Genomic DNA, 72,089 nt, shown 5'->3' with positions numbered 1-72,089 from the left:
GCGTAGACTTGCAGATCTAGCCTCCACGAGATGGCACGAACGCTCTGATAACTATGCAACATGAATAAGCAAACATACAAACAAGCAAGTATACCAACAAATATTTAGTATAGTGGTCAGAATAGTGATACATGGATGGGTAGAGTCTTGAGTAGAATATGTGTCATGTGGTGTTGAGATACTACTAGTGGTGGAGCGGAGGTGCTTACCAGGAGGGTGGACTGGAGGCGAAGCGACACTATGCGTGTAGCCGGCAGAGCAGAGTAACTGAGTGGGTGGGGTGTTTGCCTTGGTTGAGGGTGTTGAGTGTGTGTGGAGAGGGAGAGGGTAGCTGGGTGTATTTATAGCTGGGTGTATGTGGTGTAGCACAGTGAAGTTCACTGTTGGTGAGAATAGTGACGAATGAATCGTCTGACTTAGTATGAACAGGAGAGTTATAGGCAGAATATGGGACAAGAGTATTTTGGGATTTTTCTGGAACATGAACCATGCTTAAGGGATGACATGGTTGGATAGGGAATAATTCGATAAGAATTTAGAAACAAGAATTATTGGAATCGGAGTTTGGAAGCCTGGTTCGAAGGAATCTCAAAGTCAAGCATGCTCAACTTGGAGAAACCTGGGATGGGTAACCAGATGGGAAGTTCCTACTGGAAGGAAAATCACAGTCACCGGAGTTCGTATGACTGGAACATGGGTCTGGCTGGTCTTAGGTGGACTGGACAGCATGATGGATGAGTAGTTGAAATTTGGGATAACTAGATGACCGATGAATAGTAACAATGATTAGTAACGATGAATAGTGGCGACGGAAAAGTAATTATAGATATCATCAATGAATAGTAACAATGATGAATAGTAATGGTAAATAGTAACGATGATGAATAGTGTATGTGAATAGTAACGATTAATAGTAACGGTGAATAGTGATAGTGAATAGTCGTATGAATGAACGGACGAACGAACGATCGGAATTTCGGCAGCATAACGGCAGGAAAAGATTATTTGGACGAACGAACGGACGAACGATCGAATGATCGGACGAACGAACGATCAGAATTTCGGCAGCATAACGGCAGGACAAAGATTATCTGGAAGAACGATGAATAGGGACTATGAACGAACGATGAACGATGAATAGGGAACTATGAACGAACAATGAACGATCGAATGATCGAACGAATGAACGATCGGAATTTCGGCAGCATAACGGCAGGACAAAGATTATCTGGAAGAACGATGAATAGGGACTATGAACGAATGATGAACGATGAATAGGGACTATGAACGAACGATGAACGATCAAATGATCGAACAAACGAACGATCGAAATTTCGGCAGCATAACGGCAGGAAAAAGATTATTTGGACGAACGAACGGACGAACGATCGAACGATCGGACGAACGGACGAACGAACCATGAACGATCGGACGAACGATCGAACGATCGGACGAACGAACAAACAAACTAAGAACAGGGGGACGAACGATCGAAGAACGATCGAACGATCCTTGTGCTAGTGTGTGCTTGTGTGGAACATGGAGTGGTTGTGTGTGGGGGGGGGAAGAGAGTTGCCATGAAATGGCTTGGGGTGGGATGAGAGGAGGCCCTTGCCCCTCTATTTATAGTCATGGTGGGGGGATTAGGGGGAGGTATGAGAGGATTAGTGGGAGGATGAGATGATTAGTGGGAGGTTAGCATGTATTTGTCTTGTATAAGTGAGATTTGCTTGTAGAGCTCACCGTATGACACTGGAGGCATACGTATACGTATGAGCATGAGGAAAGTTATGAAGAAAATATTTGTAGGGACTTGAAAAATGATTCTGAAGGTATTTCTCAAGAGGAAAATACTTGGAGATATATTGGTGGAATATTTGGGCAATATTTCTGGAAAGAACTTGAAGAGGATCACTAGGGAAATATCTGGGCAGTATTTCTGGAACGAATTTGAGGGGGGTCACTGAGGAAATATTTGTAGGATATTTTGAGGAGGGTTTTGGAGAGAATATAGACCACTATAATTTATTTGCTGATATCAACTTGCAAACAAACATTTTGAAATGAAATTTGAAATTCATTTTGAATTTAGAGCGAGTTTGAGAAAATTCCAAGATTTGAATTTTCGGGATGCTACAAATCTACCCCACTTAAAATGAATCTCGTCCTCGAGATTCAGCTTAGAAGGGTTATGGGTATAGCTTTACTTCAGCTACATATCTTCACTTTGCAACTCTTCGAGGAGATGGAACTTCAACAAAATCTGGCCCTTGCGGAGCATCTGGTTGCCGATTACAAACGCTGATTCTGGCTACTCAAAGATCATCTTCAGGCTTCTGGCTTTCGCTTGGCAGCTAGCTTATTGAAGAAGCATCGATGCCAATACACAAACCTTCCTCTTGCGAACTCCCACATGGATTCCTTCCTTGACTAGTCTTCTGGTGCTTCATCAACAAAACTTGGGTGACCACTTCTTCATCCAGGAACTTATATGCTTCGATGATCTGGTCCTCCACAAGCTTGCTACAGGCCTTCTTCTTTTTCTCCATAGCAGGAACCTTACTGGAACACTACCCCACTTAAAAAGAATGAGGGTAGATCTCTTGAATCTTGGGGATTTTAACTCCTTGAAGTACCTCATAACAAGGGTGTTACGGGGCCTTCTTCTGTTGTTGCTGCTTGAGTTGGCTGCGGAGAAATGACTGACACAGGGTTGATTTTGGGAGAACCTTTTTCTCATCTTCTCTTCACTATCTTCTTTTCTCTTCTCACTTTTCACTTTTCACTGCCTCTTTCTTTCTCTTTGCTCTTCCCACTCGAGGATTCTATCAAAGAGTATTACTATCATACACTGGAGGAAACCAAAGACTATGAACCATGTGCAACAGTCTTCAACCCAAGAATCACCAAGCATTGTGATCTCAGGGGCGAGGGAGTGGAAAATGGAGTTGCTTGCGATTTGGCAGAGGGGGTTTTATCTGGAGTGTTTTGCTTGGGATGGGAACTGAGGGAGTTGGTGCGGAGTTTTATAGGTGAGCGGTGGTGTTTGGTTGCGGAGTGGGTGGTGATGTGGCAGTAGGTGCGATTGAGGGGAAGGGGGGCTCGGGGGTGTGTAGTGGTTGTGATGGAGCAGGTGACATGCAGCAACAAGTGCGACAAGGGGAAGGGGGACGGTGTTGCTGGCGGTGATGGCGGCAGTGGGTGCGCTGCAAAGGGGAAGTGGGGCGGTGGTGGTGCACATGGGGGCGGGCACGCGTGCGAGGGGCACGGGTGAGTGGTGGGGTCAATGACCCTGATGTTTGTGGTCTCTGGTTCCAAGAATCTTTGCCTCTCTGTATGGTAATAACTCCTTTTGTCCTCTTTTCCTATTTACTTTGACTCAGGGGCAGTGCTTTGATTCTCACGGTCGATCCTTTTGACTGAGCGACTGGACTGGTTCCTTCTGTAGCTTATTGCAGCTTCAAGGGTAAGCTTCCCGGTATCTTCTTGGGTAAGGTGCTTTTCTCTTGAGATGGGTTAAGATGAGAATGGAAGCATAAGGTGAGGATTAGGTCTAATTTGTGATCTATGTTTTTAGAGAAAACCTTTCTTAAAAAGAAAGAAAACACACAAGTTCAGCAATGATAAGCACAAACAAATCAAATATTTTGAATAGGGGAAGAATAGAGTTTTTCCAAAGCATGAACTACTCAGATTCGGGGGCTAAGCATAACTACTATTGCTTGGCTCCTGAATTGAGAACTATGCTAAATGCAACTTATGAGCACTAACGTTAAAGCATCACGTATGCACTGAAAAGGGGAGGAAAACATCAAGCGAAATTCATTTTGAAATGCCCTAGGGGGCAACACAATTAGAGTTTTTCAAAACACGAGTCTACACGATTACCTCTCATACATGCAGGGCTCTGGCCAAAGTGAAGAAAAACTTCACTACCCAATGCACGCAGAGGACTGGGTATAACTAACTCAGATCTGGCAGTTTCTCTTCTTACAAGGCTGACGCACAACTTCAATCTGAGATATCTCCTGGATGGGTCAACAGGGAGCTGATGTTGATGACTTCTTCTGGCGGCGACTGAGATGGCAACACGGGGTTGAACTCTTCTTCAAGCTGGACTGGCTCTTGTAGCTCCTCAGAGGGCGGCGGTGCTGGCGGGGTGCTTGCAGCTTCTTCCTTGACTTCAAGGGATGGTGCTGGAATCTTCTTCATGGTGAGGGGCTCAAACAACTCTGGCGGGGGATCTTGGGAGGCTTCAGGGTGCTCTTGCTTATCCATAGCCTGAGGAAAGACTGGAATTCCTTCCAAGACTATGGCTCCTTCTGGTAGTTCCCAAGCCTTCTTTTCTCCTCTGGTAGAGACCGGGTGACCTTCAAGAATCTGGGGGTCTTTAGCTTTGATGGGTTGAACAGGGTTGGATGGAGCGGGCTCTTGGATCCGCAGGGCTCTACGTTGGTTATGGGTTACCAAGTAGGCCCCCATCAACTTCTGGACAAGCTCATCCTTGGCTTGCTTCAGGGCTTCAACAGCAATGACTTCACGACTTTCCAAGGCAGCTACATGGGCTTGAGCTGTGGTGAGATCCACATGGAGCTTACGGTTGCGCTTCTCAGCATCTTCTTCTCGGGCAATCATCTGACGGTGGTGCCGAGCCAAGAAATCATACTGTGTATCAAGGGTGAGCAGGTATGTAGTGAGGTACATGACTGTGGGGTCGTCCTCAAGCAGCTGCTCCTCCTACAATGCACGTATCCTGGCCATCCAAGCGGGACGGTCTCTCTGAAAGGATGGAAAGAATCTGAGTGGGGTGTCGGGCACTTCTTCTTCATAGATCTGACACAGGGCCCTCAATGCCTTGCGAGCGACGACTTGGCAGGTGTCTTTGAATTTGTGCCCGGCAGTAGTGACACTCCATTCCACATGTTGCGGACTGGATCCAATGTATACAATCACGACACACTTCTCCGTGCCATGCTCGACGAATTCACGACCATCATACTCTGGCTGGCTCCTGATTTCGAGGCGGACTGTGCATGCTCTCAACAACTTGGGGAAACCATCTTCATTCTGGCAAAAGCTGGTTTGGCAGCGAACCTCCATCTGACTTCTGAGAGAAGGAAAGGAGGAAACCATTTTTGAAATGAAGGGATAAGAGCAAGAATTTTTTTAAGAAAATAGTTTTGACTCAAAAACTTTTGGATCAGGCTAAGGGTTACGTCCTGCGGCCAACCTAACAGCTCTGATACCACCTGAAGCGTCCCCAATCCTCTGGGACTCAAATGTGATACAATTACTAGTCCCAGGAGGCTAGTAAACACATTTATACATCAGATGATACCAAATCTGCTTAAACGAGACAAACCTATAAAGGTGGCAAACAACTTTAAGAGTTGGTCCACAACTCGGGACATATCATCAGAGTGGGCTGAAGCAGCCCGATATACGCAGCGAAGCAAATCAGCGGTCCAACAGCCACAGGCAAGGTTGGGAACAATCGTAACTCTTACCCGATCTCCTTTTTCTGAAAAACAACAAATAAGCAAGGGTGAGTACAAACGTACTCAGCAGCCCACCTTCACCCGCGGAATGGGGAAATCAGATATAATGCATGGAATATGTGGAGTTCAGGATATTTTGCAGAAACAACAATATTTTATGCAGGGTTGTTTTGAAAAACATTTTGTATTTTTGCAAAGCGCATCCTCTCCAAAAGGAGCAGGAAGTTTTTCAATATTAGAACAAAATCCCCTGGACTAAACCATCCAGGTATCTCAGCAGTTTCCACTGGTTTTCATTTTCAAAAACAGCTACTGGACTTCCCGTCCACCATAGCTCACGGCTCAACTGCCGAACCTTTTTTTTTAAAAACCACTTTTCAAAAGCATCTTTTTTTTTGGAAAACAAAACATTAATTGCCATACCATACCAGACTCGTCCATTCCTGTGGACACAGACTATTCGAATAGGTTTGAACTCTGCGCAGAGGTGTACACTTTACCCACTAGTCCAGCTCTGCGATCTCATAGCTAGTGAGACCCGAATCCGAATCTCTTTCTTTCCCCGCACGTCCTAACCTTAACAGTTATCCGGAAGTAGTCAGGCCACCACCATGTCCAAACCGGACAAAACTTTCCCCCTCCTTATCCTCCCGGTGCTCCCCAGCCTTCATAACCCTGGGGTCGGACCGCACGAGTTCAGATTGAGTGACTGCCCATACAGTCTCGAGTGGTTGCACTATTAAAGAGTACAGGTAGTGAAGATGACAAACCGGTCCTTATATGAGGGGACAATCCTTCTGCTCACGCCTAAACCAGCTGAGCCAACACCTTAGGCCCTCCCCTAAACCAGGGAGTCCCTGATCATCCCTACTCAAAGGTGATAAGGGTGGAAACCCTTCATCATACACATTTTGAAAAGCATTTTCTTTTGAAAACTCACACCTTTTCTCAAATCATTTGTAACAAATATATCAAGTATTGATTGCGGCAAGCGGCTGGGTGGCCATAATAACTTGTCTCAAAATCATATCATGCATAAAATAACAGGCTGAGGGTTGTGGTTGTAAAAGCATAGGTAATTTATGCATCAAAGGGATCCAGTGAGCTTGCCGTGCTTATTCGGCGAAGGGGGAAGGGGAGCTCGCGGAACTGGCTTCTGGCTCCACCGCCTGGCGTAGACTTGCAGATCTAGCCTCCACGAGATGGCACGAACGCTCTGATAACTATGCAACATGAATAAGCAAACATACAAACAAGCAAGTATACCAACAAATATTTAGTATGGTGGTCAAAATAGTGATACATGGATGGGTAGAGTCTTGAGTAGAATATGTGTCATGTGGTGTTGAGATACTACTAGTGGTGGAGCGGAGGTGCTTACCAGGAGGGTGGACTGGAGGCGAAGCGACACTATGCGTGTAGCCGGCAGAGCAGAGTAACTGAGTGGGTGGGGTGTTTGCCTTGGTTGAGGGTGTTGAGTGTGTGTGGAGAGGGAGAGGGTAGCTGGGTGTATGTGGTGTAGCACAGTGAAGTTCACTGTTGGTGAGAATAGTGACGAATGAATCGTCTGACTTAGTATGAACAGGAGAGTTATAGGCAGAATATGGGACAAGAGTATTTTGGGATTTTTCTGGAACATGAACCATGCTTAAGGGATGACATGGTTGGATAGGGAATAATTCGATAAGAATTTAGAAACAAGAATTATTGGAATCGGAGTTTGGAAGCCTGGTTCGAAGGAATCTCAAAGTCAAGCATGCTCAACTTGGAGAAACCTGGGATGGGTAACCAGATGGGAAGTTCCTACTGGAAGGAAAATCACAGTCACCGGAGTTTGTATGACTGGAACATGGGTCTGGCTGGTCTTAGGTGGACTGGACAGCATGATGGATGAGTAGTTGAAATTTGGGATAACTAGATGACCGATGAATAGTAACAATGATTAGTAACGATGAATAGTGGCGACGGAAAAGTAATTATAGATATCATCAATGAATAGTAACAATGATGAATAGTAATGGTAAATAGCAACGATGAAGAATAGTGTATGTGAATAGTAACGATGAATAGTAACGGTGAATAGTGATAGTGGATAGTCGTATGAACGAACGATGAACGATGAATAGGAACTATGAACGAACGGACGAACGAACGATCGGAATTTCGGCAGCATAACGGCAGGAAAAGATTATTTGGACGAACGAACGGACGAACGATCGAATGATCGGACGAACGAACGATCGGAATTTCGGCAGCATAACGGCAGGACAAAGATTATCTGGAAGAACGATGAATAGGGACTATGAACGAACGATGAACGATGAATAGGGAACTACGAACGAACAATGAACGATCGAATGATCGAACGAATGAACGATCGGAATTTCGGCAGCATAACGGCAGGACAAAGATTATCTGGAAGAACGATGAATAGGGACTATGAACGAACGATGAACGATGAATAGGGACTATGAACGAACGATGAACGATCAAATGATCGAACAAACGAACGATCGGAATTTCGGCAGCATAACTGCAGGAAAAAGATTATTTGGACGAACGAACGGACGAACGATCGAACGATCGGACGAACGGACGAACGAACCATGAACGATCGGACGAACGATCGAACGATCGGACGAACGAACAAACAAACTAAGAACAGGGGGACGAACGATCGAAGAACGATCGAACGATCCTTGTGCTAGTGTGTGCTTGTGTGGAACATGGAGTGGTTGTGTGTGGGGGAAGAGAGTTGCCATGAAATGGCTTGGGGTGGGATGAGAGGAGGCCCTTGCCCCTCTATTTATAGTCATGGTGGGGGGATTAGGGGGAGGTATGAGAGGATTAGTGGGAGGATGAGATGATTAGTGGGAGGTTAGCATGTATTTGTCTTGTATAAGTGAGATTTGCTTGTAGAGCTCACCGTATGACACTGGAGGCATACGTATACGTATGAGCATGAGGAAAGTTATGAAGAAAATATTTGTAGGGACTTGAAAAATGATTCTGAAGGTATTTCTCAAGAGGAAAATACTTGGAGATATATTGGTGGAATATTTGGGCAATATTTCTGGAAAGAACTTGAAGAGGATCACTAGGGAAATATCTGGGCAGTATTTCTGGAACGAATTTGAGGGGGGTCACTGAGGAAATATTTGTAGGATATTTTGAGGAGGATTTTGGAGAGAATATAGACCACTATAATTTATTTGCTGATATCAACTTGCAATCAAACATTTTGAAATGAAATTTGAAATTCATTTTGAATTTAGAGCGAGTTTGAGAAAATTCCAAGATTTGAATTTTCGGGATGCTACACCTGTTGTCATTTGCCTGACGATATTGATGCTGTTGTTGATTATTCCTCTGAGCTAGAAACTGGGTGCGGTTGGGTGCCTGCTGCTGCTGCTGTGGTCGGATCACCCATCGTCCTGGCTACTGCTGAGGTCCTCTGTTCTGAGTGTCAGACACAATCCTGAAGCGCTGTGGCTGAGCTGAAGGTCCTGTCACAGGGGTCTTCCTTTTCTTCTCTGCCTGACGAGCGGTGATACAATCCTCCTGAGAAATGGCCATATTGACTAACTCATTATAGTTGTTGGCCCTGACGGTGTTGAGACGGTCACGGAGCTTAGTGCTGAGCCCCCTCCGGAACCTGTCCCTCTTTTTCTCGTCCGTGTCTGCATGATATCCGGCATACTGGCACAAGTCATTGAAGGCCTGAGCATACTGTATCACTGTCTGGTTCCCTTGAGTGAGTGCCAGAAACTCGTTGAGCTTTCGGTCCATAATGCCTGCTGGTATATGGTGCCCCCTGAAAGCTGCCTTGAACTCTCTCCACTCCACCTCTCGGTCCTCTGGCTGCATAGCAAGAAAATGGTCCCACCATGTCCTTGCGGGTCCACGAAGCTGCTGGGTGGCGAACCTGACCTTAGTGACCTCTGAGCAAACTCCATGGAGTAGCGGGAATTTGGATTCCACTACTCTCAGCCATACATCCGCATCAAGTGGGTCCTCTGCCCTGGTGAACAATGGTGGCTGGGTACTGAGGAACTCCTGGTAGGTGGCTGCCGCGGGGTGACGCTGATGATCACCACCACCATAGTGCTGAGGTGGCGGCTGACGCTGAGCTAGCTGCCTCAAGATCTCATTCTGCTGAGCCATCAGCTCCTGCAGAGTAGGAGGCAGTGGTGGTGGTGGAGGAACGCGCTCATTTTGACCACGACGCGCTCTCCCGGCCAACTGAAAAATCACATATATTTTCAATATCACAACTTTGAGGTTTGTTGGAGACTTGTTCTCAAGTGCTATGAGTTAAGAACAAGGCAACATAGAAAATATTAATTGTTAAGGTCCTTCGTCCTCCGATGCATTATTTCCCTTAGGATATAATGGTTTACGAACGAAGGTTATGAAGGACGTACCTTCATAAATTCATTAAACAATGACGAAGGATGAAATATAAAGAATATAAAAGACAACATGAACAATTATATATTATTATTAGGTACAAACAGAAATATCGTTGAATTACAAGTGTACCTTCAATAGGAATGAGATGACAGTACAAGCGTGACGCAAAAAGCGAATGCCAAGTCAGCGTGAACAGTACGGGAATACTGTTCACCTATTTATAGGCACGGGACGCAGCCCGTGCAAAATTACATTAATGCCCTTTACACTTAATAATAATCCTATAGTAATCTGTCGAGGTCTAAATAGCCTTTTCATCTTTAAGTCGGTTTCAACTGCTGTTGTCTTGCCGAAGCTTTCCTGCTTACACCTTCGGCGCTTCACCAACCTTCGTATTATTCTGGTCTACTGTGATGCCTGACTTGAGTCCGAAGATACCTGTTCACACATTATACTCCAGAAACATTATTAAATCCTGTTTTTGAGGACCTTCGGATGCCGAAGGTCCCCAACAGTAGCCCCTCGCAATATTAATTTGTTCAAAATAATAAATTTAGATTGCGATCTGGACGAAGGCTTTACGTCGAAGGTCCGAAAAAACACCTTCCCTTTGCTAGAATAGCAACATTCACTGACAAGCGGGGTCTTTGAATTTTCAACGCACTTGGCGTATAAATACGGCCATACCGCAAACGCATTTGACACGCTCTCTGGCCAACTGCTCCCGCTCACTCAAATTTTAGCTCTTGTGTACTACGATCTGCTAAGCTTTTAGTTTTAAAGCTTCGGCTTTGAAAATAGTTTTTTAGTGTCTCCGAAGATGTCCGAAGATAAGAAGACTGCTGCTGAGACGAAACTGAGCCTTGACGAAGAGAAAAATTTGGGGTTTCTTATAGCGATGTCAAAGACCAACACAGAAAAAATCACCAAGGAGATTCTGGAAGGTTTGTCTGAGGATACTGGTGACAGTGACAGCTATGATGTGGACAGTGGTGGGGAAGACTCCGAAGATCGTCCCTGGCGACCAAGCCATTCAGTTTATGGTAAATCAACTATCAAAGAAAATCATCTTGTTAATATGAGAGGAAGGTATTTCCGGGATTTGTCCATTGTGAGGGCGGACGAAGGGGAAAAAACTTGCCCACATCCCGAAGAGAATGAAGTTGTAGTGTACCGAAGCTTTTTGAAAGCTGGACTGCGATTTCCCTTGAGCAGCTTCGTTGTGGAGGTGCTGAAAATATTCGAAATCTATCTCCATCAGCTTACCCCCGAGGCAATTATAAAGCTGAATATCTTCGTGTGGGCCGTGAGAAGCCAAGGTCTGAAGCCTGATGCAAAAAGCTTCTGTAATATACACGAATTATCATATGAGACAAAACCTTGGGGTAAGGAACAGTATCACAATAACTTTGGTTGCTATAGTTTTGTTTCTCGGTCCGGGTCAAGCTGCCCCGTGCCAACCTTTCGGAAGAGATGGCCCGGCGACTGGATGACAGAATGGTTTTATGTGAAGAATGATCTGACAATACGAGAAGATATCAAAGGTATAATTATGCGCCCTATCTGGCAAAGCTTCGGCCTTCGGAGGCCGAAGGTTGAAATGAATGAAGCCGCCGAAGAATGCCAGAGGGCCTTCGGCGCAGTCTGCTCTTTCATTGGAACGAGAGACTTAGTACAAGAGCATATTGCCTTCAGGGTATGGCCGCTCGCGGAGAAATGGGAAATGCCACAAGAAACCGTAAAAGAGGCCGACGAAGGTGGACTTATCAGGTTGAAGTACACTTTTAAATTTGGAGATAAGTTCGTTGAGCCAGATGATGACTGGTTAAAAAGTATTGAAAATTTAAGTGATGAACTGCTTGGGGCTTATTCGAAGGCCGAAGACACTGCAATGTCAGCAGCCTTCGGAGGCCGAAAAAAGAAGAGGCTAAATCGGGTATTTGATGCAATCGGGTTTGTCTACCCTGACTATTGCTATCCCATTCGAAGGCAGAAGAGAAAAAACACAACCTCTGCAAAAGAAGAAGCTGCAACTGCTCCTAGCGAGCCAGAACCGAAAAGAAAGAAGATAAAGGTCCTTACACATCGGCCGCGCTATATTGAACCAGCTTCGGTGCCTGAGTTTACCGGAGAAACTTCTTCGGCCACCGAAGCCGAAAAACCAGCCGAGCCAACCATGCTGCCAGAAGTCGCAGAAACGGCCGAAGTGCCAACAAAGATAAAATTGGAACAATCAAAGATTTTGTTATCAGAAACAAAAGAGAAGGCCGAAGCGCCGTCCACAGAAAAAATGGAAGAAGTAAAAGAAGCAACTGAGGGATCCAAAACATCAGAAGTTTTGAGTCCTGCAGCAAACATTGAGACAGTAAAAAATCAAAAAGTGCCAGCAGTGACTCCAAAAAGAAAGAGAATGGCTAATGTGCTAGATGTACTGGAAACGATCAAATCTTCAAGCACACCTCCGAAGAGGGTTGCTGTCATTTCTGAAACAACAACTGAAATTTCTGGTTCTAAAGCTCCCGGGCAAGAGACTGAAGCCGAAGCTGGGCCCTCAGAGCCTGCAAAGATAAAATCCTTGGAAAGTGAGGCAGAAAAAATAACAAAGCCAACTTTTGTTGAAGAAACCGGTGTCATTGCCCCCGAAGCATCCCCCAAAGTTCGTGATTATATTGTTCGTCATGCTTCGGGGAAAAAACTATCAGAAAAAGAAAAGCAAGAGGCCCAGCACTACACCCAAAAACTGAAATATCCAAAGGGGGCGTTAATATTCAATGGTAGTGGAGAAGAAGACTTCTTGTATTGTCTCCCCGACAGCAAGGAAATTTCTGTCTGCCGGGAGATGAGCAGGAGCTTCGGATTCCCAACTTTAGAAGACGGGCTCTCGGTGCTATCGAAGAACGATCTGGCCGACAGCCTAGCTTACAATAGCTTAAAGGTGCGACAAATGAAATCCTTGTATTTTTTGTTGAGTCCAAAATTTTTCGTTTGTTTAAACCTATTAACGCACACATAATATTTCTCTTTGCAGGGCCTGATACTTAGCAATGCCCTCAGGGCACAGAAAGATGCTGAAGACGAAGGGTGTTCTATAGCCCTGAGCAACCTTCGTTCCGAAGTTATTGAACTGAGGAACGAAGGTCTTGAAAAAGATAAAATATTACACTCATTGATAAATAAAATAAAGGAAGACGAAGCTGCTTTTAAAGGTCAAGCTGAAGCTCAGAAGCGGGAAATTGAAGATCTTCGGAAACAACTGGCCAGAGCCAAGGAAGAACGCATACTTGAAGAAACAAAGCGAGAACTCAGCGACCAATGGGCCGATCACCTAGAAATAACTGTTGAAGAGCTTCGTTCGTCCAGAAAGAGATGCTATAACAAATATATAGAGTGTGTTAAGAAGTTAAAGGCTAGCTTCGCCAGGGTTGGCGCCTTCTCAAGCGAAGAAAACTTTACGAGAGGCAATCCCGAAGGTCCCATCGAGTGGATCGACCACAAAGCTGAGGCCTTCGAAGAAATTTTAAATAGCCGAGGAGATATATGCGCCTTCTCTGGTGCCAGAGGGATTGCCACCATCTTAGAGAAGAAGGGCTGCGAACATGTAAAAATTTTAGCACAGTCCGAGGCTGCTTTGTCCTTTGAAGATGCAAGAGATCCTTCGGCCGAAGCTAGTATAATTGGTGGAAAATTTTTTACCGATATCTGGGATAATGGTGGCCGAGAAATGGCCGGAGAAATTATTCGAAGAAGTGAAAAGGGCATTCACGATGCTAGAGAAGTAGCTGAGGCTGCTGAAAAGAGCGCAGAGGCCGAAGGTCAATTAGGTATTAACTAATAGTTTTTATTGTGTTGTAATCTTTAGCCTTTAAGATTTGTTTGCGATTTGTAATAGCAATGTAGCCGTATCCTGTCTTACTTCAGATCCTGCTAAAACGTCTTCGGGCCCTCAGCCGAAAGGAGAAGACGAAATTAAAAAGATGGCTGAAGATATTATGGACGAAGTCGTCAATCGGCTCCTGAATGAGGCTGCAGAAGTCGTTTTGAGAGAAGATTAAATATTTTTGTGAAAACTTCTGACATGTAATATACTGTAACATTTTGTAACCGCAAATGTAATATACCTATTTTTGTTAGTCAATTCTTTACGATGCATGAAACTTTACACGTACCGCTTTTGAGTCTTTGACGAAAAAACACCTTCCCTTCTTTTCATGCTTCGTGAAGAAGAACTTTTCATTGTCACAACAATATCCAATGTTCTGATGAATAATATCCAGGCTTCGTAAAAATATTCTCCGAAGCTACCCTTCCGAAGATCAATGATGTATCTTTTTGTGACTGATTTCTCTCTTTTTTCCGTAGATTAATAATGTGTCCACCTCTTGTGCCATGTGCAAAATGATGTATGATGCTTATGCTATGCGAAATGATGCGATGATGTTATGTTATGTGAGATGATGTTTACTCCGAAGATACATACGCATCCCTGCAATAAAACACAATCTTTTATAAGCCTCCCTTAGGAGCTTCTTCGCCTTTTACTTCAGCGGAATCAGCGTTTATTTTTCGCTGTAAGCCTCCCTTAGGAGCTTCTTCGCCTTTTACTTTCAGCGGTATTCGCGTTGACTTTTCGCGCTTCGCCTTTTACTTAGGCGGTATCAGCGTTGACTTTTCGCTGTATGCTCTGCATTCCCTTTGGAACGACTTTGGAGCAGAAAACTTACACTGCGCTCCCTTTGGAACGACTTTTTTGTGACTTCGGTAAACTTACTCTGCGTTCCTTAGAACGACTTTTTGTTGCTTCGAAGAATTTTCGATAGTTCGAAGGTCGTCTTTGTTATCACAAGTCTTTGAATTTTAATCAATATAAGCCTGTGAAGAAAATATATTTTCCTTGTAGGAATCAACGAAACTAATTACATGAACCTTAAACAATGTCCTTTATTACAGAAAATAAAACTGAATGAAAAAGATTGCTATTAAGGTAGGATATTTGTCAATAGATGTGCTTTGACTCTGGCACAGTGCTATTGACTGTACGAGCTTCGGACTGCTCTCTGAAGTCCCTCTGGTGTGGAGCATACTGGCTCCCTTCTGGCTGCTGGCCTTGTTGCAACGGAGGTGGAGGCGGAGGCTGTTGCAAGGAAGCTTGAGGCTGACTTGCCGAAGCAACAGAAACTGCAGGATGATTGCCCACATATTCTGGGATGTAGGGCGAATGATACGAAGCTGTATGCATGACCTGCTTCGGCTGAGCTTGTTGTGCTGCTGCTTCAGCTATTTCCTTTTGCTTCTGGATAGTAACATGGCACATCCTGGTAGTATGTCCTTTGTTCTCACCGCAGAATAAGCAAAAGATTCTTCTTGGTTGATCGCCAAATCTTCCTCCAAAGCCCCTGGCGCCTCTGCCTCTTGGAGCTGGTGGTCGGAAGGAGCTTTACTGTTGCCCCGAAGCCTGTGAGGAACATTGTGGCCTTTGCTGTTGGCTTCCTCTATCATCATTTTGTGTAGAGTTATGAATTGATCTCACGTGCCTCGGGTAGAACCTCCCTCCGAAGCCCCTGGTCATTTCAGAAAACCTGAAAGCCTCCTCCCTTCTTTGGCGAAAATCATTATCAGCCCGAATGTACTCGTCCATCTTCTGGAGCAGCTTCTCCAAAGTTTGAGGAGGCTTCCGAGCGAAGTACTGAGCTGACGGTCCTGGTCGAAGTCCCTTGATCATGGCCTCAATGACAATTTCATTGGGCACCGTTGGTGCCTGTGCCCTCAAACGCAAGAACCTTCGGACATACGCCTGAAGGTATTCTTCGTGATCTTGGGTGCACTGGAACAGAGCCTGAGCAGTGACCGGCTTCGTCTGAAATCCTTGGAAGCTAGTTAACAACAAATCCTTCAGCTTCTGCCATGAAGTGATCGTTCCTGGTCGAAGGGAGGAATACCAGGTTTGAGCAACACTCCTGAAAGCCATAACGAAAGATTTGGCCATGACTGAAGCATTGCCACCATACGAAGATACTGTTGCTTCGTAGCTCATCAAAAACTGCTTCGGGTCTGAGTGGCCATCAAATACGGGAAGCTGGGGCGGCTTGTAGGACGGAGGCCAAGGTGTAGCCTGCAGCTCAGCGGACAGAGGAGAAGCATCATCAAAAACGAAATTCCCATGATGGAAATTGTCATACCAGTCATCTTCGTTGGGAAAACCCTCCTGATGAAGGTCTTGGTGTTGAGGCCTTCGGTGCTGCTCATCCTGGGCAAGATGACGAACTTCTTCAGAGGCTTCGTCTATCTGTCTCTGCAGTTCAGCTAGCCTGGCCATCTTTTCTTTCTTCCTCTGTACTTGTTGATGAAGCATCTCCATATCTCTGATTTCTCGATCTATCTCGTCCTCTGGTGGTGTCGGGCTTACAGCCTTCCTTTTCTGGCTTCGGGCCTCCCGCAGGGAGACTGTCTCCTGATTGTGGTCTAGTGGTTGCAGAGCTGCAGCCCCAGTCGCTGAAGCCTTCTTCGGCGCCATAACGAAGGTTTATGATCGCCGAAGGTGTTCAAAAAACTCAGAGTGGAAGTGAGTTCACCGGAGGTGAGCGCCAATGTTGGAGACTTGTTCTCAAGTGCTATGAGTTAAGAACAAGGCAACATAGAAAATATTAATTGTTAAGGTCATTCGTCCTCCGAAGCATTATTTCCCTTAGGATATAATGGTTTACGGACGAAGGTTATGAAGGACGTACCTTCATAAATTCATTAAACAATGACGAAGGATGAAATATAAAGAATATAAAAGACAACATGAACAATTATATATTATTATTAGGTACAAACAGAAATATCGTTGAATTACAAGTGTACCTTCAATAGGAATGAGATGACAGTACAAGCGTGACGCAAAAAGCGAATGCCAAGTCAGCGTGAACAGTACGGGAATACTGTTCACCTATTTATAGGCACGGGACGCAGCCCGTGCAAAATTACATTAATGCCCTTTACACTTAATAATAATCCTATAGTAATCTGTCGAGGTCTAAATAGCCTTTTCATCTTTAAGTCGGTTTCAACTGCTGCTGTCTTGCCGAAGCTTTCCTGCTTACACCTTCGGCGCTTCACCAACCTTCGTATTATTCTGGTCTACTGTGATGCCTGACTTGAGTCCGAAGATACATGTTCACACATTATACTCCAGAAACATTATTAAATCCTGTTTTTGAGGACCTTCGGATGCCGAAGGTCCCCAACAAGGTTCAAGGTTCAATCGTGGGGAAAGAGTCAAAAGGCGAAACCAATATATATTCGCATAATCATAAAAAGATTCCTCATGGCGTAAACTTTTCTTCTTAAATTAAGACTGACATCATTCATCAACCCTGCTTCCAAAAGAGTTTATCGCGATTACATCAATAGCCCAAAAGACTCAACTCTATCTAGCTTAGTACCCCAAGGGCGCAAAAGCAAAGCTAGCTTCGAGGAGTTCTACCATCACCGACTTCTAACTCTATCCCTGCGACCTAGTGAGCAAATGAGGCAACACTCGACTCAGGGGAAGGTGGTCTCCCTGAGCCAGCAGTGTCCAAGCTGGAGGCAGGCTCCTCTCCTCCCTCGATGTCAACATCCTCATTGGCCTCCATGTCTTGGATCTCCTGGTGATGCATATCCAGGTGCTCGTTAGCCTCGGCAAGCTGCTGTTGGGTGTTAATTAACTGATCCTCGAGAACCTCGATGGTGTTCTCCCTTGTTCCCACTAGTTCCTCAAGCTCTTGGATCTCATTTGACAGTTGCTCCACCTGTAAGTCTTTTTCCACCATCTCAGTGGACAAGTCAACCACAAGCTCTTCTCTGTTATCCAAGGTGATCTTAGTTGCCTCCAACAAGGCCAACAGATGGGACATTGCCTCACCACGCATCACTTGCAGACGGTACAGGGCATTCATGCACCGCACTGTCAAGTGGGCAGTCTGACCTGGGTAGATAGCCCAGATGTCCTTGGCATGCTCCACTCGGTCCTTCCACAATGGGTCGTCCTCCTTCTCAGCGGGGAACAAGCCAATGGGGTGAGTGGACAGCTCCAAGGGGTGGAATCCGCAGAAGGTGGTCAGTCCGTGAAGGGCAATCGCCTCGATCGTATCCTCAGCCCGGTATCCAAAAGACTCAGAGTCCAGCGAACGCCAGCCTGGCTGCAGGGGATGAGGCTTTAGGGTCATCCTCACCCTACAGCGGGGCACTCGGTGCTTCTCGAACTGCTACACCGCGTACTGAGGAGGCGTTGTGTAACCGGCCCCCTAAAGTACCTCCCACAAAATGCGGGGAAAACCCTCTCGTGCAAGCCCGTCAGTGTGGGACAGTGCATTCCCTTCGTCCGAGGATCCGTGAGAAGTCATCTGTGTATGGTTAAGCATAAGTAAAAGAAAAAGAATTATAAAAAGAAAAAGGAATTACAACTCAGCCTCTCTCTAACTACAACAATGGTACTGGGGTACGTAGTTGGTCATCATTTTGTATTAAAGTTCTTACCCATTATCCATTAGTTTAATTAAGGATGCATGCATGCTCGTCCTGAACGACCTCACATCAACTTAAAGGGAATAGGGAAGAACTCCCATCCCTTACAATAGCCTGTAGGGCTTAATCACTTAGCCACCTAACTACCCTTCTATCATCCTAAGGCTTCACGTCCTAGGTCTATCCTGATCGTCCTTCGATCTATCCAACATTTGTTTCTATCAAGTTTTACTTTGGAAAAGGATGGTATTTATAGTTTATTGATTCCTCTGTGGTGGTACAAGTTCCGATACCAGCTGTGGCGGAACTGCCCGAATTATTCCAACTTAAGAGCCTAAGTCCCGCCTCAAAGGCTAGACCACACTTAAAAGGGAATAAACCGTCAATCCCTCGGATCTAGTCCGACAAGGCCACTGACAGGATCAAGTACCACAATCTCACTCGATGGTGAGTCACAGAGCAAATACAATAAAGCATAAAACCATACATTAAGGAGTATTAACTTATTACATCATCATCGGAGTTTTAGCAAAAGTAGTCATCATTGTTCGAAGTACAGCGGAATAAAACTAACAGTAAGTAAATAGATAGATGGGGAAGCCTGTCCCATCACTCCTCATGCTCCTCCTCAGCCGAGGCAGGATCCCACTCGACTGTCCAACCCGGTGGCAAGATGGATGGCCAAGTCACTCCAGCAACCATGTCCTCCAGAGAACCTGTAAAAATTATGCCACAAGCAAGGCTGAGTATACTAATACTCAGCTAGACTTACCCGGTGTGAGGAGTCTACTCCTCTACCTCTAGACATGCAGCTGTTTGGCTATGGGGTTTGGTTGCCAAAAGCACTAGCTGAGTTTATACATCAAGTTTTAGCTTTGTCAAGTTTAAGTGTGAGTCTCTTAAGACTAAATGTGTACTATCTACTCATTCATGGTATCAAACATATTTAGCAATCAACATCTTGTGTCAACTCATCACATTTCCACTTGTTACTCAATGCAGTACAATGGATCAAGCAGTCTCATTAGCTGCGAGAAGCAGACGATTCGAATCGAGTTTTTATCCTTGCAAGGTAAACCTAAACACACGACGTGGCGAGGCACTCCGTCCCCACACACATCAACCGTCCCCATCGATTCCCTGGCAACAGAAAGGGGCTCACCGCCTTGGCGTACAATGCCTCACTGACCCCGACTGCCGTCGTGCAGTGACCGCACTTGTACCCACCATAACCGGAATGGGAGACCACGTCTCAGGTCGCGTGAGGAGGGCAATCTGCGGGCAGGTTCACTCAGGTACTAGGCTTACCGATTTACCATATTTCTCGGCATGTGCTTAGTACGTTCAAACGCTTGACACAGGTATCCGCACGTTAATCCTTATTCCAATTTTCCCATCTCGTAGACAACCAATCCCCATGGATTGTTGTCCACAGACCAGCATCATTATGATATGAAAGTGGGTACAACCAATTCCTAACCTCGCGCGAGTGCTAGAAAAATCACTCGACTTCTACCGAGATCCTTAATTAGCAAAGCAGCTACTTGACCTAGCATACTAGTATTCATCTCAAAGGGAATCCTGAGTTCATGCAACTAAGGGTTAAATCAACTCTTACACTTAAGTGCATAATACAAGCCTACAATCATTAAGTGTAGTAAAATATCATATAGAATAGGTTATGCATAAAACCGGGGCTTGCCTTCCAAAGCTGGGGCAGACAGATCCTCTGGTGCAGGCTCTGGTACTGGATCCGGGGCTACCTCCTGAGCAGCTCCTTGCTCCGGCACGAGGACGTACTCTCCGTCAGCGAGGTTGCAATCTATCGAATGCAATGAATAAGAATATGCATGCCATGATTATGCAGGATTTGGTAAACATTATGCTAAGTAAAAGAAAACTAAGTTAGTTTAGTAACTTAGGGTTTCTTGGTCTTACTTGGCTCTTGGTGGTGTATGCTTATCAACATAGGTTTGGAGTTTTGTTAGGGATAAGCATAGTGGATTTGTATTTCCCTTATATATTTCAGTGGGCAATTTTAAAAAGGGTTTTGCTGGTTGGGCTAGGGTGACACTAATTTCTACTATTAATTTCCCCTTTTTCATTTTCTATTTATGAATTCTAGTGTGGGTTTGAACTACAACAGTGGTTTAACTTTTTCCAAAAATTCTGTAAAAATTACAGTGGATTACCATTGGTCACTATAGTCTGTTCTATGGATTTGAGGTCCAGAATAAAAAGAGTATGCCTTGGACAAAAATAACAAAAGTTGGGCAAAAGGGGGATCACTTGCACTACAACTCTTAACTAGGTGTGGGTTCTGTCCTAAGGGTCATTTTTGTTGGTATCTAACAGTAATCACATGCTTCTGTGCCAAAAATCACAGAAGGTTAATTGGTGGTTATTTAGTTGTGATTTTCTAAAGTTTAATGTCAAAAAGGCACTTTCTACTATCTTGTTATTTGAAAAATGTCAAACAGCAAATTTCTTTTTTTCCTATGCTCTTAATAACAAAACATTAATTATCCCAAGGTTTGGGGTGTTTTCACCTTGGGGTTATTTTTCTAGGGTTTTTCTAAGTTTTCCTTGTTTTCTTAAAATAAAAGGTATCCCAATTATTTTATACTAAACTAGGGTATAATAAATTTTTTTGTGAACTATACTGAATAAGTAGACTAACAAAAATATGAGTGCTCACTGGTTCTTCATTTAAACCTCCATTAATATTTTCTTTAACTTTAGGCTAAAAAGGATTTAAATGGTAAACTCTATCTTAACTGGGTGTACAGAGGGGTTTATTATTTTTAAACAGGTGAAGAAGTGATTAGGTGCTTCTCCAAATTTTCTTAACCTCAGTCTAACAGTGCAACTATTTTTCCTTCTATTATTTAGCTTTTGGCCAAATCAATATTTAAATCAAAACCTTAAAGTTTTCTGCAACACTTAGGGGTTTTATATTTTTCTTAAGTAGTTTACATTATTTAAGATCTGGCAAAATTGGTTTGACTCGATTTGGGTGAACAAAACAGAAGATATGAATTATGCAAGTTCTGTTTGAATTTAAATCAGATTAATAATAAGGTTTCCTGGAAAAACCACTTTGCACCGAAGACCATGGGTTCTTTCTAAACTAATCCTCTCAGTTATACCCCTGCGCTACTATCCCCCTGAGTCACTGACAATGCATAAAACCCCCTAGCCTTTTCTTCTTCTCCCCCGCGGTCCCTCCCCAGGTTTAAACAGTACCCGCGGAAAAGAAAAGGGCGGTGCGGCTTACCGGCGGCGAGAGAGGTCCGGCGAGGGGCGGGGTTGGCTCCGGGAGGTCCTGGCGGTCACAACGGTGTACGGCTCGACAGCAGAGGTGGCCGAAATCGTCCGGTCCACGTGCGCAGGCGAGTGATCTCGTCGGCGGCGGGTGTTCCGGCTAAACCACGGCGATCTAGTTCAATCAAATGGCACGATGAGCTCCACGGGGTGACATAGAGGCTATGTGCATAAGGAATCGAAGAAGGGAGTAGAGGATTACCTGGTCAACGTTCACCGTCGGTCGGGCGAAGTCCGGCGACCGTGGACTGGCTTCTCCGGCGAAGCAAAGTCCGATTCCTTGCTCGAGGAGCTTCACCGAGGCGTGCATAGTCACTTCTAAGGGTCGGGCGTGGCTGGGAAGGGCTCTGTTGGCCGGTCTACGGTGGTAGGGGCTCGGGTGGCCGCGGGCACGCCGTGCACGGGGCAAGCGCCAGTGGTTTCGGGCTCCGGTGAGGTCGAGCGTGCGCGGAGGAGTACGGTCGATGCCTGAGGGTGATTTATAGGCGCGGGCGCGAGCAGGAGACGCGGGCGCGGCTTGGCGTGGCGCGAGGCGTGCGGGGGCGTGCTCTGGCGCGCGCAGAGCGCGTCGAACACGTGGAGGTGTTCTTCTGCCCATGTTCAAAAGCTTGCTGAGATCGCATACGTGCGAATCTTGGCAAAAATCCGGCGCAAACCTCTTCTTGGCACCTATGGCTATCTCTTGTATATGAGTTCCAAGGGAAGATAAGCCCTAGGTCAGAAGATATGCGGACGCCAAATCTGGCTTGTCTCCCTCTCCGCTGCGCGACAAAAGTGATGCCAAGACATGTCAAATGTCAAGGGCTCGGTCTCAACTTTTTCCAGGGGGTGCCCTAGGTGGTATGCCACATTTTTGGTATACAACTTAGGTGGTTTTGGTGCCATCTACAAGGTGAACACGGTGGATCTTTAGATTAGGTGTAGAATTTGACTTAGAGAGAATTAGAGACCTCTAGCTCTCTCTCTCTACTTAAGGAATGGATTTGGGGTTTCTTAAGGGGTCTTTTTGCCATGTTTCCTCTCTATATTTGATGATTAATATGTTACTTAACTTTAGCCAAGGTTAGGTCATGATTTGCACATTTGCTTAATCCCCCCCCTTCAACCAAGGTTTTAGGAGATAGGGGTTCAAGAGGGGTCTAGGGTTTAATCCTCTTTTGCCCAAGGTGATCTTTGCACAAAGGCTTGGGTAATGCTTTTGGTCATTCACATTTCTTGGTTAATACATGGCCTCCAAGGTTCTTATGCTCTTCTCCTTAAGTTTCTTTCACATGTGATCACAGTCATTAGTGCATAGGTGTGCCATAGCCATGGTAACACTTGGGGTGTTACACAAGCATCAAGTTTTGTATGTATATTAATGTAATATATTTCTTTGTGATGCATGAAACCTTCGAACGTACCGTTTTTGAGCCGTTGGCGAAAAAACACCTTCCATTCTTTTAATGCGTCGCAAAGAAAAAGATTCTCATTATGCCATTGCTGACGAAGATTTACTTTGTGTAGGAGTATATATCTGCTGAAGGCATGACTTATGATGTAGTATTTCTTTTCATAATCCGATCAATTCTTTTGAAAGAGCAACTCTCCTTTGTTGCCCCACAACTTTTTGGTGATGCAAAATGATGTATGATGCGATGCTATGCGATATGATATGATGGTATGATGCGGAATGATATTTGCGCCGAAAGTAAGAAAGCACACGGATATAGACCCAGACTCTGCATCCCTTTGGGAACGACTTTGGAGTCTCTTCACCTTTTTCTTAGGTGGTATTTCAGCTCTGCATCCCCTTAGGAACAACTTTGGAGCTAAGCTCTGCATCCCCTTAGGAACGACTTTGGAGCTTCTTCACCTTTAATTTAGGTGGTATTTAAGCTCTGCATCCCTTTAGGAACGACTTTGGAGCTTCTTCACCTTTTACTTAGGCGGTATCTTAGCTCTGCATTCCCTTAAGAACAACTTTTGAGCTTCAGAACTTACTCTACACACCCTTAGGAACGACCTTGGAGCTTCAGAACTTGGTCTTGTCACACTCGATGGTGTAACCACAAGTTTATTACATTGAGCTAAATGTTAAACCTTCATGTATTGTCTTTTGTGAAGGAAATATAAAAGCAAAAAGAGTAGAAATAAAACAAGTCGAGACTTGCTTTTGGCCAAGACATTGTGTCATCTTCAGTAGATATGCCTGGACTCGGACACAGTGTTATTAACTGTGCGAGCTTCAGACTGCTCCCGAAGGTCACATTGTTGCTGAGGCCGAAGATGCCCTTCTGGCTATTGATCATGACTTGGGGCAAGCGCCAGTGGTGGGGGTGGTGGTAATTAAGCCCAGGAAGCTTGAGAGTGACTTGCTGAAGCAGCAGAAGCTATAGGCTGTTGATTTCCTACGTATTCGGGGATATATGAAGAGTAGCACGAAGTAGTATGCAGGACCTGCTTCGCCTGATTCTGTCGTGCCTTGGCTTCAGCAATTTCCTTTTGCTTTTGGATCGTGACTGGCACGTCCTCGTTGTGTGTCCCTTGTCCTCGCCACAGAAAAGGCAGAACAATTTCCTTTGCTGATTACCGTACCTTCCTCCACTGAAGCTTCTCCCTCCTCTGCCTCTCAGAGCTGGTGGTTTGTAAGAAGTTTGTTGCACGCCCAAAGATTGTGAGCTGTGGTGACTGCTCTGAGCATTGTTGGCCCTTTCGTCGTTGGCATTAGGATTGTGGATTGTCCTGACATGCCTGGGATGAAGTCTTCCTCCGAAGCCGCTATTCATTTTAGAATACCTTTATGCTTCCTCCCTTCTTTGGCAGAAATCATTATCAACTCGGATGTACTCATCCATCTTCTGAAAGAGTTTCTCCAAGGTCTGTGGTGGCTTCCTTGCAAAATATTGGGTTGTGGGTCCTAGTCGAAGCCCCTTGATCATGGCCTTAATAACAATCTCATTGGGCATTGTAGGCGCTTGAGCTCTCAGATGCAGGAACCTTCAGACGTACGCCTGTAGGTACTCCTCATGATCTTGCGTGCATTGAAACAGGGCCTGAGCAGTGACTGGCTCCGTCTGAAAGCCCTGGAAGCTGGTGACTACCATGTCCTTCAGCTTCTGCCACGACGTAATTGTCCCTGGCCGAAGAGAGGAATACCATGTCTGAGCCACGCTTCTGACTGCCATGACAGCAGCGTTGCCCCATACGAGGATATTGTTGCCTTGTAACTCATCAGAAACTACTTTGGATCCGAATGCCCATCATACATGGGTAACTGAGGTGGCTTGTAGGATGGTGACCATGGGGTAGCCTGCAATTCTGCTGCCATAGGAGAAGCATCATCGAAAGCAAAGTTATCATGATGAAAGTTGTTGTACCATTCATCTCCGTTGATTCTCCTTTCTTGATGAAGCTCCCTATGTTGGGGCCTTCGGTCTTTGTCATCTTGAGTGAGATGACGAATCTCCTCAGCTGCTTCGTCAATCTTCTTCTGAAGGTCGGCCAGTCAAAGCATTTTTTTCCTTTTTCCTCTGTACTTGCTGGTGGATTGCTTCTAAATCCTTGATCTCCTGGTCAAGCTGCTCCTCATGAAGCATTGGGCTAGTGGCCTTTCTCTTCTGGATCCTGGCCTCTCGCAGGGAGAGTGCGTCCTGATTTGTGTCCAATGGCTGCAGGGCAGCCTCTGGCACTGTTGTCTTCTTCGGCGGCATGACGAAGGTGAATGCTTGCCGAAGGTTGTGGAAGTGAGTTCACCGGAGGTGGGTGCCAATGTTGGTCACTTGTTCTCAAATGTTGTGAGTCAAGTACAAGGCAACATAATTGTTAATTATAACAGACCTTCGTCTTCCGAAGTATTATCTCCTCATGGATATAATACTCATCAGACGAAGGTCGAGAAGGACATACCTTCATCATTTATTATATAGATAAGAATGCAAAAGGATGTAAACAATAATTGTATCTCGTTGATTTATCTATATTTGCATTCCACAAAACATGTATGAATATTAACAGAATCCATATTACATTGATACCTTCGGCTTGCTTAAAGGTGAAGATGCGGGAGAGTGATTACAATCCAGCGTGAACAGTACGGTGCTACTGTTCATGTATTTATAGGCACGAGACGCAACCCGAGTAATAGTACATTTATGTCCTTGTCATCCATCTATAATCGCAATATTAAACATTAAGGACAAAATAGTCTTCATCCTTTTTTGGTCACTGTTGTATTTGGTCTTCGTCATCAACCCGAGCCAAAGTACCTTGACCATAGCTTCGTCACCCATTTTTGTCACCTTTGGGTTACACCTCTACCCTTGTCACAGAAGAAGATCTCAACTCCAAAGTTGAAGCCTCCTATAATAATCTATGTCATGCTGAAGACATATGGTCAGTTGCGTTTTTGAGGACCTTTGGGGGACGAAGGCCCCCAACAGATGCGGTCGCCACAGGTTTACTATGGCGAGAAATTGGCCGGGACCACGCGGCTCCCCCCAGGACAATGTGTCGCAACTCCAAACACAAGCTCTAGGTTGTGCTACCCTCCGGCCCACCAAAGGTTGTAGATCGACACCCCAGCACAACTTCACGATGGCGGTGAATCACGACGGTGCTCCCGTGCAACCCTGCTCCACCAGCGCCTTCTATTGTCGCGGAACACGGGATGTAAGAGGAAAGAGAGCCGTGCATGCTTATATAGGCATTCACGTGGCCCCAAATCCCCAGGGAGATGCTTCTGTTAGTATCCTACGCCAGGAGATCCAACTGTACTCCACGAAGCTTGTGGCCATGGCGCTGGTAGGTGCTCTGACCCACCGGGCCCACCGATTGACCAAAGGCGCGTGACAGTGGTCAGCCATGTAGCTGATGACATGGTCCCACCCAGTGGTGTCACGCGGCATGGACACGGAGCAACAAATGAGCTGGCCAGCGGGCCCAAGCCGTCAGCGGCTGACCCCAAGCACAGGTGCGCACGAGCTGAGCGGTGGGGCCTCGCGGGTAAAGAGCAATAGAGGGTTGCGGTTGGTTGGGCCGTGCAGAGGGGAAGGAAGTGGAGTGAGTGGGCCGAGCGCGGGATTTGGGCCCAAAGGTGTTTCTTTCCCTTTTTTTCTTTTATAATTTCTTATTTGAATTCCCTCACAATTTCAAACTTAGTATTTCAAATTCAAATTTGTTGGTGAGTTTCACAAATTGAGTGCACACATAAAGTACTAGCATGAAGAATTATAATTATTTATATATATATTTCTTTGTAATGTATTTTCCATTTTTATTTCATTCTCTTTTCCTTCCATTTTCAAATTCTATTTTTCAAACTTAAACTTGTCTCATAAATTTGAATACAAATGCAAAAATACAAGAACCTAGTATGCACATTTCTGTATTTATTTATTTGTTATTTTGACTACTTTAATACCATTATCTCATTATGTAAAGGAAAGGGACCTAATACTTTCCAAAGGTTTTCAAAAAATCCTAAAACATTATCATAAATATATGTATTTATTTATTTTTCTTCTACCAATTTTGGGCTTTATAGAAATTCTGCCGCAAATGTTGTTGTGTGATTTGTGTTTACTTAATCTTGTGATCCTGGTTATAAGTGGTTTATCCAGGGTCCTTTGGACACTTGGACGGATCCTGTTAAGTTATCTGGTGCACATGTATAGCCGTCTGAGGTCTTTGAGACGAGGGAGGTGCATGTGGGCCCAATAACTTGGGAGGTTCTGCCACAACTATGATGCAGAATGATGCAATGTTATGATGCGACAAATGTTAATAGAAAACATTTTGCAGTAGTAAGACTCTGCATCCCCTTAGGAACGACTTTGGAGTCTCTTCACTTTTTTACTTAGGTGGCATTTAAGCTCTGCATCCCCTTAGGAACGACTTTGGAGCTTCTTCACCTTTTACTTAGGTGGTATTTTACCTCTGCATCCCCATCGGAACAACATTGGAGCTAAGCTCTGCATCCCCTTAGGAACGACTTTGAAGCTTCTTCACCTTTTACTTAGGTGGTGTTTTAGCTCTGCATCCCCGTAGGAACGACTTTGGAGCTTTTTCACCTTTGCTGATACACTTGATGGTGAAACCACAGATTTATTACAACATGTCGAAGGTTGCACCTTGTCAAAAAGTTTCTGAGACAAGAACATGAAACGAGAGAAATGAAAATTACAATAGGTGTATATCAAGATTTTAGCCCAGTCCCTTTGTAGCTTCAGTAAATGTGCCTCGACTCTGTAACAGTGCTATTAACTGTCCAAGCTTAGACTCTTCTCTTGCATCATGTTGCTGCTAAATTTGGCGCTGCCCTTCAGGCTGCTGGTTGTGGGATGAAGTTGGAGCCATGACCGGTGGTTGTGGTACGGCCCATGCAGCTGGAGAGTGGCTTGCAGAAGCTACTAAAACTGTAGGTTGTGAAAATGGTTGTTGATTGCCCATATACTTGGGAATGTATGGGGAATAACACGAAGCAGTATGTAGGATTTGCTTCGGCTAATTCTATCGTGCTTCGGCCTCAGCTATCTCCTTTTGCTTCTGTATTGTAACTTGGCAGGCTCTAATTGTGTGCCCCTTATCCTCTCCACAGAACAAGCAAAACAACCTTCTTTGTTGTGAGTTGAATCTTCCTCCGAAGCTTCGTCCTCCTCTGCCTCTTGGGGCTAGCAGTCTGAAGATGCTTTGTTGCGTCCCAGTTGACTGGGAACTGTGCTGGTGCCCTTGGTTTTGATTGCATCTGTCTTCACTTTGGTTGGGATTATGTATCGTTCTGACATGCCTTAGGTGGAGCCTTCCTCTGAAGCCCCTAGTCATCTCAGAATATCTGTAAGCTTCCTCCCTTCTTTGTCGGAAATCATTATCGGCTCTAATGTACTCATCCATCTTCTGGAGAAGCTTCTCTAGGGTTTGTGGGGGCTTCCTAGCGAAATATTGCGCTGTTGGACCTAGATGAAGTCCCTTGATCATGGCTTCAATGACAATCTCATTTGACACCATTGGCGCCTGAGCTTTGAGATGCAGAAACCTTCGAACGTATGCCTGCAAATACTCCTCGTGGTCCTGTGTGCACTGAAATAGGGCTTGAGTAGTCACTGGCTTCGTCTGAAAGCCCTGAAAGCTGGTGACTAACATATCCTTCAACTTCTGCCATGATGTGATTGTTCGTGTCCTAAGAGAAGAATATCAGGTTTGAGCAACACTTCTGACTGTCATGACGAAGGATATTGCCATGACAGCAGTGTTACCACCATATGATGATATGGTTTCTTCGTAGCTCATAAGAAACCACTTTGGGTCCGAGTTCCCATCATACATGGGAAGCTGAGGTGGTTTGTATGAAGGTGGCCATGGGGTAGCCTGCAATTCTATAGCTAGGGGAAAGCATCATCAAAAGCAATGGTATCATGATGAAAGTCCTCATACCATATGTCATCATGGGTAGGACTTTCTTGGCGAAGCTCTCTCTATTGTGGCTTATGTCCTTGCTCGTTGTCTTGTGTGATGTGACACATCTCTTCGGCTACTCCATCAATCTTTTTCTGGAGCTCAGCCATCCGAAGCATCTTCTCCCTTCTTCTCTCCACTTGTTGATGAATAGCTTCTAGATCCCTGATTTCTTGGTCCAACTCTTCTTCATGTGGTGTTGGGCTAATAGCTTTCCTCTTCTGGCTTTGGGCCTCCCTTAGAAGGAGCCCATCTTGATTGGTGTCCAACGGTGCAAGGGCAGCCCCTGGCGCTGCTGTCTTCTTCGGTGGCATGACGAAGGTAGTCGTTCGAGTTCTTCACGAAGGTGGTTGTTTGAGTTCACCGGAGGTGGACGCCAATGTTGGTCACTTGCTTTCTATTACTGTGAATTAAGAATAAGGCAACATATTTGCTATACGTTAAAGACCTTCGTTCTTTGAAGCATTATTCCCCTACGGGTATAACAAATCTTTGACGAAGATCATAAAGAACAAGTCTTCATCATTCACGGATATTAAAACATAGTCACAATATCATGCCATATATTCATTTCGTATTGAATGTACTAATAACATTAAAACTCATATTACATTGATACCTTCGGCTTGTTTGAAGGAAATGACGTGAATGCAATTATAATCCAGCGTGAACAGTACTGAGGTACTGTTCATCTATTTATAGGCAATCGTACAGCTTCGTACGATATTACATTCATATCCTCGAAAATTACATACAAGATTTACAAATGTCACAGGGACAGTATTGTCATTTGCACTTAACAACTTGAACAACAACTTCTCTTGTAAAACCCAAAATTTGCGTAAGGGAAAGATAATAAAATAAATAAATAAATAAATAAATAAAATAGTAAAATCCAGATATCTCAAATTATACTTGAGCTTTGAATTTTGAAGACTGAATTTTGAAACCAAGAATTAACTTAGAAAAGAAGTATTAGAAAGGTTTTCTGTTCAACTAAATGATAATTCATTTCATTAAATGATACACTATAAGTATTTACTTAAATGACTATTAAATTTAGATGACTCAAATCTAGACTAGACTTTTTTTAACTTAAGAAAAATAAATAGTAGGGAGTTTTCCTATTGAATTTAATAAATGTTTCTTTGACCAATATTACATATAAAAGCATAAACAATAAAATGAGATAATAAATAAATATTCCACTTTTGCATTCATGCTAGGAATTATTTGAATGATTTCATATGGTATGTAAATCAGATCTAAGTAAAATTTGAATGAAGTTTGAACTTGTAGTTTGCAATAAAATAGAAATAGAAAATAAAAATAAAAAAAAGAAAACTTGCTTGGGCCGAGCTCCCTACTTCTGGCCCAGCTCAGCTCACCTTCTGGCCCACCTAACGCTGGCACCGCGTGGGCCGCCCGATCTAATGTTGCACGCGCGCCTGCTCTTGATGTGACACTATCGCGTGGGCCCTCACCACCAGCGTCCCCGCTCCGTAATCGTGACCTCCCGTTCACCACCTGGCGAGCCCATGTTGTAAGTCGTCTTCCTCCTAAAACTGAACACCGGGGGAGCACAACAAACTCCGCTTCCTGCGCGGCTTCATCGACGAAACCACTGCTCGAATCTTCCAAGCTATGCACCAGCCTGACTCCAGGTCCGTTCCGCTTCTCCGCCCCAATCGCTAATACACACCAATCGCCAGGGCCTCATGCGCATATAAGCGGACACATGTGACCCCCATTGCCGTGCGCGGTCAATCGAGACCATGAGAAAGCTGGGGGTGCCATCATCCAATCTCGCCTTGGATGTCACCCCAACATCAGAAGATAGCCTCGGGCGGTCCAGGGACATGCTCGCGAAGTCCTGAAGTCGGATGACTGTTCGGGGTGCCGCTGTTGTTCACTAAAAGAACAGCTCCACCACATACGGCACCTTGCCATGGACTCTCACTTTCCCCACCGATGTTATGTGTGTCGCACGGCCTACTGTGTGCGCCTGATCATGTGGATCGTGTGTGTGCCGTTCCCTTGCGAGATGGTGGCCAATACAGGGAAGGATTGTTCGTCGGGGCTTGTCCATCGCCGATGGGTCACCCTTCTTTGTGGGCGCTGTGCTGAGGCACTTCTACCGGAGGTAAGTTAGCCTATGAAGCTAGTAGTGGTCTTGGTTTCCTTTTTTGCGTTTAGGGCGATGAGATTTTGAGCTCCGAGGCGCCGACTCCTTGCTCTCCGGCGTGGCCACTATGGGCGTGTGGCGCCGCCATGGGCTGGGTACGGTGCTGCTTTTGGGAAGAAAACCGGTGGCCACTGGATCCGGGGTTGTGATGTGTTGTTGTGATCGGCCTTTGGATCAGCCACGGATGCTCCAGATCAGACAGGTGGATACCCCTTCGGGTATTTGAATCGTGACCGTTGATTATCGATCCAGCGCACCTAGTAACATACCCTTTCATGTTATATCTGAGACCATCAGATCTGAATCGTGCGGCTCAGGTCTGAAGATACCCCTTCGGCCATAATCTTTTGCTAAAGAGCCCCTGTAGAATCTAGTAATCAACCAGCAGTTCGTGTTTATTGAAAGAGCCTTAAAAGCAGGTCCTGTTTTTAATGATTTAGACCCTAGGCTCTCTGATATTATTGTCCTCGGTCCAGAACACTTAGGAAATTTAGAATTAATAAAGAAAATAGGATTTTAGTATTAAAATTAATCCATAAACCTGTTTAATTCATATTTAATTCATTCTAACTCCAAATTGATCCATTCTAGTTGCATTAATTTTGTTTTAATATTGTTTATCATCTAGTAACACTGTTTAGCCATGAAACTTAGAGTAAATTTGTCCACTTAAATTACTCTATTCTAGGTACCAAATAACTCCAGAAATTCATAACTTGGTAACCGTAACTCCGAATTTAGTAATTCTTGCTCCTACGATCTCGTTACGCAGCGTAGAATATTAATATGCAGTTTGTTCTTATGTTTGGTGTGATAATTTTGTCTATACCATGTTTGTATGTATTGCTACGTTTAGCAGTGAGGAAACGTGTCATCCGAAGAGCAAGAGGGTACGTGGAATCTCAAGTCCCAGGCAAGTTGTGCCCTTGATCACCTACTTTTTCCCAACCATGTTCTTATTAATTATAATGATCTGCATAGTTTAATTTTGATGGGATTCAATAGGTTACCCCAGCCTTGGATATCTTTATACCTTGGTTACCCCTAAAATATTTTTGGGTAGTACCTGCTATTGCTTTATGTGGATTTAGGTATGGAGATACATTATTCATGATTACACTTTTATTCTCTATTTATTATTACTGTTCATGTTAAGATCATTATGTTAATGGGAACATGGAGCGACCACCCAGGAAAACAGTGCTACCACAAGGGTTTAATGGGACGCCTTTAGCTGATTAACTAGGAAAGCTAGTGGATGACTTCCTTACCCGAAAGGGCAAGGGCAGTAGGGGAGTGGTCAGTGTAGGGAGGTCCTTGGGTTGATTTTACTGCGATGGCGGTCAGACGAGGGATTCCTATACTGGAGCTTCCTATAAACTTGTTGGGAACTTGTTCTCAAATGCTATGAATTAAGAACAAGGCAACACAAAATGTTAAAGGTTAATACCCTTCGTCCTTCGAAGCATTATTTACCTTAGTCTATAATGATCTTCAGACACTACAAGAAATTTGTCCTTTTATGACAAAATACTTAATGACAAGGTCTGTTATCGTCATATAATGTCACATAATATGATGAAATTTTTTGAGTCGTCATATTTTCATGAGGCAATGAAGATTTTATGACGATAGTGTTTTTGTTGTCACATAAGGGTACGAAGATTCGTCATATATTATCAGGCGCCAGAAGACGGTAGACGGTTTTACTTTTATGACGCTTAGATGTGCTTTTATGTGATGATTTGGTGGTGTCACTTTATGTTTTTTTCTAGAAAAAGACCGTACCCTTTCTCATGACGGTATTCACTTTCCCATCTCGCGCCCAAGATGACCAAAATTCCCCTAACGGACGGACGGGCTGAGGCAAGGGCGCCTGCGGGCGGGAGAGGAAGAAAAGCGAAGCTGCTGCGCCCTCCCCTCCCCCATCTGCGCCCTCCGCTCCCCCCATCCCGGTCATGGTATGGAGCCGTCCCGTGGCGCCGCTGGCGGCGCGCGGCGGTGGGGGGAGGCGGAGACCGAGGGCGATGCGGCGGAGGAAGGGAGACGAGCGGAGGACGGCGGCGAGGTGAGCCTACGGGAGTGGCTGGACCGACCAGGCCGGGCGGTGGAGGCGGCGGAGTGCTTGCACGTGTTCAGGCAGGTGGCGGAGGCGGTGGCCGTCGCGCACGCACCGGGGGTGGTCGTGGGCAGCGCGCGGCCGTCGTGCTTCGTCGTGTCGCCGCCCTTCGCGCGCGTCGCCTTCATCGAGTCCGCCTTCGGCTCCGATGCCTCGGGTTCGTGCTCGGGCTCCGACGCCGACCCAGATGCCTCGCCTCCGCGGCGAGGGGACGGCGCCGGACGCGGCGAGGAGCGCGCGGGGAAGTCCTTCCCGCTCAAGAGCGTGCTGGCCATGGAGCTCAACTGGTACACCAGTCCCGAGGAGGCGGACGACAGCGCCGCTACCTTCGCCTCTGATGTCTATAGACTGGGTGTGCTCTTGTTCGAGGTGCGTTTGCTTCACACCAACATACTTCTGTTCTGCGGCACGTCTTGACATCGCCCGTCTTTGCTTCGCGGACTGCAGCTGTTCTGCACATTCGAAACGATGGAGGACAAGATGCGGGCAATGGCGACCGCGAATCTGAGGCACCGGGTGTTGCCGCCACAGTTGCTGCTCAAATGGCCCAAGGAAGCATCTTTCTGCCAGTTGCTAATGCACCCTGTGCCAGAAACCAGACCGAAGATGAGGTGCGTCGTGTGCTGTGTACTATTTTTGTTTCTGCCAGTTGCTAATGCGTCTCCTCAAAGCTGGGAACTGATTTGTTTGTTAGTATATGTGTTGTGGTCGTACACTCCATAAGACAGAACGTGGATTGACAGACACGAGCATGCAGTTGTTTGAAGATCAAGCTAGCCTGGGAAATTGGCTGAATCTTGCAGATAGGAAAACCAATATTCATGGGGCAGTAAGAAACACTAGAATTAAAACAAACACTTAGTATGCTCCGTAGGGTTTGACCGAGATAGAGAGTTTTTTTGCAACTGCTGGTGTAAATAAGAAGATAAAAGTGTTTGAGTATAATATGATTGTAAATGAACACCGTGATATTCACTATCCTGTGGTAGAGATGTCTAATAGATCAAAACTGAGTTGTATTTCCTGGAACAGTTATATGAAGAGCCATATAGCATCTAGAGATTTTGAGGGTATAGTGCAGGTAAGTTCTGTGGCATGTTTTTTATAACTAAATTGTATTTGATGCAATTACCATAATATCCCTGTATTTTCAGGTTTGGGATGTTACTAGGAGTCAAGTTTTTGTTGAGATGAGGGAGCATGAGTGACGTGTGTGGTCGGTGGACTTCTCAATTGTGGACCCAACAAAATTGGTCAGTGGGAGTGATGATGGATCTGTGAAGCTATGGGATATGAATCAGGCAATTTTATTCTTGCACCTATTGTATGTCAGCTTTTTAACTAACGATAACATGGTTATCGAACTTGTATGTGGATGTAGAGTTGCTTCTCTTCATTGTTATAACACATTTTTTTGTGAACTGTGCAGGCTGGGAGTATTGGCACTATTAAAACAAGGGAAAATGTGTGTTCTGTGCAATTTCAACCTGATACTGCTCGCTCCATTGCCATCGGCTCTGCTGACCACAAAATTTACTGCTATGATCTACGTCACATACGAGCTCCTTATTGTACACTAGTTGGGCACACAAAGACTGTAAGCTATGTTAAGTATCTGGATGCATCGACAATAGTATCTGCATCTACTGACAACTCATTGAAGCTTTGGGACTTATCGATGAGTCCAGGAAGGATAATTGACAGTCCAGTTCAAACATTTAAGGGGCATACAAATACAAAGGTTGGATAAAACTTCCACATGTACTTGTTCTCTTTTCATAATATTCGTCTACAAGTGGTTAGTGTCTGGTTTTATCTTTTTTAAGTGTAACTAGTAGAATGTCTGATGAAAAGAATATGGTAGTTTAATTTTGAAAGTTGTACTGTTGCAATGAAACACTAGGGTACGGTTGGTTACTTCACTTGCTTTGCTCACCTTGTCTCGTCCAGCAAGGTCACTGGAGTTGACGAAGCTAAAGCTGAACTTGAGGAAATTGTTCACTACCTACGAGATCCTAAGGTGAATTATTTTAGTCAGGCACACTATTTGTCTGTGATGACTGATGAGATAGAACAATGATTAACATTATGTCTAGTCCAATATGCCCATTATTTGACTATGTTGTATTGATGTTGGCATGTACCAATATTTCATGGCAAATCTTATATCCCAAGTTTTTTATATGCTCAACAGGCCGCACTTGAAGAAATCTTATATCAGTTTGAGGAAAAACTCCAAGCTGAAAGAGAGGAAGCTGCTAGGAAGCAGGAAGAGTTGCAAGCACAAGTACAAGCTCAACAGGCCGCATTTGAAGAAAACCAAAGTTTGCTGCGCCAGGCCAAGCACAACTACCTTGCTAGAACATATCTGTGGTTAGAACTTTGTCAGAACTACGTGCAATCTGTTTGAATGCTTCAAACCTTTGTGGTGGAACCTTTGTATGTTTGAACCTCTGTTGTGGAAGAACTAGTGTGCTGGAATTGTGTATGACTTGTGATGAGTATGTTGTGTATGATGGCTTTTCTGTGTATTATGATTCTGTGAGCTATCATGAGAGCTCAGTGTGTCGTCACTGTATGGTCACTGTATGTGGGTGCCATAAGTGACGATCCCAACTTTAGGTGACGCGTTGACCGGAAAAATGTGACAGGTAACACCGTCATATATAGCAACAATATGTGACGGACGAACGCGGCCGTCACAAAAGGTGATGACATTATGTGACGGTACTCTGAACAGTTGTCACAAGGTACATAATGTGACGGTCGTTATATGATGACCCTTATGATGCAGCATTTTCGTCATAAGATGCTTTTTATGACCAATTTTGTACTAAACATGACACTTTACTTTTTTCATACAAAACCATTTTTTTGTAGTGAGACGAAGGTCATGAAGGACGTACCTTCATCACCACATTATATGTTAATGAAAGAAGAAACATATGAAATATAAGAGACAATGTGAATAATCATATAACAATGTGAATAATCATATAACATTATTAATTCATCTTTATCATATTATCATGGATAAACAGAAATAATATGGAGTTACATTTGTACCTTCGGCTTGACAGAAGGAGAAAGTACAAGCGTGACGCAAGAGCGAGTACAAGTCAGCGTGAACAGTACAGGGGTATTGTCCATCTATTTATAGGCACAGGGCGCAGCCTGTGTGAAATTACATTTATACCCTTTACAATTGATTACAATCATGACACGAACTATCATGGGTCAATCTGTCTTTTCATCTTTAAGTCGGTGCAACCCTTCGTCTTAAGGCATGTCGTTATGCCGAAGTTCCCTGGAAGGTAGCTTCGGCGTTATTTCTGTGCTGACCTTTTGAAGGTGTTTCTTCTGACAGGACCTTCGGCTACAAAGCAGACCCCCAACAAAACTGTAGCGGGAATTTCTGAAGCTAGTGGAACTCTGTAAAGGCCTTGTAGTGTTACCCTGCCTCGCCTCCTCGATAGAAGTGTATGGGATTGGTCGGCTCTTGGTAGATGGGTAACATGACTTGTGGGTAAAGATGTGCAACCTCTGCAGAGTGTAAAACTGGTATACTAGCCGTGCTCACGGTCATGAGCACCTCGGACACTCACATGATTAATTAATTTATGGAACTAAATTCAATTTGTCATATGCATTGCATCGCAGGTGTTGTTGTTACTTTTGTTCTACTACTTAATTGGGTTGGTATTTACTTATACTTAGTAATTGCTAATAAAATTTTGATCAACTTTAAAAGCAATGCTCAGCTTCAACCATCCTCTTTGGTAAGCCTTACACTTCACATGAGCTCCCATCTTTGGCGAGTTCATGCACATTATTCCCCACAACTTGTTGAGCTATGAACATATGTGAGCTCACTCTTGCTGTCTCACACACCCCCAGGTCAAGAACAGGTACCGCAGGATGAGGCGCGTGGAGGATGTTGTGATGTGTTCGTGAGAGGTCTAGGCCGTCGTCTCCCAATCAACTTTGGGTTGCTAGACCGTTGTCTCCTTATAATGTAATTATTTATTTATTTTGTACATAACTCCTATTATATAGTAAAGTTGTGACATTCGATCATGTGCCATGATTCATCATATGTGTGAGACTTGGTCCCAGCACACCTGGTGATTATGTTCGCGCCCGGGTCTTGGTGCCCCGAAACCCGGGTGTGACAAAAGTGGTATCAGAGGGATGTTGACTGTAGGACGAAACCTAGATAGAAATGGATAACCAATACTTACTTACCTTTGCTACTCTGATTTTTTTTCTAAACTTTCCTTAATCTTTTCTCTTCTATTTCCGCTTTACTCTGATTACTCTTACCTTTTCACTCTAAAGACAAATGTGGATTTCACATTTTGAAATACTGTGCCTAAAGGACCTTTAGGAATAGGAGACCTACTCATAGGAACAAAAACAAAACTATTTTTTATAGGTATCTATGTGCTTCAATGTTTGTTCTTATGATACTTGTTTGATTTGGATCTTTGATTGAGCGTGATGAGTTGTGGAGTAATGTCCACAATTACATCTACATATACATATAGGAAAAAAATGCTTATAAAAAATAACTAGATAAACTAAATTATCTCTCATTAAAGTATCTAGACTAACAATATCCATCTCATCTTGAAAAGATTTTATCCTTATCCTAATAGATCTAACTGACCTCAAAGGATTCTAACATATCATAATAATATTTATCCTACCCTAGTAGATCTATTTAACCTAAACTAGTCTAATCTAGTCATATCTGATCTAATCTAGATCCTAATCTAATCTAATATGATCTACTTAAATAGATTAGTGATACTAGTAGAAGAGATTGGACCCTATTAACTAGGTGTTACCTTAACTTAGCACATTAGACCCACTCAACCATGATCAAAAGAGCTAACTCAACCAATAGAGTCATGATAAATTGTATACTCTATATATCCCCACCTAACATCACACAAACTTTTGACCTACATCATGTAGTCTATCTCATCCATATCTATCTTAACCATGTTCCCCCACTCCGATAGAAATACACTAAACTCGAATCAATGAGACCAAGACCGGAGAAGACAAGGTCAACACCAACAAGGAAGGATATAACAGTCAAATCGAATCTCGAGATGAAGCAAGACTCATACATTTTGGATGAAGTCTTTTTCTTGCCATAATCCTTCTTATATCTTACATAATATGTAGTTGAATACCTATGCTCTCCCAATCACGCACTATTGACTATAAAAAATGAGACTCTGGATTTTTGAACCAATTATAGACAAAAAGTTGAATTACAAACTAATCCTTCTGTATTCCTTTTCTTACAAATCTCGAGGACGAGATTTCTGTTAAGGGGGTAAGATTCACCTAGTTCAAGTTGAAAGCCTCAGAGTTAGGCGGCTCCTCTTCGACCACCTGTTCTTCTCGTGTGGGGGTGTGACACAGCAAGAGTGAGCTCACATACGATCATAGCTCAACAAGTTGTGGGGAATAATGTGCAAGAACTCACCAAAGGTGGGAGTTCATGTGAAGTGTAAGGCTGATCAACAAAATAAAGGCTGAAGCTGAGCATTGCTTTTATAAGTTGGTCAAAATTTTATTAGCAGTTACTAAGTGTAAGTAAATACCAAACCTTAATAATAATAAAGAAAAGTAATAAATAAATAAATAATCCCAATGCGATGCAAATGACAAATTTGAGTTTTAATTCCATAGATTAATCATGTGAGTGTCCGAGCTGCTCATGACCGTGAGCACGGCTAGTATACCAGTTTTACACTCTGAAGAGGTTGCACATCTTTACCCACAAGTCATGTTACCCATCTGCCAAGAGACGGCCAATCTCATACACCTCTACCGAGGAGGCGAGGCAGGGTAACACTACGAGACCTTTACAAAGTTCCACTAGCTTCAGAAAACCCGCTACAGTTTATAGGAAGCTCCAGTGCAGGAATCCCTCGCCTGACCGCCATCGCAGCAAAATCAGCCCAAGGACCTCCCTACACTGACCACTCCCCTACTGCCCTTGCCCCTTTCGGATAAGGTAGTCATCCACTAGCTTTCCTAGTTAATCAGCCAAGGACGGTCCAGAGACATGCTCGCGAAGTCCTGAAGTCGGATGGCTGATCGGGGTGCCGTTGTTGTTCACTGAAAGAACAACTCCACCACATACCGCACCTTGCCGTGGACTCTCACTTTCCTCCACCGATGTTATGTGTGTCACACGGCCTACTGTGTGCGCCTGATCATGTGGATCGTGTGTGTGTCGTTCCCTTGCGAGATGGTGGCCAATACAGGGAAGGATTGTTCGTCGGGGCTTGTCCATCGCCGATGGGTCACCCTTCTTTGTGGGCACTGTGCTGAGGCACTTCTATCGGAGGTAAGTTAGTCTATGAAGCTAGTAGTGGTCTCGGTTTCCTTTTTTGCATTTAGGGCGATGAGATTTTGAGCTCCGGGGCGCCGACTCCTTGCTCTCCGGCGTGGCCACTGTGGGCGTGTGGCGCCGCCATGGGCTGGGTACGACACTGCTTGTGGGGAAGAAAACCGGTGGCCACTGGATCCTTGATGGGGGGTTGTGATGTGTTGTTGTGATCGGCCATTGGATCAGCCACGGATGCTCCAGATCAGACAGGTGGATACCCATTCGGGTATTTGAATCGTGACTGTTGATTATCGATCCAGCGCACCTCGTAACATACCCTTTCGTGTTATATCTGAGACCATCAGATCTGAATCGTGCGGCTCAGGTCTGAAGATACCCCTTCGGCCATAATCTTTTGCTAAAGAGCCCCTGTAGAATCTAGTAATCAACCCACAGTTCGTGTTTATTGAAAGAGCCTTACAAGCAGGTCCCGTTTTTAATGATTTAGACCCTAGGCTCTCTGATATTAATGTCCTCGGTCCAGAACACTTAGGAAATTTAGAATTAATAAAGAAAATAGGTTTTTAGTATAAAAATAAATCCATAAACCTGTTTAATTCATATTTAATTCATTCTAACTCCAAATTGATCCATTCTAGTTGCATTAATTTTGTTTTAATATTGTTTATCATCTAGTAACAATGTTTAGCCATGAAACTTAGAGTAAAATTGTCCACTTAAATTACTCTATTCTAAGTACCAAATAACTCCAGAAATTCATAACTTGGTAACCGTAACTCTGATTTTAGTAATTCTTGTTCCTACGATCTTGTTACGCAGCGTAGAATATTATTATGCAGTTTGTTCTTATGTTTGGTGTGATAATTTTGCCTATACCATGTTTGTATGTATTGCTACGTTTAGCAGTGAGGACACGTGTCATCCGAAGAGCAAGAGGGTACGTGGAATCTCAAGTCCCAGGCAAGTTGTGCCCTTGATCACCTACTTTTTCCCAGCCATGTTCTTATTAATTATAATGATCTGCATAGGTTAATTTTGATGGGATCCAATAGGTTACCCCAGTCTTGGTTATCTTTATACCTTGGTTACCCTTGAAATAATTTTGGGTATTACCTGCTATTGCTTTATGTGGATTTGGGTATGGAGATACATTATTCATGATTACACTTTTATTCTCTATTTATTATTACTGTTCATGTTAAGATCATTATGTTAATGGGAACATGGAACGATCACTCGTGAAAACAGTGCTACCACAAGGGTTTAATGGGACGCCCTTGGCTGATTAACTAGAAAAGCTAGTGGATGACTTCCTTAGCCGAAAGGGGCAAGGGTAGTAGGGGAGTGGTCAGTGTAGGGAGGTCCTTGGATTGATTTTGCTGCGATGGCAGTCAGGCGAGGGATTCCTGCACTGGAGCTTCCTATAAACTGTAGCGGGAATTTCTGAAGATAGTGGAACTTTGTAAAGGCCTCATAGTGTTACCTTGCCTCGCCTCCTCGGTAGAGGTGTATGGGATTGGCTGTCTCTTGGCAGATGGGTAACATGACTTGTGGGTAAAGATGTGCAACCTTTGCAGAGTGTAAAACTGGTATACTAGTCGTGCTCGCGGTCATGAGCAGCTCAAACACTCACATGATTAATTTATGGAACTAAATTCAATTTGTCATATGCATTGCATCGCAGGTGTTGTTGTTACTTTTGTTATACTACTTAATTGGGTTGGTATTTACTTATACTTAGTAATTGCTAATAAAATTTTGATCAACTTTAAAAGCAATGCTCAACTTCAATCATCCTCTTTGGTAAGCCTTACACTTCACATGAGCTCCCATCTTTGGCGAGTTCATGCACATTATTCCCCACAACTTGTTGAGCTATGAACATATGTGAGCTCACTCTTGCTGTCTCACACACCCCCACATGTCAAGAACAAGTACCGTAGGATGAGGCGCATGGAGGATGCTGCGATGTGTTCATGAGAGGTCTAGGCCATCGTCTCCCAGTCAACTTTGGATTGCTGGGCCGTTGTCTCCTTATAATGTAATTATTTATTTATTTTGTACATAACTCCTATTATATAGTAAAGTTGTGACATTCGATCATGTGCCATGATTCATCATATGTGTGAGACTTGGTCCCAGCACACCTGGTGATTATGTTCACGGCCGGGTCTTGGTGCCCCGAAACCCGGGTGTGACATCTCCCTACGCCGCCTTCTTGCTTCATCGAGACGAAGCTTGCTTCGTCGTACTTCCATTGATCTATGTCGAAGCTTTTCTGGTAATGAAGCTCCTGTAATACTTAATAATATGCTGAAAATAAAGGGTTATTCGTGTTTTTTGAGGACCTTCGAAAGACGAAGGTCCCTAACAGCCATGACTCAATATTGAAGATGAGAGGATGAACTATAATGAACAGTTCTTGGTATTAGTGTTAAGTTGTAATTTTTAATTATAATCATCCAAACAACCGAATTTGGTGCTAGCCAATATCAATTCTAATTCTAATTTGTAATCTAGAGGATGAGTAGTGATATGAATACTCAATATGGTGACACCATACATGAGTGTGGTTGGGCCATCACCAAGGTCAGCCAAGGCATGGATTGCCAAACCGCCGCATAAGCTACCAAGGGTTGTTAGCAAATAATGCAAATACGGATGAAACATTAGACATAAAACTTTAGGGCTTCTTTGTTTTGGTGTCAATTCATGTGAATTGGATGAGATTGGTTCGGATTAAATGCATAGCAAGTCAAAATCTATCATAATCCTATCCAATACACTCCAATCCATATGAAAATATCAATAACCGAAAGACCTTATATGAAAAACTTTTGCGAGAAAAATCATAGATGTCAAGCGGCAATCTTCACGATACGGAAAGAGTTGTATACTTGTATGTCCTCTCTATGTCTTACAATACATACATACATAAATAAATAAATAAATAAATAAATACATATCTTATCGTCCCCTCTAAGCCGTCCGTCACCCACCACGACGTCTTGGACCGTTGACCGTCATCTTCCATCCGCACCACCACACCGGATTCGCCGGCCACTCATCAAATCACGCGCACTGCGCCGCCACCTGTCTCGGTGGGTACCACCGCACACCAACAGCTTCCTTTTCGGCAGCACCGATCCGGCGGGGCCCATTTCCAAATCCCACTTCAATTCCCTGATGCTGCCGCCACTATCCCACTGACCACACAACCGCAGCCGTCAAATGCCCAGTCATCTGTCTCTGACTCTGTTCCCGTTCCCCCCTTCAAAGCGCCGCGCACGGGGCACACCAAGAAACAAGCAGCAGCAGCCTACTCAATGCTCAAGGCAGCATACTGCAGCTCCCTCCAATGTCTTGGGCCGCCGCATTCTTGATCCTTGTCACCATCGCCTTCTCCGTTACGCCGGCGCCGTCCGAAGGCGCTAGTGAAGCGGCCGTCCTGCGCGCCTTCATCGCGTCCCTGCCGCCAGCTTCCCGGCGCGTCCTCCGCCTGTCGTGGAGGGCGACGAACGCCACCACCAGTGGCGGCAGGTCGAGCCACTGCGCGTTCCTGGGCGTCCAGTGCACCGCCACGGGCGCGGTTGCGGCAGTTAACCTCTCCGGAGCGGGGTTGTCCGGCTCGCTCACGGCGTCCGCGCCTCGGCTCTGCGCTCTACCGGCGCTCGCCGTGCTCGACCTCAGCCGGAACCGCTTCACGGGCCCCGTCCCCGCCGCCCTCACGGCGTGCTCCGTGGTTTCTGCGCTACTACTCAGCGGAAATCTCCTCACCGGTGCTGTTCCCCCGGAGCTCCTCTCCTCGCGCCAGCTCCGGAAGGTCGACCTCAGCTACAACACGCTCGCCGGTGAGATCTCCGGCTCGGGCTCGCCGGTCATCGAGTACCTCGACCTCAGCGTCAACATGCTCTCCGGGACAATTCCGCCGGATCTCGCCGCGCTCCCGTCGCTCAGCTACTTGGACCTGAGCAGCAACAATATGTCTGGACCATTGCCGGAGTTTCCTGCACGGTGCAGGATCGTCTACCTCAGCCTCTTCTACAACCAGCTCTCCGGCGCGATTCCCCGGAGCCTCGCCAACTGCGGCAACCTCACCACCTTGTACCTGTCCTACAATGGCATCGGCGGAAAGGTGCCAGATTTTTTCTCATCCATGCCGAACCTGCAGATTCTTTACCTTGACGACAACAAGTTCGTCGGGGAGCTGCCAGAGAGCATCGGTAAGGCTCTGAGTCTACAACAACTGGTGGTGTCCAGTAACGGGTTTACTGGCACTGTGCCAGATGCAATTGGGAAGTGTCAGTCACTGAAAATGCTCTACTTGGATCGCAACAATTTCAATGGCTCAATTCCGGTGTTCGTCAGCAATATTAGCAGCCTAAAGAAGTTCTCTATGGCTCACAATAACATTTCTGGAAGAATTCCACCTGAAATTGGGAAGTGCCAGGAGTTGGTTGAGCTACAGCTCCAGAACAACAGCCTGTCCGGCACAATACCACCGGAGATTTGCATGCTTAGCCAGCTGCAGATATTTTTCCTCTACAATAATAGCCTTAGCGGCGAGCTACCCGCAGAGATCACTCAAATGAGGAACCTAAGCGAGATCTCCCTGTTCGGCAATAACTTAACTGGAGTGTTGCCGCAGGCCCTGGGGTTGAACACAACACCTGGACTTTTTCAGGTCGACCTCACTGGCAACCACTTCCACGGGGAAATTCCACCTGGTCTTTGTACTGGAGGTCAACTCAGCGTTCTTGATCTTGGATACAACAAGTTCAATGGAAGCTTACCTATTGGAATTGTTCAATGTGAGTCTCTCCGGAGGTTAATTCTGAAGAACAATGTCATCAGTGGGACCATACCTGCGAATTTCAGCACAAACATAGGACTGGCTTACATGGACATCAGTGGCAATCTGCTCCATGGTGTGATACCTGCTGTCCTTGGTTCATGGCGCAATCTAACAATGCTTGATGTCTCCAATAACCTCTTCTCTGGACCAATACCACGTGAGCTCGGTGCTTTAACAAAGCTCGAGACTCTGCGCATGTCGTCAAACAGGCTTAAAGGTCGTATACCACATGAGTTAGGAAACTGTACACATCTTCTCCATTTGGATCTTGGGAAGAATCTCCTCAACGGAAGTATACCTGCAGAAATCACGTCATTTGGTCGCCTGCAAAGCCTTCTACTCAGCGCAAACAACCTCACGGGAACAATACCGGACACATTCACTGCAGCACAGGATTTAATTGAGCTGCAGCTTGGTGACAATCGTTTGGAAGGAGCAGTTCCTCGCAGCCTAGGGAACCTTCAGTACCTGTCCAAAGCTCTCAACATTAGCCACAACAGATTGAGCGGCCAAATCCCAAGTAGCCTTGGCAACCTAGAAGATCTGGAGCTGCTTGACTTGTCAGTGAATTCTTTGTCCGGCCCAATCCCACCACAGCTGAGCAACATGGTCTCACTTTTGGTTGTGAACATTTCGTTCAACGAACTATCTGGTCAGCTCCCTGGAAGCTGGGCTAAGCTTGCAGCAAAGTCGCCTGACGGTTTCGTGGGCAATCCTCAGCTATGCATAGAGTCGGCTTGTGCTGATCACTCCAACAGTCAACCTGCTGGGAAACTACGCTACAGCAAGACAAGAGTTGTTGTGGCATTGCTAGTGTCTACTCTTGCTGCCATGGTTGCTGGTGCGTGTGCTGCTTACTACATTGTGAAGAGGTCACATCACTTGTCAGCAAGTCGTGCCTCTGTCCGTAGCCTGGACACAACAGAGGAATTGCCTGAAGACCTGACCTACGAAGACATCCTTCGGGCGACAGACAACTGGAGTGAGAAATACGTCATTGGAAGAGGCCGGCATGGTACGGTCTACCGGACAGAATGCAAACTTGGCAAAGACTGGGCAGTCAAGACGGTCGACCTGTCCCAGTGCAAATTCCCCATCGAAATGAAGATTCTGAACACAGTGAAGCACCGGAACATCGTCAGGATGGACGGCTACTGCATCCGTGGCAGCGTCGGCCTAATCCTGTACGAGTACATGCCCGAGGGAACGCTCTTCGAACTGTTGCACGAAAGGAAGCCTCGAGTGCGTCTTGACTGCATGGCGCGGTGCCAGATTGCACTTGGTGTCGCACAAGCCCTGTCCTACTTGCACCATGACTCTGTGCCTATGATTGTTCATAGGGATGTTAAGTCAAGCAACATACTGATGGATGCAGAGTTTGTACCCAAACTCACAGACTTTGGCATGGGGAAGATTGTCGCCGATGAGAACGCCGATGCAACAGTGTCTGCCATCATTGGCACCCTTGGCTACATTGCTCCAGGTAGGTTCTCTCAGATTCATACTGTAATTTGTTCGATCACATCACCATGGCGACTTGAATGAACTTCAGGGTTGACACATTCTCTATTGTATGTACCCAGAGCATGGATACGCTACAAGATTAACCGAGAAGAGTGATGTCTACAGCTATGGAGTAGTGCTACTTGAGCTCCTATGCAGGAAGACGCCTGTGGACTCATCGTTCGGAGATGGTATTGACATTGTGACATGGATGAGAACTAACCTGGAGCATGGAGATCGCCGCAGCATCATAAGCCTCATGGATGAGGAGATGACGTGTTGGTCTCAAGATGAGCAAGAAAAGGCTCTGAGCTTGCTGGACCTTGGGGTTTCATGCACGCAGGTGGCTTGCCAGTCTAGGCCTTCCATGAGGGAGGTAGTGAATATGTTGTTGAAGATAGAAAAGTATAGTGTCTAGAGAAGTGTCTAGCAGTGTTATGACATGGAGTTGTATGGTTCGGAAGGTTTGGCCAGCCTTCACAAAGTGCCCCCAAAAATAATGGTCACCAGTCACTCAGAGAAGTTTTTGCAGTATTCCACTCTGCAACAATTGCTGATGGGAATTGGGTCTCAGTGTTGGAACTGTATGTCAGGTGGGCCCAACACTCAGTGGATAAGTAAGATCAGGCGCACAGGAAGACACTGAGCGGGGAACTGTAGAGCTTTATTATGCGTGACCCGTTTGTATACAGGTTAGTGGTATTTATAGGTAACCAAAAAGGATAATGGGCCTCTAAGTACAGTTATACCCCTAGTTACCTGTTACGTTCTCAGAATATTTCTCTCGACGGGGTCATTACAGTGATCAGAGTAATCTGGACGTACTATAAAATCTACTCCACAAGGGGGCTTACAAGTGGGTCCAGACGGCGTCGAGGAGGAGTCCTGGGCCCTTTTGTAGCCTAACGAAGTCTCCAACTGCGTGTTGCACCCTCGGTTCTGCAAGGTCGCCGTCGTAGGCAAGGCCTCCGATGGTGTAGTGAAGTCGCGTCCTTGCCTTCGCGTGGTTTGGGCACAACCATCGGTGAAATGCCTTCGGGGGCTTGACTAGGGCCCTCCGCTTGACTCCCCTGTGAGAAGTCGTCCAGAGACTGCTGCGCGTCGAAGTCGAAGTGCCCTTTGTCTGATGCTCCTGTGTAAGAAATGTCTTGTTGTAGTTGGGTTAGATGGATCGAGGTCAAGTTCGGCCTCTGCCCCAACACTCACATTATAGTCAGAGAAGAAAATTCTTTATGTTGTTATAGTAATTTGAAAAGAAGCCACGCCAAGAGTGCCTAGACAATAATTAGAATAATCAGGAAAAAGAGTAGAACGAGCACCGTTAAATTTTATAATTACTAGTAAATATCCTCACGTAAACTGGCAGAAAAAACCATATTATGTCCATGTAAATATGCTCATGCTCACATACGATTTTTATAAGGCAACTATAACACCCCGTCCAATTCTGGACGACGGTATTTACTAATGGTCGTCACTCATGCGCACCCAAAAAGACTTCCTAGTCGGTCATCTATCCAAGATTGCTTTGGGCCAAACACGATTAACCCAAAAGTTCTTTCGACATAGGCTTAAAAAAATGATGCACCTTATTGTTATGAGAATTATATCAATTCCATTAAGCCTTAGGCCAGGATATCACAATCCATCTGGGTCAGGAGATCACAATCCTCCTCCCTTAGAAGACCAATGTCCTTATCGGTCAAACCCCAAGTCAGGAACCTTCCCTTTGGCCAAGTATGTATGTTTAGTGTCGTTATATGCCCTGCCATGTGAAAGAGAAATGGCCTTAAACCATTTTTCATATTAATTTTGGTGCTCGATGACCATCACAACCTTTCGGACTAACTAGTTTGCCTAGTCTTTGATCCACATGTTCATAAGTTCAACAATTCAGTTTCAAAGTCAATATCGGCTCAAATCCAACCAAAAAGGGGTAAAACTTGGAATAGATGAGCTAGCACCATCCCTACACTTTGGATATGTTCTAAACACTCATAGAAACCTATTTCGTCTAATTGAAGTGCTGGAAAGCTCAGATTCAACAAATCACACTTTTGCAGCTAGTTTGAGCAAAAACAGGAATATGAGTTAGAGAGAATAAAATCTTCAAGATCCATGACACAGACTAGTTGGATTGGCACTAAACATTTTTTCCTAAGTCATAGGAACACCCTTAATACTAGTCAAAATCACTTGAAGAAGATTTGGAAAAGAAAGCAAAAACATTGTCTATTGTCTAGCGTACCATACCATGTGCGCAGGAAGGCCGAGGCTCGGCCTTTCTCAGCTGGCACACTGGACTGATTACATAGAGAGGGTGTATTTCGGATACTTCGGCGAAGGGCAACTTAGATCGAGCCGTTGGTGCACCGGACTGTCTAACATTTCCAATGGTCGTTGTCGGCATTTCGACCCCGGGGGGTCCCTGGACCGACGAGTAAATTGTCGCCGCGTGTCCCAGCCCAGATGGGTCGGCGCGAGACGGAGCACGAAGGGGGGAGAGGAGACTGGCAAAAAGAGGGGGAACCCGCGGCCTTCGTGTTGTCCTGCGCCCAGGTCGGGTGCGCTTGCAGTAGGGGGTTACAAGCGTCCGCGTGGGAGAGAGCGAGGGACTTGCGCGTCGGCCCATTCTCCCGTGCGACCAACCTTCTCGTACGAGAGCCCTGGACCTTCCTTTTATAAGCATAAGGAGAGGACCCAGGTGTACAATGGGGATGTAGCAGTGTGCTAACGTGTCTAGCAGAGAGGAGCTAGCGCCCTAAGTACATGCCGTCGTGGCAGCCGGAGAGGTTTTGGCACCCTGTTCATGTGATGTCGTGGCCGTCGGAGGAGCGCTGGAGCCTTGCGGAAGGACAGCTGTCGGGGCTGTCGAGTCCTTGCTGACGTCTCCTTGCTTCCTTAAGGGGCTGAGAGCCGCCATCGTCATGGAGCACGCGGGGCGCCATCATTATTTGTTTACCGGGGCGAGCCAGATGGGACACCGGTCTTGTTCGCTATAGCCTGAGCTAGCTAGGGGTAGGGTAATGATGGCCCCCCCCTGTGACGTGGTCGGTCAGCCCTGGGTCGGGCGAGGCGGAGGCTCCTCCAAGGTCGAGGTCGAGTCTGTCTTCCGAGGTCGAGGTCGAGTCCGAGCCCCGGGTCGGGCGAGGCGGAGTTTGTCGTCTTCCGGAGCCGAGGCTGAGTCCGAGCCCTGGGGTCGGGCGAGGCGGAGTTCGTCGTCTTTCGGAGCCGAGGCTGAGTCCGAGCCCTGGGGTCGGGCGAGGCAGAGTTCGTCATCTTCCGGAGCCGAGGCTGAGTCCGAGCCCTGGGGTCGGGCGAGGCGGAGTTCGTCGTCTTCCGGAGCCGAGGCTGAGTCCGAGCCCTGGGGTCGGGTGAGGCGGAGTTCGTCGTCTTCCGGAGCCGAGACTGAGTCCGAGCCCTGGGGTCAGGCGAGGCGGAGCTTCCTATGGCGCCCGAGGCCGGACTTGGCTGCTGTCAGCCTCACTCTGTCGAGTGGCACAGCAGACGGAGCGATGCAGGCGACACTGTCTTCTTGTCAGGTCGGTCAGTGGAGCGGCGAAGTGACTGCGGTCACTTCGGCAATGTCGACTGAGGAGCGCTCGTCTGGATAAGGTGTCAAGCGATCCTTGCATTAAATGCTCCTGCGATACGGTCGGTCGGCGTGGCGATCTGGCCAAGGTTGCTTCTTGGTGAAGACTGGGCCTCGGGCAAGCCGAAGGAGTGTCCGTTGCTTGAGGGGGCCCTCGGGCGAGACGTGAATCCTCCGGGGTTGGCTGCCCTTGCCCGAGGCTGGGCTCGGGCGAGGCGAGATCATGTCCCTTGAGTGGACTGAGCCTTGACTTAATCGCACCCATCAGGCCTTTGCAGCTTTGTGCTGATGGGGGTTACCAGCTGAGATTAGGAGTCTTGGGGGTACCCCTAATTATGGTCCCCGACAGTAGCCCCCGAGCCTCGAAGGGAGTGTTGATACTCGCTTGGAGGCTTTTGTCGCACTTTTTTGCAAGGGGACCGACCTTTCTCGGTTGCGTTTCGTTCCGGTGGGTGCGCGCGAGCGCACCCGCCGGGTGTAGCCCCCAAGGCCTCGGAGGAGTGATTTGACTCCTTCGAGGTCTTAGCGCGTTTCGTGATGCTTCGGCCGGTCTGGTTGTTCCCTCATGCGAACTAGTCGTAGCCCGGGTGCATAGTCAAGTCCCAAGTTCTCGGGCTGGTATGTTGACGCTGTCAACGGTTTGGCCGGAGCCGGGTTTGCGAGAGCAGCCCCCGAGCCTCCGCACAGAGCGAGAGGACGGTCAAGGACAAACTCGGCTTTTTTACATACGCCCCTGTGTCGCCTTTCCGCAAGGAGGAGGGGGGAAAGCGCCATGTTGCCCTCAGAGGGCGCCGAACATGGTGTCTCCAGTGAGTTGCTAACGGGTAATCCGAGTGGACGCCCGTGCCCCATTCGTTAGGGGTCGGCTAGTGGCCCGGAGGCGCGCTCCAAAAGTACCTGCGAGTGATTTGCCGGACCCGGTCCCCTTTTGACGGGGTCCGAGGGCTCGATGCCTCCCTCTGGTGGGATTCCGTTACAAAATTGTTCCCGTCGGTCTCGGAAATGTCCTAGGGTACCTCGGGAGCGTAGCCCGAGCCTTGGTTATGTATCGAACGTACCCAGGGTCATCCCTCGCTCTGCGTGCTCTGAGGTGGCTGTCAGAACCCTTCGGGGGCCAGCCTACGAACCCCTGATCAGTAGTGGGCGCGGAGCCCAAGTGGCCTGAGGCGGCCGTTGAACCCTTCTGAGGGGCCAAGCCTTCGAACCTCTGACCAGTAGTGGGCGCGGAGCCCGAGTGCTCTGAGGCGGCTGTTGAACCCTTCTGAGGGGCCAGCCTTCGAACCTCTGATCAGTAGGGGGGCTCGGGGCCCGCTTCCTTCGCGGAGAAGGATCCCTTTCGGAGTATCCCCTTTCCCGGTCCCTGTGGCAAGAGAGAGAAAGAGGAAGTGGAAAAGGATACGGAATCGAATGACATGGCGCACCTTTTTTGACGCGGTCATCATGGCGGGGGTGAAGCGTCGCCTGCTTCGCCTGCCAAAGGTGCCGCCTGCCCTGCCGCAGAGTTAATGCGACGGGACGAGTGGTTCGCGGGGCAGCCGTTGTGCGCGCGCGAGCCGTTTGAGGAACGGAACACAGGCGCGTCGTCTTCACGCCGTGGGAGAAGGTTTCCTCACTGTCCCAGGAGGGGACGTGAGCTTGCTGACGACTTGACTACTGCTTCCGCCCGCCTGCCACCGCCATTACTGCCGGCCCACTTCTGGCCGTATCAACCATCGCGCCTTTTCCCGCGGCTGACTGACCCGTGACCGATGTGCTCGGTTGGCACTGTCGGGTCATGCGCAGGGTCGCCTCGAGTCGCGGCACTGGTTCCGCAGTCGAGAAGGCGCGGTAGTGGTGCGAATGGCGGTGCAGTTTCTCGCACGTAGTAACCGGCGCGCCGGTTACATGACGTGTGGGCCTGGGCCTCCATGCTGGACGCGTCGAAGTTGAAAGGGTGCGCCCCCTTGGTGCGGTTGCATGCCGCCTGCATGGCGGTCCGCTCTTTCACCCGCTGGTCTGGGCGAAAGTGGAGGAGCGCTTGTAACCGCTGGGCAGTTACGCGCACCGCGCGCGGCGGTTTGGCTTCTTCTGCCCTGGGCCAGCTTGCATGACGCGTGGGACCTAGCCCCCGGGTCGTAGGGGGAGGACCTTGGACCGTGTTGGAGAAGACTCGGTTTGCGCCGGCTGAGGACGCAAGTGGGGAGAGTTGCCTTTAAAAGGAGGGTGACCCCCTTGGAAGGCAACCATGTCTTCGTACTCCCTTCATGCATCGCATCCTTCCACCTTCCGAGCCCCCGGATGGGGAACACTCGCGTCGCTTTCGTCTTGCTGTCATTGGAGGAACGCAACTTCGCGGAAGTTGGTACCTTTCAGCCATCGCTCGGCTTCAAGGGTTTTCATCAGGCAGCCCGACTGCATCCCCTCGCCGGTGGTCACCCAATACGGTGACCACCAGTTCGATGGTGGGGAGAAGCAAACCGGGCTGCGATCTCTGCCCCTCCCTCAGCTTCAAGGATTTTCATCATCAGTGCTGGGGAGGGGAGTGCGCCGAGTTGGGGCCAGTCTCCGCGCGGGCAGCGGCCCGCTCCTTCCCTCAGTGATCGGGGGGAAGGGCGTTCGCCGTTCGTGGCGCTGGCAGCTACCGCGTGTCCGGCTCTCTGGCCTGAGCGGCTTCGGCGCTACTTCCGGTGCCACCTCCCACCGAGGCAGCCGGAAGAGGTTTCTCCGCCGACGAGATAGCCGGCGCCACCCGCGGACTGACCTCCAACTCCACGGCCTTCTGCATGTCCTCGCTCCTTGGGCGGGGACGCGGGCGAGGGCCTTGTCGCAGCAGCGTCTACCCTGAGGTCATCGCTGCTGCTGTTTGGCCGCCCGGAGCGGAAGTCGTTGTCGCTGCTGCCGGAGCGGGCGTCAGCGAGCCATCCGTCGGCATTCTGTTGCTCCGCAGGCCCTCTAACGTGGGGGGTTGTTCGTACCTGCGGAGGTGGAACCGGAGTTCCGCTTGTAAGGGCACCTTGAGTGCCAGTGTTTGTTCATTGTGGCTGTCGGGGCCTGAACATGTATGTATTTTTTGCACGGAGCCGTGTTTTTTCCTCATTTCGAGCACTTGGACTCGCCTGTCGGCTAACTGAACCGCTTCACCATGTGTGAGTTGCCTCGTGCGAAGGTGACGAGTGAGGTATCCGTATCCCGGAGGCGTAGGAGTCCCTCGGCTCGGTCGGCCTTGCCGCCCAAGTCTTCTCTTGCTTAGTTAAAGGAACCCTCGGCCGCTCTTCGATGAGTCGGAGCCGGAGGCAGCGGTATCAGTGTGGACAGAGGCAGAGTTGGCTCGAAAAGAAGACTTCGTCGGCCGGAGCCTGGCCGGGCCGTCCATTGGTGGGACCGGCACCGGAGTCGAGTTGCCGAGGCCATGAGCCGGGCTGATGTCCTCGGGGGACAGCTGGCTGAGGCTTCGGGGCGGCCGGCCGAGCCGTCTGCTCGGGCCAGTTTCGTGGAGGAGACCTGGCGGCGATGGCCCGGGCGTGGTGCTGACGTCGTCCTTCGGAGCGGGGATCCTCCGACCGTGTTACCGTCCGAGGCTCGGTCGGACTTTGCCGAAGGTGGAGTTGACGCCGAGGGTGCTGCTGCTCCCCCTCCGTCAAGGTCTGAGCCTACAGGATCGGTTTATCTTGTAGTGTGCGTATGTTTTCTGCGGCCGCCGAGGCCCAAACATATCGTCATTGTGTTGTAAAACTGCGTTTCTTTTCCTCTTGTTTCGAGTATCAGGACTTATTTGTCGGTAACAGAATTGTTTGTCCGAGCGAGAGTTACTTTTCGCGGAAGGTGATGAGTGAGGTATCCGTATCCCGGAGGCGTAGGAGTCCCTCGTCTCGGTCGGCCTTGCCGCTTACGTGTACTCTTTACTCATCCGTGGGATTCTGCTATCGATGTGGCCGAGAAAACCCGAAAAACCGTTTCGGCAGAAAGGTTTCCGAGCATTAAGACTTGTTCGGTCAGCGGAATCGCTTATCCGAGCGTGAGTTACTTATCGCAGAAGGTGATGAGTGAGGTATCCGTATCCCGGAGGCGTAGGAGTCCCTCGGCTTGGTCGGCCTTGGCTGCTTACGTGTACTCTGTCGTTTTTAGGATCCCACTTTTCGAAGTAGTCAAAAAGCACGAGAGACGTTCTGGCAGAAAGACTTTTTCCGAGGAAAATTTTGACGCAGAGGGGGTGCCCCCCTTCTAGCCCCCGAGGGAGGGTCGGGCTTTGCCGCGGCAAGGCTGACCCTTCCTTGATGGTTAGAGTTTGTATGTTAACGAGGTGTACGAACAACTTGAAAGCATCTTAAGGGTAGAAGCGACATAGCTGTCGGATGTTCCAAGCGTTGCTGTAGACCTCGCCTTGACTGTTGGCCAGCTTGTACGTTCCGGGCTTCAAAATCTTGGCGATGCTGAATGGCCCTTCCCAGGGAGGCGTGAGCTTGTGCCGCCCTCGGGCGTCTTGTCGCAGCCGAAGCACCAAGTCGCCCACCTGGAGGTCTCGGGACCGAACTCCTCGGGCGTGGTAGCGTCGCAGCGACTGTTGATACCGCGCCGAGTGTAGTAAGGCCATGTCCTGAGCCTCTTCCAGCTGGTCCAGTGAGTCTTCTCGATTGGTCTGGTTGCTTTGGTCGTCGTACACCCTCGTCCTCGGGGAACCGTATTCTAAGTCCGTGGGCAAGATGGCCTCGGCCCCATAGACTAGAAAGAACGGTGTGAAGCCCGTGGCTCGGCTCGGCGTTGTCCTCATACTCCAGACCACCGAGGGGAGTTCCTTCATCCATCGCCTGCCGAATTTGTTGAGGTCGTTGTAGATCCTCGGCTTGAGTCCTTGTAGAATCATGCCATTGGCACGTTCTACCTGCCCATTCGTCATGGGGTGAGCCATGACGGCCCAGTCCACCCAGATGTGGTGATCCTCGCAGAAGTCCAGGAACTTTCTGCCGGTGAACTGGATGCCGTTGTCGGTGATGATGGAGTTCGGGACCCCAAAGCGATGGATGATGTTGGTGAAGAACGCCACCGCCTGTTCGGACCTGATGCTGTTTAGGGGTCGGACTTCGATCCACTTGGAGAATTTGTCGATGGCGACCAGCAGGTGCGTGTAGCCCCTGGGTGCCTTCTGCAAGGGACCGACAAGGTCCAGACCCCACACAGCAAACAGCCAGGTGATGGGTATTGTCTGCAGAGCCTGAGCGGGCAGGTGGGTCTGCCTTGCGTAGAATTGACACCCTTGGCAGGTGTGGACAATTCTAGTGGCGTTGGCCACCGCGGTCGGCCAGTAGAAACCTTGTCGAAAAGCGTTTCCGACAAGGGCTCGAGGCACTGCGTGGTGACCGCAAGCCCCCGAGTGTATTTCTTGTAAGAGCTCTCGGCCTTCGGTGATGGATATGCATCGCTGGAGGATGCCGGAGGCGCTGCGGTGGTAGAGCTCCTTCCCGTCACCCAGCAAGACGAACGACTTGGCGCGCCGCGCCAGTCGCCGAGCTTCGGCTCGGTCGAGGGGCAGCTCTGCTCGGTGGAGATATTGCAGGTACGGGGTCCGCCAGTTTCGATTAGGCGGGACCCCATTCCGCTCTTCCTCGACGTGCAGTGCCTCACCCTCGAGGGCCGAGGGTGCCTCGGGCAGGGCCGAGGCCTTCTCAGGCTCGGGCGTGTCGTCGATCTTGACTGAGGGTTGATGTAGGTCTCGGGAGAAGACGTCCGGGGGAACCGTTGTCTGCCCCGAGGCTATCTTAGCCAGCTCGTCCGCAGTCTCATTGTATCGTCGGGCGATGTGGTTGAGCTCGAGCCCATAGAACTTGTCCTCCAGGCACCGAACCTCATCGCAGTAGGCTTCCATCTTCGGGTCGCGACAGTGGGAGTTCTTCATGACTTGGTCGATGACGAGCTGCGAGTCGCCACGAGCGTCGAGGCGTCGGACCCCTAGCTCGATGGTGATGCGCAACACGTTAACCAGAGCCTCGTACTCAGCCACGTTGTTGGACGCCGAGAAATGGAGGCGCAACACGTAGCGGAGGTGCTTTCCGAGGGGCGAGATGAAGAGCAGGCCCGCGCCTGCCCCTGTTTTCATCAGCGACCCGTCGAAAAACATGGTCCAGAGTTCCGGTTGGATCGGAGCTGCTGGAAGCTGGGTGTCGACCCATTCAGCCACAAAGTCCGCCAAGACTTGGGACTTGATGGCCTTCCGAGGGGCGAACGAGATCGTCTCGCCCATGATTTCCACCGCCCACTTTGCAATCCTACCCGAGGCCTCTCGGCACTGGATGATCTCCCCCAGGGGGAAGGATGACACCACAGTCACTGGATGAGACTCGAAGTAGTGTCGCAACTTTCGCCGCGTCAGAATCACCGCGTACAGCAGCTTCTGAATTTGTGGGTAGCGGATCTTGGTCTCGGACAGTACCTCACTGATGAAGTAAAACCGGCCTCTGGATGGGCAATGCATGCCATTCTTCTCGTCTCTCAACCACGATCGCGGCGCTGACCACCTGAGTGGTAGCGGCGATGTAGATCAAGAGGGCTTCTCCGGCAGCGGGGGGCACCAAGATGGGCGCGTTCGTAAGGAGTGCCTTCAGGTTCCCGAGGGCTTCCTCGGCCTCGGAGGTCCAAGTGAAGCACTCGGTCTTTCTTAAGAGGCGGTACAGAGGTAGGCCTCTTTCGCCGAGGCGCGAGATGAAGCGGCTCAGAGCCGCCAGGCATCCCATGACCCTCTGTACACCTTTCAAGTCCCTGATGGGCCCCATGTTGGTGATGGCCGCGATTTTCTCCGGGTTGGCCTCGATGCCCCGCTCGGAGACGATGAACCCCAAGAGCATGCCTCGGGGGACTCCGAAGACACACTTCTCGGGATTGAGTTTCACGCCTTTCGCCTTCAGACACCGGAATGTCGTTTCAAGGTCGAAAAGGAGATCAGAGGCTTTCCTTGTCTTGACTACGATGTCATCGACGTAAGCTTCGACCGTTCGACCAATGTGTTCGACGAACACGTGGTTCATGCACCTTTGGTATGTCGCACCCGCATTCCTCAAACCAAATGGCATAGTAACGTAGCAGTACATGCCAAAAGGTGTGATGAAAGAAGCCGCGAGCTGGTCGGACTCTTTCATCTTGATTTGGTGATACCCTGAGTAGGCATCGAGGAAAGACAGGGTTTCACACCCAGCAGTGGAATCCACGATTTGATCGATGCGAGGCAGAGGGTAGGGAACCTTCGGACATGCTTTGTTTAGACCAGTGTAGTCTACACACATCCGTCATTTCCCTCCTTTCTTTCTCACAAGCACAGGGTTGGCAAGCCATTCGGGATGGAATACCTCTTTGATGAACCCTGCGGCCATCAGCTTGTGGATCTCCTCGCCTATGGCTCTGCGCTTTTCTTCGTCGAATCGGCGCAGAGGCTGCTTCACGGGTCGGGCTCCAGCTCGGATATCCAGCGAGTGCTCGGCGACATCCCTCGGTATGCCAGACATGTCCGAGGGACTCAACGCGAAAACTTCGACGTTTGCACGGAGAAAGTCGACGAGCACTGCTTCCTATTTGGGGTCGAGCTCGGAGCCGATCCGGATCTGCTTGGAGGCATCGTTGCTGGGGTCGAGAGGGACGGAATTAACCGTCTCTGCTGGCTCAAAGTTGCCAGCATGGCGCTTCACGTCTGGCGCCTCCTTGGAGAGGCTCTCCAGGTCGGCGATGAGGGCCTCGGATTCGGTGAGGGCCTCGGCGTACTCCACGCACTCAACGTCGCATTCGTACGCGTGTCGGTACGTGGGGCCGATGGTGATGACCCCGTTGGGGCCCGACATCTTGAGCTTGAGGTAGGTGTAGTTGGGGACAACCATGAACTTGGCGTAGCATGGCCTCCCCAACACTGCGTGGTAGGTTCCTCGGAACCCGACCACCTCGAACGTGAGGGTTTCCCTTCTGAAGTTGGAGGGAGTCCCGAAGCAGACGGGAAGATCGAGTTGTCCGAGGGGTTGGACGCGTTTCCCGGGGATGATCCCGTGAAAAGGCGCTGCATCGGCCCGGATCGAGGACAGATCGATCTGCAGGAGCCCGAGGGTCTCGGCGTAGATGATGTTGAGGCTGCTGCCTCCATCCATGAGGACCTTGGTGAGCCTGACGTTGCGGATGACGGGGTCGACAATGAGCGGATACTTCTCCGGGCTCGGCACGCGGTCGGGGTGGTCGCCCTGGTCGAAGGTGATGGGCTTGTCAGACCAGTCTAGGTAGACTGGCGCCACCACCTTTACCGAGCAGACCTCCCGACGCTCTTGCTTGTGGTGCCGAGCCGAGGCGTTCGCCACTTGCCCACCGTAGATCATGAAGTAGTTGTGGACCTCAGGGAACTCCTCTGCCTTGTGATCCTCCTTCTTGTCGTTGTCTTGGGCTCGGCCACCTTCCGCCGGTGGCCCGGCCTTGTGAAAGTGGCGCCGAAGCATGACGCACTCCTCAAGGGTGTGCTTGACGGGTCCCTGATGATAGGGGCATGGCTCCTTGAGCATCTTGTCGAAAAGGTTGGCGCCTCCGGGAGGTTTCCGAGGGTTCTTGTACTCAGCGGCGGCAACAAAGTTCGCGTCGGCGGCATCGTGTTTTGCTTGCGACTTCCTCTTGCCCTTCTTCTTGATGCCGCGCTGAGTGGACGCCTCGGGGACATCTTCCGGCTGGCGGCCCTGGGGCTGCTTGTCCTTCCGGAAGATGGCCTCAACCGCCTCCTGGCCAGAGGCGAACTTGGTGGCGATGTCCATCAGCTCGCTCGCCCTGGTGGGGGTCTTGCGGCCCAGCTTGCCCACCAGGTCGCGGCAGGTGGTGCCGGCGAGGAACGCGCTGATGACATCCGAGTCGGTGACGTTGGGCAGCTCGGTGCGCTGCTTCGAGAATCGTCGAATGTAGTTCTGGAGAGACTCTCCCGGCTGCTGGCGGCAGCTTCGGAGATCCCAGGAGTTCCCAGGGCGCACGTACGTGCCCTGGAAGTTGCCGGCGAAGGCTTGGACCAGGTCGTCCCAGTTGGAGATCTGCCCCGGAGGCAGATGCTCCAGCCAGGCTCGAGCGATGTCGGAGAGGAACAAGGGGAGGTTGCGGATGATGAGGTTGTCATCGTCCGTTCCACCCAACTGGCAGGCCAGTCGATAGTTCGCGAGCCACAGTTCCGACCTTGTCTCCCCCGAGTACTTTGTGATGGTAGTCGGGGTTCGGAACCGGGTCGGGAACGGTGCCCGTCGTATGGCCCGGCTGAAAGCCTGCGGACCGGGTGGTTCGGGCGAGGGACTCCGATCCTCCCCGCTGTCGTAGCGTCCCCCACGCCTGGGGTGGTAGCCTCGGCGCACCTTTTCGTCGAGGTGGGCTCGACGATTGCGGTGGTGGTGCTCGTTGCCGAGGAGACCCGGGGCCGCAGGCGCTGTGTTGCGCGTGCGCCTGGTGTGGACCGAGGCTTCCCGCATGACTCGGGAAGTCGCGGTGTGGTGCTCCGAGGGGTATCCCTGCCTTCAGGAGGCAGAGCTTTCGGCCCGTCAGACCGCGGCATCCTCCAGGAGATTCTTGAGCTCTCCCTGGATACGCCGCCCTTTGGTGGTCGATGGTTTCGGCATCGCGCGGAGAAGTATTGCTGCTGCAGCCAGGTTCTAGTCGACCCCACTAGAAGCCGGTGGTGGCCTTGCCCTGACGTCGTCGGCAATGCGGAGCTGGATGCCCTGGGGCAGATGACGCGCTTCTCCGGCCGGAGCTTGGTCTGCCCATTCCTGCCCGATGTTCCGTCGGAAATGCTCAAGTGTTCCTGCTCCCTCATCGAGCCTGGCCTGCACCTCGCGGATTTGCTCGAGCTGTGCGTCCTGACCCCCCGCAGGGACTGGGACCACAGCTAGCTCCCGAAGGATGTCAACGCGAGGCGCAGGCCTAGGGGGATCACCGTTTTCCGGCATACCAAGATGGTTGCTTTCGCTGGGACCCCCTAGATCGACGTGGAAACATTCACGACTTGGGCCGCAGTCCTCGTCGCCAAAGCTGCGGCTACCATCGGAACAATCGGAGTGGCAGTAGTCGCATGCAGTCATGAAGTCCCACATGGCACTGGGGTTGCCGAGCCTAGAGAAATCCCAACAAAAGTCGGGCTCGTCATCTTCCTCGGAACCCGAGGGTCCGTAGGTCGAGATGGCCGACAACCGGTCCTAGGGTGACCACATAAGATACCCTGGAGGGTTTGAACATGCCTTTATAAAAGCGTCCACCAAAGCGGGGTCGCTCGGTGGGTCGCAGCTGGATCTAAAAGGCACGAGATGGGAATCGGTCGGTACCTCTTGGTCGACAGGCAGTGTCGAAGTCGCGTCAGGGGTGGACTGCACCATCGTCTCAGGTATGAGGGTGACACCCAGCAAGTCCCTCGCGAGCATGCTGGCGTCGTTTGTTCGCTTGGAGTTGGCGTGTTGCGGGGAAACGGCGCTCATCTTCGTCTCAGACGCGAGGTCGAAGCCCGACGTGTCCCGCGTCGGGGCGTCGGCGCCGTCGACTTGCTCGACAGCCGACGAGGTGCCATCTCCTGCTTGGCCATGTCTGCCCCGCCTCCTCCTCCGTCGGCGGGGAAGGTGATGGGACAGACCCGGATGTTGCTCTTCCGCCACGTGGGGAAGACGTCGTTGATTCCTCCACCGGCGGGAGGGCTGATGGCCGCCATTGTCGCTGTCGCGCGGCGGAGGAAGGAGTATCATGTTGTAGCCGCCGTCGAGGGACATGAATTCAAGACTCTCGAAACGGAGAATCGTCCCGGGTTGAAAAGGTTGCTGGAGACTATCCATCTGGAGCTTGACGGGAAGCTGTTCGTCAACACGCAACAAGCCCCTACCTGGCGTGCCAACTGTCGGCGTTTCGACCCGGGGGGTCCTTGGACCGACGAGTAAATTGTCGCCGCGTGTCCCAGCCCAGATGGGTCGGCGCGAGACGGAGCACGGAGGGGAAGAGGAGACAGGCAAAAAGAGGGGCAACACGCGGCCTTCGTGTTGTCCTGCGCCCAGGTCGGGTGCGCTTGCAGTAGGGGGTTACAAGCGTCCGCGTGGGAGAGAGCGAGGGACTTGCGCGTTGGCCCGTTCTCCCGCGCGGCCAACCTTCTCATACGAGAGCCCTGGACCTTCCTTTTATAAGCATAAGGAGAAGGCCCAGGTGTACAATGGGGATGTAGCAGTGTGCTAACGTGTCTAGCAGAGAGGAGCTAGCGCCCTAAGTACATGCCGTCGTGGCAGCCGGAGAGGTTTTGGCACCCTGTTCCTGTGATGTCGTGGCCGTCGGAGGAGCGCTGGAGCCTTGCGGAAGGACAGCTATCGGGGCTGTCGAGTCCTTGCTGACGTCTCCTTGCTTCCGTAAGGGGCTGAGAGTCGCCGTTGTCATGGAGCACGCGGGGCGCCATCATTATTTGTTTATCGGGGCGAGCCAGATGGGACACCGGTCTTGTTCCCTGTAGCCTGAGCTAGCTAGGGGTAGGGTAATGATGGAACCCTCTGTGTCGTGGTCGGTCCGAGCCCTGGGTCGGGCGAGGTGGAGGCTCCTCCGAGGTCAAGGTCGAGTCTGTCTTCCGAGGTCGAGGTCGAGTCCGAGCCCCGGGTCAGGCGAGGCGGAGACCGTCGTCTGAGGCCAAGGCTGAGTCCGAGCCCTGGATCGGGCGAGGCGGAGTTCGTCGCCTTCCGGAGCTGAGGCTGAGTCCGAGCCCTGGGGTCGGGCGAGGCGGAGTTTGTCGTCTTCCGGAGCCGAGACTGAGTCCGAGCCCTAGGGTTGGGCGAGGCGGAGCTTCCTATGGCGCCCGAGGCCGGACTTGGCTGCTGTCAGCCTCACTCTATCGAGTGGCACAGCAGTCGGAGCGACGCAGGCGACGCTGTCTTCTTGTCAGGTCGATTAGTGGAGCGGCGAAGTGACTGCGGTCACTTCGGCTCTGTCGACTGAGGAGCGCTCGTCAGGATAAGGTGTCAGGCGATCCTTGCACTAAATGCTCCTGCGATACGGTCGGTCGGCGTGGCGATCTGGCCAAGGTTGCTTCTTGGTGAAGACTGGGCCTTGGGCGAGCCGAAGGAGTGTTCGTTGCTTGAGGGGGCCCTCGGGCGAGACGTGAATCCTCTGGGGTCGGCTGCCCTTGCCCGAGGCTGGGCTCGGGCGAGGCGAGATCATGTCCCTTGAGTGGACTGAGCTTTGACTTAATAGCACTCATCAGGCCTTTGCAGCTTTGTGCTGATCGGGGTTACCAGCTGAGATTAGGAGTCTTGGGGGTACCCCTAATTATGGTCCCCGACAGTCGTCTACCTTCCAACGGCTATGATGATGTGGCAGGGTCTGAAGGTCATCGGACCTTCACTGTTCATGGTTCGATGCCCCTTCAGGACAGAACGATCACCTGCTCCAAGTCAGAATAGACGGTCCGGTGGTGCATTGGACCAATACTCTGCATGGTCCGGTGCACATGCAGAAAACTGCTTTTTGACTCCACTACTTCTAACGGCTATTGTGGCGGAACCGCCCGAATTATTCCAACTTAAGTGCCTAAGTCTCACCTTAGAGGCTAGACCACACTTAAATAGGAATAATCCGTCAGTCCCTCGGATCTAGTCCGATAAAGCCACTTAACCAGGATCGAATACCACTAGCTCACTCGAAGGTGAGGCACAGAGAAATACAATAAAGCATAATACCACAAATTTAATAAGTATCAATAGTGATTATATTATCGGAGTTTCATAAATAATAACCATAAATTTTATTGCAGCGGAATAACTAACAGAGAAGAACCGAGTAACATGGCGAAGCCTGGCCACGCTACTCCTCCTGGTCCTCTCCTGCGGAAGCAGTAACCCACTCGACCATCTATCCCGGTGGCGGGGATGAAGGCCAAGTCACACCATCAACCAATCACCCTAAGGAGTACCTGCAAAAATTGTGCCACAAGCAAGGCTGAGTATACTAATACTCAGCTAGACTTACCCGGTGTGAGGAGTCTACTCCTCTACCTCTAGACATGCAGCTGTTTGGCTGAGGGGTTTGGTTTGCCAAAAGCACTAGCTGAGTCTAAAATCAAGTTTTAGCTTTTCAAGTTTTAGTATGATCCTTTTTACTAGATGTGTACCTAGCTATTCATACATGGTATCAAACATTTTATCAATCAACATCTTTTGCCAGTCACCTCATTTCCACTTATTACTCAATGCAGTACAATGGATCAAGCAGTCTCATTAGCTGCGAGAAGCAGACGATTCGAATCGAGTTTTTATCCTTGCAAGGTAAACCTAAACACACGACATGTAGGGGCACTCCGTCCCCACACACATCAACCGTCCCCATCGATTCCCCGTCAGCAGATCAGGGCTCACCGCCTTGGCGTACAATGCCTCACTGACCCCGACTGGCCGTCATGCAGTGACCGCACTTGTACCCACCATAACCGGAATGGGAGACCTCGTCTCAGGTCGCGTGAGGGGCAAAGTCTACTGCCAGGTTCAATCAGGTACTAGGCTTACCGATTTACCATATTTCTGGGTATGTGTTTAGTACGTTCAAACGCTTGACACAGGTACCGCACGTTAATCCTTATTCCATTTTCCATCTCGTAAACAACCAATCCCCATGGATTGTTGTCCACCAACTAGTATCATGATAGTGTGAAAGTGGGTACAATCAATTTCCTGATCTCGCGCGAGTGCTAGAAAAATCACTCGTCTTCTACCGAGATCCTATTTAATTAAAGCAACTACTCGACCTGTCATACTAGTATTCATTTCAAAAGGATTCCTGAGATCATGCAACTAGGGTTTCAAACAATTCCTACACCTAAGTGCACAATCAATCCTACAATCATTAAATGAAGTAAAATAGCATAAATAACAGGTTATGCATAAAAACCGGGGCTTGCCTTTAATTTTTAACACTTAGATAGTGTTCGCTGGGGGGGGAGGTACTCGCTTGGCGAGCATCCACTGGTTATGTCCATCCTTCCTTGGGTCGTCCACCGACTGCATCTTGTGGGTGGCACCACATCACTAGCTCGATCATCATCTCTCGGTCCTATATGAGGTGCAAGATGCATATGTATGAATATAATGAAAGTAGCACAAAAATAGCACAAGATATACAAGACACAGTGGCGAACTAAACATTAAAGTGGAACACACCGTAGATAACTACATGTTAGCTTTAGTTATCTACACGTCGTCGGGGTTCAACATTAACACCATTAAAAAGATGATAATATTTTATTTATTTACACAACATGACCGCGACATCACAAGTACACGCATTTACTACGCTCACCTTAATTGTTCATTTGTTCTTCTATTGACCGTACAAGAGCAACCAATACAACGTAAGTTTACATCGGACCTAGGCATTCATGTCTATGAACTCATATATTACAATCAACTAGAGAAGAAACATATAAAACAGGACACTTAGGCAATATTAAGCTTAGTCATGGCAAGTCTACATTTATTTAAGTGCTAACCAAACATTTTTAGCCAAACGGGTGAACTAACAATCAAATGAGCACTAGCAGAATTTTAGGACAGCAATACAGCAGTTGCTTGTTTTAATCATAACTTTTCAAATATTAATCCAAAACTAGCAAACTAGGACTTTCTGGAAAGCTTACAAAGTGCTCTACAACATTGGTATTGTCATCACAGCACGATTAAACACTTAGCAAGGTTGAATTGTGCAAACACAGTAGCTCTGTCCAGATTTGGACAGATGCAGACTTGCAACTTCAAAAATTCACAACAAAAGATTCAGACATCCAAACAAAGTGATCCTAGACTTTCTGGAAAGCTAATTAAATGTTCTACAAATTATTTATAAACATCCCTGGCTGGTTTAACATGTATCAAGGGTAAAATACACTATGAAGGCTGTGCTGTCCAAAACTGGACAGATTCAGTCTTCACACTTCAAACACATGTAACTTAATCTTCAGACCACCAAAAATAGTGATCCAAGACTTTTTGGAAAGCTTGGCAAAAGCACTACATAACTTTTATAATCACCAAGAAGTGATTCCAGGTTTAATCAAATCAAACATTACAGTTTTCGAAATCTGTCCTGACAGAGGACAGAACACAGCAACCAGTTTGTAAAATTCATAACTCTTAAACTATCAGGCCTGTGTTTATGAAATTTTAACACAAGCAAGATCAGAAAAGCATCTACAACTTTCTTATAATGATCATGAACAGATTGTAACATTAAATTAGGCAAACAATGCAGTTTCTGAAATCTGTACAGAATTTGGACAGATTCAGTTACTGAATTTGTAAAAATCCTAACTCCTAAACCGTCAGACCTATGGCTGTCAAATTTTAACACCAGCAAGATAATATGGTTATCTACCACTTTTCTATAGCACATATCTACAGAAAACACAATTTAGTTCATCAAACATACAGCACACCGAAAACAGTACGTGCAGTCCAAAATAGCAATCAATGAATTTCAGTTTCTATATAATTCAAGAATTGCCATGATCTAGAGATTTGAATTGCTCTAATGCTTTACTATTTATTCGAGTTAAGACAATCAATTAGAACCAACAAGTCGACTTGCAAATTTTATTCAAGTCATTTAGTGCACTAAAATTACTACAATCAATTAACAACGCATTCTTCACGACAATCACTCAACAATTTGCGTTTTAAATTAGACATCACATGAGCACTACTACTTTTCATCCGCGACCATAAACATACACATTTAGACTACAATAAGAAAATCATCGTGACTACGAGCTTAACCCAGTCATCTAAAATTCGGCTAACTAGCGCAACAACATAAGCCGCTACACATCCTACACGTCGGCTTGCCTCTTATCAACGCAGTCCGAGACACCACATGTATATATATCACAATCACTTACGCCATCAACTCTTACTTAACATGAGTTGGCTAATGCCGTATAAGACTTAGCAAACCATTTTAGACATCGTAACTCAAAATATGGGTTGGAGTCGATTAATCAGTGTTTCTTAACCGTTGCTCAACTTAAATTGGATAACACACGAGTCACCTAAAACGCCACATTTTAGGAGACCCTACATGTCGAGCATCAATTTTATAACATAAGTGACTCAACCTCTATCACGCTTGTCCGAATCTATTGGCTAACATTTCTGAAACACCCTGTCTATCCTTCACCTTTCTAATCATATTGCACGACATAAAATGTTTCGATACACATTCACCCCGTAAGTAACGTCATCACACATGACTCTGACTTAACCGTAGAGGAAGCGATGACTACTTCGGCATGTCACCACCTCTCTACAGGCCAAATCAATATTAACCACATCGATCGAGTCTTATATCACGTAATACTTATAATTTATTATCTCAAATACAACCGTATCCTGGCATGTACTTGGGACACTTCGGTTCAACTTACGCAATCACTACTACAACGCGCTTCGGCCCACATGTTTGATAACCCACCTTTCTAAATTAACCTATCTCACCTTCCAACACCAATTAAATGTCACGTAATTTACATTTTCACCTAATTTAACCTACACCAACGATGAATACATAAATATAATTATCCTAGACCAACTCATTAGCCGACTGCGGAAATTACCAAGCATGTTTTACGCTTTATTAAATTTACCACGTCTAACATATTACTTTACGACGAAGTGCTTTAGCAATTAATTAATACATCCGCGAACCAATCTCTACGACGCACAAAAGAACTATTGCAGCCACATATATATCCAATCCAACAACAAAACAATACATCGGCTCACCATATACAAATCTCCGTCGTGGTTGCTGCACATGCGGCGTGAAGACGAATGCGTCGTCGCACACGGGAGACCGAAACGAAGTTGAAGGGCGTGGCTCACTGCTGCGATCCGTCGAGCACGCAAGCGCGGGGCGAAGCACCATGCCGCCACTGGGCGTTGCTGGGTGAGGCTTGCTGCAGGAATTTGGACGACACTTAGGCAGGGACAACGACGGCGCTGCGGGGTGGAGGGCCAAGCGGGCGGGGGCTGCTGCGGGGGTGCTGGTTATGGGAGGGAAAAGCAGCAGCGAAGTTCGACGACAACGCAAGGCGAAGAACGGTGCTGCTGCGGGGGATCGACGACGCGTGGCTTGTTGTGCATTTCATCGAGCGCATAGCAAGTGTCAATGGCGCACTACGTAGCAGCGCGCAAGCAGGGGAATGGATCTTGGGCGCCGAGCGTCCACCATGGCAGGGACGACGAGCTCGGCTCGGTGAAGAGGAGCAGGGCCGGCGGAGGTACGACCCAAGCTCGAGCAGAGGGGAAGCTCGGCCTAGAGCTGGGCGGCATCAATGGAGAAGAAACTCATGCGCACAGCGGTAGTCGAGCAGGAGAGGGGCGCTGGCCTCTTGCTGGCCGAGCAGAGGCGTCAGGGCCTGGGAGTTCCCTGGCCACGGGCAGGGAAGAGTAGGGGCGAGGGAAAAAAATGGAGCAGCAATGGAGAAAGTTTCCTGCGCTGGGCGCCATGGGCGACGACAGCTCACCCGCTCGAACTAGGGGGTCGGTCCGGCCACAGGAGAGCAAGGGCGAGGGGAGGGGGAGCTGCTGCTCGGCCACACCATGGGAGAGCTTCAGCGCGCCAAGACAGAAGGGGCAGAGAGCACGCAGGGAGGTGGAGGCGCCATGGGGAGGAGGCGAGCAGAGCTGCTTGCTGCAGCCGTGGGAAGAAAATCTCCCTGCTGCCAAGCGCCGTGGAGAAGGGGACTCGGCTGAAGCAGGCCTGCGCAAGGGAGGAGCAGGGAGGAAGGGCGCTGCAATGAGATGTGAGCGGCTGCTCGAGCTTCGCCGGCGCCATGGGAGGAGCACGGCTCCCTGGTGGCTGTTGCTGCCGTGAAGAAGAAGAGGCAGGAAGGATGAAGGTGGCGGCTGGGAAGAAATGGAGGGTGGGAGTGCAAAATTGCCAATTTGCAAGGGAGAGAGGTGCTATTTATAGAAGGAGGCCTAGGGTTAGGGTTCCAAATGGACTGGGTTGGGCTGGCCCAAAATGCCAAACGGGCTGCGCTAAATATTTTCCGGAATAAAATGTTCCCGCGGAATTTGTCTGTACACAGAACAGAGCGAAAGAGATTTCGGCGAACGGACGATTGAGCAATTAATTCGGCCGAGAGTCTAATTAGATTTCGCTCGAAAATAATTCCCTACGCGTGATTTGAAAATAAATCGTCCTGAGATTTGATCGGTTTTGGATTTTTAGTCAGAGAAGGCGAATCGCGATATTTAAAATTATCGCCGAGGTTGATTTTTTTTTTTAAATCGGGATCGAACACAGAGGTATGAGTCGAGTCAGATAAGAATTAATTAGAGGGCGACGTACAGAGTATCCCGTTGGAGAATACGGACCCGGATAAAATAGACGGACATTGATTGAACATCGAGAAATTGGATTCGGACACAGCGCGACCAGCAACTGTCGAGCGTTTGATTAATATGAGCTTTAGACAAGATTTATAAATCGAGATTGAATATCGAGATTGCATTCGTGCCGAGGATAAAAGTTTTAGCAGGCTCCAAAAATTGGCCTTCTATGAGACTGAGTAACTCCGAATTCGGTGAAACGTGAATGAATAATCTAGATAATCAGGGACATACGCGAGCGAGAAATAGAAATTTTCACTGAGCATCCGAGATTAGGATAAATCTCGCGACGTAACACGAAACTGACACCTGGGGTGTCACAGCCTTCCCCCCTTAAAAGAATCTCGTCCCGAGATTCGAATGAGGATCTTTAAGGATGGAGAAGCATGTAACTCCCAGGCTAGAGATAGATGCAAATTCATGAGATGGGATTTGATAAGATAATGAAGATAGATTTGGATAGAATATCGCGGTATGTTGAGACAAAATGCAGCGATCATTCTGAGAGTGTCCACAAAAGATAACACATCGGTGTAGTCTTATAATGGATCACAACTATTAACCGCGATACCAGCGCGTACCGAGCAGCTCAACCTTGTGTGCGCGCCCACAAGAGACTCTCGGTTTCGTCGCGGCACCATCAGTCGTTTAGTCATAACACCATTACCAGACGCAACCAACGATAAATCCATGTGACATAATAGATGGAGCCCATGAGAGTATGGCCCAGAAAATAAGAATGTGATCAGAGTTGAAGCAGAGATTGCTGGCAAAGGAGCATCACATAAGAACTTTCTTCAACTCAGAGAATTATTTTATGATTAATACGGAGATTATCAGGTCAAAGATTTATACGAGAGTGGATATGAGGGGAACCAACCATGAGATCAAGATTGGCAACTTGCTGAGACATGAGAGAACTAAAGTCAACAGCATAATCCATTGAACCAAATGGATACACTGCTTAGAGATAGAATCGATAAAATGGCGTCATGATTCTTGGAGGAGCATGAGATCGACCAGAATTGAGAGATTTAGGCAAGATCAACATCCGATACTTCAGAACGGGTTATAGCAGATAAACAGATAATGGGGCAGAATCATTAAAGGATCCTGGGATTCGGATGATAAAGCCACAACATGATTCACAAGGAAAGAGATCACCAGATCCATGCGAAAGGAGAGGTAGGCAAACAGGATCGGCTAGGATGATCAACATGATTGCTATGAAGTTTTAGGGGCAAGGATTTATGGAAAGAAACACGGCCTTGATAGGGTTTGCGCAACTAGACACCAACAACAATTATATTTTTTTTGACACAAGTGCACAAGAAGACTTGGGTTGGCCTAGCGGTCAAGCTGTGGGGGTCTATAAGTTGTGCAGGTGTAAATTCAAGGGTAAAACACTCAAGGGTCAGAAAATACCAACACGAGCATGAAATTTTTTTTTTGAGTTTTCACTTGCTAAACTCAAGGTTATTTGGGGGGGTCTCCTCATGAGCAGGATGGACGACATTTTCTTGCAAAAAGGTTTGAATATTTACAATACCACCTAGATAGCAAGGCAAGAGAAACACATGACACAACCTAACAAGACTTACTAATTAGACAAGAGATAAGGCATTTCTTATATTACATAACATAGCAATACAACACATTATTCAAAATTTCTTATTATTGGAATGAAGGTGAGATAAGCATGTTGATGCACAAGAGACAATTATAATGCGACAATCATGATGCATGCTCATTCTAGTCGTCTTCTCAGACCTAACTAATTTTTCGGATGCTTGCTATAACATCCTTCATAATAGTAGTAGTAGCCTTTATGGCCAAAATAACTAGCCACCTAGCTACCCATCTATTCCTAGGGCTTCACGTCCTAGGTCTAACTTATCGTCCTGATATCTATCCAACTTTGGTTTCTAAGCAAGTTTTACTTTAGAAAATGTTGGTATTTATGACTTATTGACTTCTCTGTAATGGTATTCGCTCCGATACCAGCTGTGGCGGAACCACCCGAATTATTCCAACTTAAGTGCCTAAGTCTCACCTTAGAGGCTAGACCACACTTAAATAGGAATAATCCGTCAGTCCCTCGGATCTAGTCCGATAAAGCCACTTAACCAGGATCGAATACCACTAGCTCACTCGAAGGTGAGGCACAGAGAAATACAATAAAGCATAATACCACAAATTTAATAAGTATCAATAGTGATTATATTATCGGAGTTTCATAAATAATAACCATAAATTTTATTGCAGCGGAATAACTAACAGAGAAGAACCGAGTAACATGGCGAAGCCTGGCCACGCTACTCCTCCTGGTCCTCTCCTGCGGAAGCAGTAACCCACTCGACCATCTATCCCGGTGGCGGGGATGAAGGCCAAGTCACACCATCAACCAATCACCCTAAGGAGTACCTGCAAAAATTGTGCCACAAGCAAGGCTGAGTATACTAATACTCAGCTAGACTTACCCGGTGTGAGGAGTCTACTCCTCTACCTCTAGACATGCAGCTGTTTGGCTGAGGGGTTTGGTTTGCCAAAAGCACTAGCTGAGTCTAAAATCAAGTTTTAGCTTTTCAAGTTTTAGTATGATCCTTTTTACTAGATGTGTACCTAGCTATTCATACATGGTATCAAACATTTTATCAATCAACATCTTTTGCCAGTCACCTCATTTCCACTTATTACTCAATGCAGTACAATGGATCAAGCAGTCGCATTAGCTGCGAGAAGCAGACGATTCGAATCGAGTTTTTATCCTTGCAAGGTAAACCTAAACACACGACATGTAGGGGCACTCCGTCCCCACACACATCAACCGTCCCCATCGATTCCCGGTCAGCAGATCAGGGCTCACCGCCTTGGCATACAATGCCTCACTGACCCCGACTGGCCGTCGTGCAGTGACCGCACTTGTACCCACCATAACCGGAATGGGAGACCTCGTCTCAGGTCGCGTGAGGGGCAAAGTCTACTGCCAGGTTCAATCAGGTACTAGGCTTACCGATTTACCATATTTCTCGGTATGTGTTTAGTACGTTCAAACGCTTGACACAGGTATCCGCACGTTAATCCTTATTCCATTTTCCATCTCGTAAACAACCAATCCCCATGGATTGTTGTCCACCAACTAGTATCATGATAGTGTGAAAGTGGGTACAATCAATTTCCTGATCTCGCGCGAGTGCTAGAAAAATCACTCGTCTTCTACCGAGATCCTATTTAATTAAAGCAACTACTCGACCTGTCATACTAGTATTCATTTCAAAAGGATTCCTGAGATCATGCAACTAGGGTTTCAAACAATTCCTACACCTAAGTGCACAATCAATCCTACAATCATTAAATAAAGTAAAATAGCATAAATAACAGGTTATGCATAAAAACCGGGGCTTGCCTTTAATTTTTAACACTTAGATAGTGTTTGCTGGGGGGGAGGTACTCGCTTGGCGAGCATCCACTGGTTATGTCCATCCTTTCTTGGGTCGTCCACCGACTGCATCTTGTGGGTGGCACCACATCACTAGCTCGATCATCATCTCTCGGTCCTATATGAGGTGCAAGATGCATATGTATGAATATAATGAAAGTAGCACAAAAATAGCACAAGATATACAAGACACAGTGGCGAACTAAACATTAAAGTGGAACACACCGTAGATAACTACATGTTAGCTTTAGTTATCTACACGTCGTCGGGGTTCAACATTAACACCATTAAAAAGATGATAATATTTTATTTATTTACACAACATGACCGCGACATCACAAGTACACGCATTTACTACGCTCACCTTAATTGTTCATTTGTTCTTCTATTGACCGTACAAGAGCAACCAATACAACGTAAGTTTACATCGGACCTAGGCATTCATGTCTATGAACTCATATATTACAATCAACTAGAGAAGAAACATATAAAACAGGACACTTAGGCA

General features: G+C 47.7%; 1 protein-coding gene and 1 pseudogene across 2 annotated transcripts; both read left to right on the top strand.

Moving 5' to 3' along the window:
• The first annotated feature begins 33,216 nt into the window (after positions 1-33,216).
• LOC100381592 (WD40 superfamily pseudogene) lies at positions 33,217-35,958 on the top strand (annotated as a pseudogene). Its single transcript, NR_159420.1, has 5 exons — positions 33,217-33,826; positions 33,905-34,758; positions 34,887-35,198; positions 35,408-35,477; positions 35,652-35,958. The product of NR_159420.1 is annotated as a WD40 superfamily pseudogene (transcript).
• Positions 35,959-43,074: 7,116 nt separating this feature from the next.
• LOC103638319 (leucine-rich repeat receptor-like protein kinase PEPR1) lies at positions 43,075-46,748 on the top strand. Its single transcript, XM_008661268.2, has 2 exons — positions 43,075-46,171; positions 46,272-46,748. Exons 1-2 carry the CDS (start codon positions 43,192-43,194, stop codon positions 46,607-46,609), a joined length of 3,318 nt encoding a protein of 1,105 aa, XP_008659490.1. The 5' UTR covers positions 43,075-43,191; the 3' UTR covers positions 46,610-46,748.
• The last annotated feature ends 25,341 nt before the right edge of the window (positions 46,749-72,089 follow it).

The sequence above is a fragment of the Zea mays genome, chromosome 1 (genome assembly GCF_902167145.1).
Source record: "Zea mays cultivar B73 chromosome 1, Zm-B73-REFERENCE-NAM-5.0, whole genome shotgun sequence".
NCBI lineage: Eukaryota > Viridiplantae > Streptophyta > Magnoliopsida > Poales > Poaceae > Zea > Zea mays.
The sequence above is the reverse complement of the archived record's forward strand: the minus strand, read 5'-3'. Positions and strand labels throughout refer to the sequence as shown.

Excerpts from the sequence above, each read along its gene's own strand:
- LOC103638319 (XM_008661268.2), top strand. The coding sequence starts at position 43,192 with ATGTCTTGGGCCGCCGCATTCTTGATCCTTGTCACCATCGCCTTCTCC. Across the intron at positions 46,172-46,271 it reads CCTTGGCTACATTGCTCCAG|AGCATGGATACGCTACAAGA; the intron begins GTAGGTTCTCTC and ends GTATGTACCCAG.